This window comes from Suncus etruscus, chromosome 8, assembly GCF_024139225.1.
Source record: "Suncus etruscus isolate mSunEtr1 chromosome 8, mSunEtr1.pri.cur, whole genome shotgun sequence".
Classification (NCBI taxonomy): domain Eukaryota; kingdom Metazoa; phylum Chordata; class Mammalia; order Eulipotyphla; family Soricidae; genus Suncus; species Suncus etruscus.
The window spans coordinates 35,270,544-35,342,632 of NC_064855.1; the positions used below are offsets into that span (position 1 = coordinate 35,270,544).

General features: G+C 38.4%; 1 pseudogene and 5 gene segments (V, D, J or C); all 6 read right to left on the minus strand.

Annotated features, from left to right (window-relative positions):
- Positions 1-4,075: 4,075 nt before the first annotated feature.
- LOC126015889 (immunoglobulin heavy variable 1-46-like) lies at positions 4,076-4,517 on the minus strand. The segment is given in 2 exon segments: positions 4,076-4,392; positions 4,472-4,517. Coding segments are annotated over 2 exon segments (363 nt in total).
- Positions 4,518-9,822: 5,305 nt separating this feature from the next.
- LOC126015891 (immunoglobulin heavy variable 1-69-like) lies at positions 9,823-15,832 on the minus strand. The segment is given in 4 exon segments: positions 9,823-9,957; positions 10,717-10,775; positions 15,402-15,707; positions 15,787-15,832. Coding segments are annotated over 4 exon segments (546 nt in total).
- A 113-nt stretch (positions 15,833-15,945) lies between these two features.
- LOC126015892 (immunoglobulin heavy variable 1-69-like) lies at positions 15,946-21,891 on the minus strand. The segment is given in 5 exon segments: positions 15,946-15,974; positions 20,082-20,234; positions 20,525-20,535; positions 21,454-21,766; positions 21,846-21,891. Coding segments are annotated over 5 exon segments (552 nt in total).
- A 20,258-nt stretch (positions 21,892-42,149) lies between these two features.
- Positions 42,150-42,590, minus strand: LOC126015724 (immunoglobulin heavy variable 1-69-like). The segment is given in 2 exon segments: positions 42,150-42,466; positions 42,545-42,590. Coding segments are annotated over 2 exon segments (363 nt in total).
- Positions 42,591-56,908: 14,318 nt separating this feature from the next.
- LOC126015893 (immunoglobulin heavy variable 7-4-1-like) lies at positions 56,909-57,345 on the minus strand. The segment is given in 2 exon segments: positions 56,909-57,222; positions 57,300-57,345. Coding segments are annotated over 2 exon segments (360 nt in total).
- A 4,620-nt stretch (positions 57,346-61,965) lies between these two features.
- LOC126015738 (immunoglobulin heavy variable 1-69-2-like) lies at positions 61,966-66,735 on the minus strand (annotated as a pseudogene).
- Positions 66,736-72,089: the final 5,354 nt, after the last annotated feature.

The following is a 72,089-nucleotide window of genomic DNA, read 5'->3' on the forward strand; positions in this document are numbered from 1 at the left end:
GCAGCGACAGAAAAGCTGGAGGCAAGATTAGGAGAGTGGCTGACTGTTAGCGGCAGAGGCTACTGAGTAGGCTGAGAAAGACTTTTTTTATTAGGGAGAAAGACAGGAAAGGTAGTAGGTGGAAAGCGGCGGAATTTTCGCCCGCCCGCCGGGGAGAGCTGCTCAGGGAAAAAAGCAGCGGCTTTAACAGGATTAGCACAGAGGTTGAAGCGGCAGAAGTGAAGATGAAGGGTTAAAGGAGGGAGGGAACTGAGAGATTTAAAGCGACAGGAACCTGAAAACTAGATTTTTGGCAAACATCATAAACAAAACATTAAAAAATTACAAATAACGTGACACCCATGGTAGCGAGTTCGATGGGTATTTTTGGCAAACATCATGAACAAAACATTAAAAAATTACAAATATCTTTTTTGGTAACCTCTATATGTCTGGCTTTCAACTCAGACTGTATATATTTAATGAATTTAAGTTCAGTACTCAAAGAATTACCCATGGTAGCGTATCCTATGGGTTAAGCCCCAAAAGCCAATCAGGGGCGGCGATCGGAACGACTGGAAAAACTGCAGTTTAAATATTTGATTAAGGCTAACTCGTTTCAACGCTTACCCTGATGAGGTAATTTCCGCGATTTACGAAGGAGCTCTAGACTCGCCGACCTGTAGTCGTTCGGAGTGTGGCGGTGATCTTCGAGCCCAGCGTTGGGCGCCAAAATGCAGGGTCCTGAAGCCCCCCAGGGGGGCCCGGCCAGCAGGAATTAGCTGGGAAGGCTTCTCAGACGACCGCACTTCTATTTTGCTGAGTAGAAGCACAACCACACTGTAAAAAATCTGAGAGAGGTTAATAATAAAGACCCAAGGCAGCGTCTCACTGTTCAAGGGTATCTTTATTGGCTACAGCTCCTTCTTATATAGTGAAGGAGAAGGGGGCAGTACAAAGGTGATGTCAGTCATACTTTTGGCGCGAAGGCCCATACAAGGCAAGAATATATTTCAGGTTTCAAGGAACAAAGAAAGTTAAGCATTCTCTAAATAAGGAAGTGGGCAGTGGGACTAGGGGGCTGGATGACCTTCAAGCTATGATGAACGTGCTGTTTCTATGGAAACTTCAAGTGTCCTTCTAGCTGCATTCCTAACTGCTTGATTATCAGGAGTTGGTGCAAAATGTGCCTGCCTCAGTGATTCTGAACAGACAGTGTAGTATACATATATTGATAACAGCCTAATTTACTCCAGAATGTGGTCTTAAGGAGTGAGGCCTAGCTTCTGATAAGGTACCAGGCAGTTTTTGCTCTTCTCCGGCTAGAGCTAATTTTATCTTGCAGCTGCATGCCTTTCTCTTTAGCTCAAAAAATTCACAGCAAGACTGCATATTGCTTTTAGGTGAAAAGCTGGGCTATGGCAGAGAGAACAGCAAAATGTCCTCAAACAAGTCAGTCCCCAACAATTGTTTGAGTCCTCACTGGATATTTGACACTTCTTTTTGTACTGGTGGAGTGTTTCACCTTTTTCTCCTTCGTCTCTCTAACTGAGGATGAGTCCCTCTAGAAGAATTCCGCTTATTTTCTGCGTATTAGACCTTTACCCCAGTTTACTACTATTCCCTTCTTCAAACAAAACCACGTAACTTGAACTTGCTAGTCCTGCCTCCCAGTTAGAGGGGGAAATAAGGGAGGCACCAGGACCAAACAGGTGCAAGACTACTAAGTATTTGGCTAGATATAGAGGGAACAACATATTCTGGCAGCCCTAGGGGTGAGGGAAGAGCATATGGGAGGTAGGACAAAAACGGAGGTGTAGGGAGGACAAATTGGTGATGGAAATCCCCCCTGATTTTATGTAAATATGTACCTAAAATATTATTGTCAACAATATGTAAGCCACTATGATCAAAATAAAAATTAAATTAAAATTTAAAAAAAAGGAGTCTTTGCCATTCAATAAATGGAGACTTGACAAGCCTCGTGTTGCTTGGCCCCCTACTTCCTCTCCATCTCTTTTCAGGTTGGGACCCCTCTATACCCATGAAATAACCTGTCCTGCAGGCCAGGACAGAAAGGGTCCTCCTTGTAAAATTATTCTCATATTCAGAATTCATTTTTTAATCTTTAACCCTTAGCCAGTGTTTAGTTTTTGGATAACTATGGCACTACTGGATATCAATCGGAAATAATATCACCTAGAGAGGATAGTGGTCAGACAAAGAATCAAGCCTGACCTTTCCAGAATTGAAGGTAGCAGTTTAGTAAGTAAGAGGAGTCATATATAAGAATTTCCTTATGTAGATGCAAGAAAAATACATTGCAAACTATCCTTGAGGAGTGATTCGTTCATTGGCATTTTGATTATCTTCTGTTCACACCTTTCTGCTGTGCGAACATCAGCTCTCCAGACTGACCTTCCAGTAAAGCCTCTGCTTTTGTATTGTACACTGACCTTGTTTGGAATGTTTTCCTATAATAAATTAATTGAGTCAATTAGAATGATCTTCAGGTCATTTTGCTTTATGAATGAGCAGTGTTCCCTGAGGGAGGAAACACAGTATACTCTTTAATAAAATATGAGAATTCTTTCTGTGATGGGGAACGGTTTTCTTTTACCATTTGTAGGATGACCATCTTACTGTATTTTCCAGTTTTCATCAAAGAACAGAAATGCATTTTGGGGCAATATAAGAAGAAAAGTGCATGTCCACTTGGTGCTATAAACTCGTGCCAGTAATTATATTGTTTAGTAGCCCATCTAGTGATCTCTGTTATGTTGGCCTGGGACTTTCCAGTGGACACTAAAGAGTCATCCATGTCTTCATGTCCACTTCTCTATGCTATGATTTGTCCATGAGAAGCTATCTACTGTATGAAGGGATAGAAAATGAAAAGATAGGTTATTCATAACAAGATGGTAAAGCAAAGCACTCAAATAATTAATCATGTAATCATTGGCCTTTATTTATTAGGAAACTAGGTAAGCTCAGTTCATATGCATAAGTGCTGGGAATTGTGTGAGGAGCATCTTGATCTTGATCACAGTTCATTGAGCTGGTCCAAGTTGCTGATAATCTTTCTGGAAACTTCCTAGACTGTGTGAACTTATACCAAGATTCCACACAACACTTTCATCAATTTCATTATATTATATACCGTAAATGTTGCTGTGTCCACTTTTACAAAAAAATATTTCACATTCATTTATCTAATGCAGAAGTTCAGCTCAAGATTATTTAGATGCAAATGTGTTCATAAAGCAATGTTCCACAAATAATGCAGAAGATAATCTTACCAACTCCTGAAATTGATATCAGAGAAAATAACCTCTTGCTGTTGCACAGAATTTATAAAGATGTTCACAGATAAAACTCCAAATATGCCTGAATTTCACACAACTGTGCTAAATATATCACTAAGCCAAATTTAGTTGTAAATACACTGACTTAGCCATGTATTTTCAGAATTGAAAGGATCAGTTCAATTTACAAATAGGGATGTTAAAAGAAAAACAGTTCTGCGCAAGTAATTCTCCCAAACTCACAATAACAGGTAGAATTAAAAAAGTGACATCCTCACATGTATCCCAATTGTAATTTAGCTATATTTCACACATTTATGTTTTTACCTGCCTTCTTTTTTTACTAAGTGGAAATAAAATGAAACACTGGTTTTAATTTAATTGCTTTTCCTCAAGAACAAGGTTTGGATAATGTTTCTATAAACATTGAGTAAACAATAAAATGTTGGTGCTTGTTAAGGAAAGACCTAAAGTTCAAGAACATGCAATCACACGTGACATAATTACATGTAATTCTTCTGTTAACAACTATATAACTCCAGCAGACAATCCTGAAGAAAAATATTAAGAATATGGGAGTGTAGGAGTTTACTCTGCTTCTTTTGGTTATTGCTTAATGATAAAGGGATATACTGAGATTTTCAACTGAATGCTGAGCCTGGAGCCTCCTTCTAAATCTCAGAAACCTGATGCTGCAGGAAGAAGTTAAGAGAACTAAACATTTCTGTAATCTCTTCACCCAGCACAGCTGCCTCTTCCTTAGGCTTCTTGCACAGTCAGGATGTGGGTTGTCACACTGTGTCTCCCGCACAGAAATATGTGCCTGTGTCCTCAGGCGTCAAATTGCGCGTTTCCATGTAGGCTGTGCTGGTGGACTGGTCTGCAGTGAGGGTGACTCTGCTCTGGAACTTCGGTGAGTAGCTTGTACTACCACTACGAGGGTTGATATATCCCATCCACTCAAGCCCTTGTCCAGGTCGCTGCTGCACCCAGTTCATATCGTAGTTAGTGAAAATGTATCTGGATGCCTGACAGGAGATCTTCACTGATGTCCCAGGTTTCCTCAACTCAGGCCCAGACTGCACCAGCTGCTCCTGGGACTCCACACCTGTGGACAGAGATTGGATTGGAAGCACTTTACTGACTGGGCCTACTTCCCTTCTCAGTCCAGGGACTGGGACCCTTACCTGTGGCCACTGTGAGAAGGAAGAAGATTTTCCATATCCATTCCATGCTGAGGGCTGTGCTCACACAGCCACGTTCTTGAGTAGAGGTGTATACTTGTGATATCATTACACAAAACGTTTCTCTATTTATTTTCAATAGCAAAGAATGCATTTGCATATTTATAAGGGAGATAAGTCATAGTTAAATCCTAGTCCAATATATAGAAGAAGCAAATGATTTACTTAGGCTTAACTAGAGTGTGAATTCTAATATTGTGAGGTCATGAGCCCGTAGCCTATCCTTAACCCTGCAGTAGAGAAATTCCTATTGGATATTAGACAGACAGGGAATGCTACTCTCAGAGAACCATCAGACAAGCCCTGCACCTTCACTTCCTGGGTTCTTATTATCAGAAATTTGATGCAGATATGTTGAATAAACTTTTACTTTTATGTGTTTTCTATTATATCCTCATGAGATATATTAAAAATATAGTTGTATGACAGTCATATAAGGTTCCCCTACCTTTCTCTTAATAACTATTAATTTACCAACAGAAATTTCTCCTATTAGTCCTCCCCTTGCAGCCTCCATAGCCTTCCTTTATGACAGAATCATTCTCTTTCTCCTTTCTCTATATTTTGCCTTTCCTCTCATCTGAACCTATTTTTTCTGTTCAGTATCATGGTTTGTAACACTGTTCCTGAGGGTAACCATACATATCTCTTTATTTCCTTTCAATTATAATTTGTTGACCATGAACCATTCCTATGTTATTGTCATAGTGTTCGTTTCTCTAAGTTAGACAGATTACAGGGGTCCTCAAACTTTTAAACAGGGGGCCAGTTCACTGTCCCTCAGACCATTGGAGGGTCTAACTATAGTAAAAACAAAACTTATGAACGAATTCTTTTGCACACTTCATATATCTTATTTTGCAATGAAGAAACAAAAGAGATAGAAATACAATATGTGTCCCGCGGGCCATAGTTTGAGAACCACTGGAACTATACCTCCACCATTTCTATTATCTGTTATTATTCTTATACTATCACTTTTTATATCCCATATGAGTGTAATCATTCCAATACTGCTGTCTCCATCTGACTCATTTCACTTAGCATGATGCTACACGTCTCTCTATTTATACACAAATTTTATTAATTATTTTTTCCTCACAACTGCATAGTATTCATTCTCTAGATATATCTGCCATAGTTTCTTTATCCACTCATCTGTTCTGGGCACTTGGGTTGTTTCCAGATTCTAGTTAATGCGAATAATGCTAAAAAAAAATCATAGGAGAGCAGATGCCTCTTTGCATTGTGTTTTGGAATCCTTAGCCAGTATTCCTAGAAGCAGTATTTATATGGATTGAATAGAAATTAAATTCTAGATTTTTGAGCATAGTCCAATCTGTCTAGTTCCAAAATGATTGGCTTGCTCGACATTCCCACCAGCAGTGGAAGGGGGGGTTTTAATTTTTATTTTACCCTTTAATTCATTAAACTTGTTTCCTGTTTTTTACTTTTCAGGCATGCAAATACCCTAGAAACATTTTTCACGATATTCATGAACTTATTTAGTTGTTAAATTCTCCAACAAAATAAAGTATTTTGAAACAAAATTGCTGACCACCAATAATTCCTTCACTGGTGGTTATATCAGTTGTTTTCCTTTGGAAACAGGAAGCACCAGAACTTAAGAACAACTCTCCTAAGCTTCTGACTATACACCTCATATAGCCTGGATTGATATGGCCACAGCGCCCCCTGCTGTCCAGAACTGCCAGCAATGAGGCTCTAGTTTGGATTCCCAGGACTGCCACACTCACAACTCCTCTTAAGCCTTGACCTACTGTCAGTCTCTGAAAGCTGAGTAGCATAAGGACCTGAATTAAGAACGCTCCTTCACACACTGCTCTTCTTTTAAATTATATTTAACTAACAAGTTCCCATGGCGTTAACATTATATTGTTTATGTACATGCACTGTCAGATGACGCCCAGCTTATAACCCAACAAATGTGTTCCCTGATGTGAAAGCCCACCTGGATAGATACTTTTTTCTCTCTCCACCTTCCTGCTCCTCGTGAATTTTGTATGAGTTTAAAATGAAATAGTTCTGACTTGGGGCTCTCTCAGAAAACCAGAAGGAGAAGCCACTGACTACATGATTCTTTCCTGAATGAATTCTTTGATTAATCCTTCACCATTACAATACTTCTTTAGACCAAAATCCTAAGTTTCCTTCCCCCACACCAAAATATATCTATGGTAGAATTTTCTTCTCTCTCTCTCTCTCTCTCTCTCTCTCTCTCTCTCTACCTACCTATCATCTATCTATCTATCTTTCTTTCTTTCTTTTTCAATTTCTCCTTACTACCTCTTTCTTGCCCTCTTATCATTTTAGTACTTTACATTTGAACTTATTTTTGCTTCATGGGATTAATTACTTCAGAGTGAAACCACAAAATTGAGATTATCACTCTTTCATTTTATCAAAGGGACCAATTAACACAAGCCCTGAATGTGGGTGCCCTTTCCTGAAGGGACACCAATTAAGATGTTGTTATTCTTTCTTGAAGGAAAATTGCACATACACAAAGACAAAGACAGACAGACAAAGAAGACAAAAGTGGGAAAGGATTCCAACCAAATCCGAATCCAATTTCGTTTATTGAAACTCAAGGCCTGGCTTATATACATTTTTGTGTGGGCACAGTTCTGCTAGTAAATATATCTGTAGGAAATATATACATAGAACAGACCATATTGTCGAGATAACAGGAACCATCAGCAATTAGGATGGAATGTACAGCTAATGGGATCTGTCTCCATTAGGTCAGGAATGTACTGATAATGGAGCCCATCTCAAGCAGGTTGGAATGTACAGATGACAGAGACCTCATAATTTAGACTCAGTTTCCCAGTAATAAAATTCTGTGCTTTCTTTGTTTCTATACAAGCCTTAAATCTTAAATGTTTATTTATTCCTTAAGGCTGCCTGCTTTTAGCATAGCTCTCTACTTGTTGCCTTTCTGTGCCTAACAAGCCTTAAATCTTAAAAGTTTACATTTATTCTCAAAGTTGCCTGCTTTTAGCAAAGTTCTATGCCTGTCACAAGGCCCTGCATTTCAGACCTGCATTTTCTGCCATTTCTTAAGGGGCTCCCTACACCTAAAAGACAATCATACTCATCAGGAAGAAATCTTCCAAGAGTCTGTTGATTCAGCCTGGCACCAGCACTTCTGTATACCTGTCATGTGATATTCCAAATTATGTGCCTCACTTTGGGCAATAAACTGAGCATGTGGTCAGATGTCCTCATGATCTGTATCTCACAGACCTGTGGCACTGACCAATTTTTAAACACACAAGACTGGAAATGTTACCGTGACCATTTTGAAGAACTAATATTTTCTCATCTCTCCACTGGGGATAAGAATATGTATGTGGAGTCATGTTACACGCCCCAAAAATCGTGTAGTTTGTCTTACCAAGAAATGGATTTCATATCTAAAAATGCTTTCTTTCTAATACACATGATTGTGAAGTGCATAGATTCATACATAAATTTAAATATGTGTAAATGTTGATGATCAAAGAGATGTCACTAAGCCTAGATTTCAGAACCAATACTAGAGACTCAGATCATATTGACCCTTGCTAAGAGCAGACAGATCTGTTCAATGATAGGGATGTTTAATGAAGACAGTTCGGCTGACGTGACCCAACTGGAACCAAGCAGAGTAGGGAGACTATACCAAAGAGGTCCTGACTCAGATCCCAATATGACTGCAAACTCATAACCCATAGTGATTTCTGTGTCCTGTTTTTTTTTTTTTTCATAAATGGAAATCAAATTCAAACCTGATCTTACTTTATTGACTTTTACATATTACAAGGTGAATTTTGAAAAGTGTGGAAAAGTTGGGTTTTATAAAGAAAGATACAGGGGGAAAACCCTGCAATGAAACTAGGACATATTTATGAGTGGTCATTCTGCTTAAATATGGGAAGTTCCAGTAAAAGAAAGTATCGGTGAAAACATGTGATCTATGGATAGGCTATTGTTCTCTTGGATATTACTGAAGGATTGAAAAATATACTGTAATTTTTCAACAAAAGAAAAATGAGTGTGGTCCAGTGTGTAGGTAAAGTACTTGTCTTGAACATCGCCAAGATGGTATCCATACCCAGAATCCCATATGAATTACCAAATCAGCCAGGAGTTATTCCTGAGTTAATCTGATGTCACCTGGTGTGACCTAAAATAAAAACTAAATAAATAAAAGTTAATTTAAATTCTTGAGTAGGAGAAACTCTGCTTGTGTTTAGACCCTGACTCTGGAGAAGAAAGTCAGCAGCATCAACGTCCCTGTGATCTCCTTATCCAAAACAGCTTCCACTGCCTCAGGTTTCTGAAACACTCAGGATGTGGTTGTCACATTGTGTCTCTTGCACAGTAACACATGGCCTTGTCCTCAGAGCTCAGTTTACTCACTGTCCTGTGGGCTGTGCTGCTAGAATTGTATGCAGTAAGAGTGACTCAGTTCTGGAACTTTGGTGCCTAGACTATATTACCATTACCAGATCTATTGCTCCCATCCACTCAAGCATTTTCTTTTTCTTTATATCACTCTATTTTGATTATTTTGTTTCTTTAAATGTTTTAATCATTTTTATTTTGAACAAAGTGAACTACAAATTGCTCACAGTAATATTTTAGGTACATAGTGACAAGGAATTAGGGGCACTACCATCACCAGTGTTGTCATCCCTCCATCCATGTTCCCAGCATGCATCCCATAATCTCCTCCTTAACCCCCCTGGCTGCTAGAATAAGTGTCCCCTCTATATCTATCTTGTTGTAAATTGTGTATCGATTCTGTTGTCATTGGCTTTGAATTTGGTGTTTATCTCTAATGAATTTTTTATTTTCACTCAATGCACATATGCCTGTTTGGTCTTGCTACCATCCACTATTTCCCCCATCAATTTATAAGGCAGAACAACATGAATCAATTTGTGATTCTGTTTAAAGGAAATAAAAGGGGGGCAAAACTCAAACAAACAGAAAAACTGGGATGAGTCTCTCTGGAGGTTATAAATATATTTAAGAGGAGAGAGAAAAAAGGAAGAAAAAACATAAAAAACTGAAAACAACAACAAAATCAAACAAAAAATTTTGAGTATAGAAATAAACTCTTATCTACTAGAGATAAGAACCCATAAATTTTATAATTCTGGGGTACCTTCCACCATAAACATTTGTCATGGGGACTTGACTTAGAGTCCACTTGATCAGACAACGACCTCCAAACCCTAATCCAGATCATAACCCTAAAACCAACACAGTTCCCTGCAACATCACCAGAAATCAAACACTTCCCAGGGAGTCTCTAATAATGCTAAGGCACCAGCCCACAGCAGGTTGATATGACATCCTGATGACAAACAAATTGCAGCAACTTGATCTAGGAGGAGACTGCCGTACCTCATCACCTAATGGTAAGAAAAAAATCAGCAGTCACTCCATCTTATATTTGCAAAAATCAAAATCACTAATTACAGAAGTCTGTCTTTGACAACCACGACTGAAAAGAACTTTTGCTGCGACCAATAAGAAAGACCGTAGCCTGTCATCTTTGCATATTTCTCTTCTCTTCTCTGTCTTCAGGATCTTCGGAGAGGGCCAAAAAAGGACCAGCAAAAACTGTCTCCTAGAGCCACCCAAGAAAAAGGCCAAGAAAGACTGAGTGAAAACCAAACGACAAGAGGCTCCTGGGCAGAAGGGGTAGCTCCTCTGTCTGTTAAGATGGGAGGGGTCTGCCCCTGCTGTGAGCTTAACAACTGGGAGAGACTGAGGGGACCTGTTACTGTTGTGTGTTTCTCTTCTCTTCTGTCTCCTGAGGGTCTCCTGAGAGGGTCAAGAAAGGCCCAGTGAAAACTGTCTCCTAGAGGTCCCCAAGTAGGAAGGCCAAGAAAGACTGAGTAAAAACCGGCTAGCAGATGAGCACCGACAGAAGGTTACCTCTTTGTCTGTGAAGGCAGGAGGGGTGTACTCCTGCTAGGAGCTTAGCAACTGGAAGAACAGCTTAAAGAAAAAACCCTCCATATCAAAACCTCAAAGGGGTTAGAGAGACAGTTCAGTGGATAAGACAGTTACCCTGATATTCCCAGTCCAGATTCCATCCCTGGCACACCTACTGGTCTCCTGAGCAGCAGCAGGAATGATCCCTGAGTGCAGAGCCAGGAATATGCCCTGAGCACAGCCAGGGGTGTCCCTCCATAAAACAAGGGGAAAAACTGGGCAGAGTATCAGGTATTATTTAGTAGAATGATCATTGAAGTAGGTGCACAAAGATGTCCTGCACCCCAAAATAGTCATGGGAACAAAAGAGAAGGCAGAGGTCTGACACAGCAGGCTGGGAGTTAAGAACTAAGATATTCTCCCTCTACCCAGAAGTAAGGAGAGAGTTTGGAGATAGGCGAGTTTTCTGAAATTTTCCATTGATCTACCATCTACTCAGTCATTGAACCTGAGATTTGTCTTTGAGTGCAGTTCTTGTTGAGGTACAGTTCTGACTACAGTGTCAACTCCTATTCCAAGAGTGCCCTGAAATCTGGAATGGAAAGAGAAAGTGACATTTGCTTGTCATACAGATTTAAGTTGGTAGTAAATTGTCCTTTTCACCAACAAATCCCTCTGTATTTCCTGTGTTCCTTTGGGAAAGAAAAGCCTTTATTATACAAGGTAGAAATGAGTTCCTGATACAATACTTTAAACACCAAAAAAAAAAAGTGGTGTTGGGGGTTGTGTTAGTGTTGTCTTTATGGAAACTGTCTTTGGTGTTTAAAGACAAGCATTTCCATTGAGGGTTCCTCCCAGGCCCACAAAATGCCAATAATTAGTATGCTTAGTCCTGCCTCTTTGCCACCTAAGGGTGCCTACAGTGTAGTTTGATTTTTTAGCCTCATTTCTTTGACATCTCCCTAAACCAGGAGCAAGGTCTCCTATTCAAGAAATCTACCATTTGCCATATTTGTAGAAAATACATTTTAAATTATTTTCCAGTGATAAAAAATTTGGTAGTGCTGTCTTATACCTCATCATCTTTAATTACTTATTTGAAGACATAGGCATAATTGAGATGATAGGTTTGTAGCTTGGGGTCAGAGCTATAATCAAGCAGGTTGAACATTTGACTTCTCATCCCTGGTTGATACCTCGCACTTTATGGAGTATCCAGAGCACCACCAGAGTGATTCTCATTCCCTCAAGCACAGAGGTAGCATAAAGCCCCAAGAACCAGAGGATGTGTAAAAATACTACACAAAATTTATGAACCAAGTGATGACAGTGCTATGTTCCTGCACCTCTCAGTCTGGATCTTGTTCTTGAGCCACTTCTTGAGCTCCCAGGAGACAGCAAGACAACAGATTAGAGACTGGCCAGTTGCTGGGGAGTATGAGCTCCTCCAAAGCTCTCTGCTTTATGTGTTAAGCCTGTTGTGCTCTTCCATGGCTCCTGTAACACGGAGGAGGAGACGCGGTAGCCTATAGACCTGATATCCTGCATCTCAAGGACCCCAGGTCAGGCCAGTGTGACTGAAAACTTGAAGCATTTGAATAGTCAGGGTCAACACTGAAGTAAAGAGGGGTGCCTCAGAGTAAACACACGGAGCAGGAACAAGCACTAGCAATGGCTTGTAAAGCAGCAAGTTTTGGAAGGGAACTTATCTAGCTCTCAAAGAAAGATGAGAGTAAATGACAGAAGACAAGGCCACTGAAATCATTTCTTCACAATCTCATAGATAACTCCCGCTTGGATTATCATGAAGTACATGGTGTGTCTAACTATTTAATATAGAATATAAAAATCACAACAATAAAGCTATCAGCATTACATGAACATACGTGACTCCTGAGCTACTAGAGTTCAAATACAAATAAAATAATTAATCTGAAAAAGAATTTTGATAGCTTTCAGTGTCTTAATTCTAGCATATTAACATTTCACAATGATTGACCCAGAAATATAATAGAGCAGTTTGGGAATCAGCTTTGCTAGTTGTTGTCAGATTCAATTCTCTGCTTCGATATGGTCTCCTGAGCCTGTCAGGCATGAACCCTGAGCATAGAGACAGGAGTACTTTCAAAGTATCACTGGCTACATCTCATATCCATAGAAACAAATTTCCCTGTATTCTCCAATTTGATCCTCAAACTGTAACCTCACATTATAATAAAAACAGTATGAGCATTAAACATAGTTTGTCTAGTAATAGCAAAAGTGACATTCTATCTAGCCCCTCAGTTGTCTTTGTTTTTTTCCAAAGATTAAGACTATAGCTTCATCCTTTCATATTACTGTTCTTATTAAAAGAGTTGTTTGAATAAGTACAGTTGGATTTATCACAGTATCTGAAATGGCATTCTCTATATTAAAGGAATGGCTCAGTTCACTTTTAAAGCAGCAAGTATTAGAGGGAAACTTATCCACCTCCCACAGAAAGCTGGCTTGGTCATGTACAGGACCTTGCTCTGGCCTCTTTTTCTCACAGTGTCTAATGAATGGTTGTCCTGGTTTCCAGTATCTGGTGCTCAGTGTCTCTTATTTGAGTGGTGTATGGAGATTTCCATACAGTCATCAAATTGCAGAAAACCATTCTCTTATAGGAGGAAAATGTCTTCCAGGTAAAATTATTCTCATATTCAGGATTCACTTTTTAATCTGTAATACATTGCCATTGCTTACTTTTTGGATAACTTTGGCATTGCTGGAATTAATTGTGTCAATTGTAAATAATACCACAAGAAAAGGATAGTGGTCAGACAAAGGACCAAGTCTGACCATTCTAGAATCGAAGGTAGCTCTGTTTAATGAGAAATGGTACCCATATATGATTCTGTCCTTGTGCAGAGGCAAAAAAATTCATTGCAAACCATCCTTGAGGAGTCATTTCTTCACTGGTTTTTTCATTATTTTCTGTCTACACCTTTCTGCTTTCCCGACATCAGCTACGCAGATTGGCCTTCCAGTAGGGCTTCTGCTTCTGTGCTTTATATTGACCTTGTTTTAATGTTTCCCATAGTTAATTTATTGAGCCAATAAGAATGGTCTTGGGGCCAGAGAGATAGCATGGAGATAAGGTGTTTGCCTTGCATGCAGAAGGACGGTGGTTCAAATCTTGGCATCCCATATGGTTCTTCTGAGCCTTGCAGAAGTGATTTCTGAGCGTGGAGTCAGGAGGAAACCCTGAATGCTGCCCGGTGTGACCTCCCCAAAAAAAAAAAAACAAAATAAAACAAAAAAAAAACAAAAACAAACAAAAAAATGGTCTTTAGGTCATTTTGCCCTATGAATAGGCAGTGTTCCCTGAGGGAGGAAATAGTTTACTCTTCAATCAGATGTCAGACTTCTCCCTGTCATGGGAAAGGTATTCTGTCAGCATTTACAGGATGACCATTTTACTGTATTTTCCAACTTTGTTAAAATTCCAGCTATGTATTTGGGGGACAATATAAGAAGAAAAGTGCATGTCTACCTGGTTATATATCCTCATACCAGTAATTACAGTGTTCTGTGTGCAGTGAGTAGTCCATCCTGTGATTTCTGTTATGTCCGCATGAAAATTTGCAGTGGACACTAAAGAGTCATCTGTGTCTTCAGATATACTTCTCTGTGCTATGATTTGTCCCTGGGTAGCTATCTCTTCCACTAAGAGATATAAAGTGAAAAAAAAAGGTTATTTGTAACAAGATGGTAAAGCAAAGAAGTCAAATAATTAATCATGTAATCACTGGCATTTATTTCTTAGGAGACCAGGGAAGTTCAGCTCACATGCATAAGTGATGGGAATTGTGTGAGGAGCATCTTGATCTTGAGCAGAGTCTTTTCAGATGATCCAAGCTTCTGACAGCCTTTCTGGAAACTTCCCAAATTGTGTGAACCTACACCAAGATTCCGCATAAAACTGACATCATAATGTGCCATAATACCACATGATACCATAAATGCTGCTGTGTCCACTTTCACCAAAAAGGTCTTCACTTTCATTTATTTAATGCAGAATTCCAGCTCAAGATTATGGAGATACAAATATGCTCATGGAGCAGTGCTCCACAAATACTGCAGGAGATGATCTTGCCAACACCTGGAATTGATATAAGAGAAAATAACTTCTTTCAGTTGCAAAGAACTTATAAAAACGTGCAAAGATATAACTGCAAATATGCCTGAATTTTACACAACTGTGTTAAATATCACTGATCCAAATTTAAGTTGCAAATTCACTGATTTTGCTAAGTGAATCACAGAAGTGAAAGGATCAGTTTGACTTTACAAATAGGGATGCTCAAAGAAGACAGTTCTGAGCAAGTAACTCTCCCAAACTCACAAAAACAAGAACTAAAAAAGTGACATCCTCAGATATACCCTAATTGTAATTTGCCTATTTTTCACACATTTATGGTTTTCCTGTCTTGTGTTTTTACACAAGTGGAAATAAAATGAAACACTGGTCTTTGCTAATTGCTTTTCCTCAAGAATAAAGTTTGAATAATGTTTGTATAAACATTGAGTAAACAATAATAAGTTGTTGCATGCTAAGACCTACAGTGCAGAACATGCAATCACACATGAATTAATTACATGTGATTCTTCTGTTAGCAACTGGTAATCCCCTGTAGACAATCCTGAAGAAAAATAATAAAACAGGAGTCTAGGAGAATACAGTGTTTCTATTGGTTATTGCTGATGGATACACGGATATACTGACATTTTAAAATGAATGCTGAGCCTGGAGCCTCCTTTTACATCTCAGAAACCTGACTCTGCTGGAAGAAGATAAGAGTTCTAAGCATTCCTTGAATCTCTTCACCCAGCACCGCTGCTTCTTCCTCAGGTTTCTGACACAGTCAGGATGTGGGTTGGCACACTGTGTCTCTCGCACAGAAATATGTGCCTGTATCTTCAGGCGTCAGATTTCTCATTTCCATGTAGGCTGTGCTGGTGGACTTGTCTGCAGTGAGGGTGACTCTGCCCTGGAACTTCGGTGCATAGTTTGTACCACCAGTTCTGGGTCTTACATGTCCTATCCACTCAAGCCCTTGTCCAGGTCGCTGCTGCACCCAGTTAATATAGTAGTTAGTGAAGGTGTATCCGGATGCCTGGCAGGAGATCTTCACTGATGTTCCCGGCTTCTTCAACTCAGGCCCAGACTGCACCAGCTGCTCCTGGGAGTCCACACCTGTGGGCAGAGATTGGATAGGGAGGACTTCCTTGACTGGGCCTGGCTCCCTTCTCAGTCCAGGGACTGGGACCCTTACCTGTGGAAACTGTGAGCAGGAAGAGGATTTTCCATAGCCATTCCATGCCGAGGGCTGAGCTCACACAGCCACGTTAGTGAATAGAGCTGTAGACTTGAGATAGCCTTACACACAAACTTTGCTGTATTTATTTCAATAGGCAGAAGTGTATTTGCATATTCATAAGGAAGAATAATCATAGTTGAATCCTAGTCCAATATATAGAAGTAAATGATTTACATAAGCTTAACTCTCAAGAATGTGAACATTAATATTTTGAGATCATGAACCCATAGCCTATCCTTCACTCTGCAATAGAGAAATTCCTACTGGATACTAGACAGACAGAGGATGCTACTCTCAGAGAACTATCAGGCAAGCCCTGCACCTTCACTTTCTTGAGTTATTATCAGAAATTTGATGCAGATATTTTGAATTCACTCTTTTTTAATTTTTATGTGTTTTCTTATTAAATCCTCATGAGATAAAGATTAAAAAATATAGTTGTGTGTCAGTCATACAAGATTCCCACATCTTTCTCTTCAAAATTGTTTATTCACCACCAAAAATTTCTTCCATTAGTCCTCTCCTCCCAACCACCATAGCCTGCGTTTATGACAGAAACATTTTCTTTCTCCATCTCTCTCTCTATATTGCTTTCCCTCTCATCTGATCCCAGTTTTCCTATTCAGTATCATGGTTTGAAGCACTCTTCCTGAGGGTAATCATACATATATCTTTATATCATTTCTATTAACATTTGTTGACCATGTACCTTTCCTATATTATTGCCATAGTGTTCATTTCTCTCTTTTAACATTTCTATTATCTGTTAGTACTATTTTATTATTTCTAATATCTATTATAATTTCTATTATATGTTATTATTCTCCTATTATGAGTTTTTATATCCCCTATTAGTGTAATCATTCTAATACTGCTGTCTCTGTCTGACTCATTTCATTTAGCATGATGCTACACATCTCTATTATACTCAAATTTTTAATTCATTGTTCCTAACAGCTGCATAATATTCATTTTCTGGATTTATCTACTATTGTTCCTATAACCACTCATCTATTCTGCTACACTTGGGTTGATTCCAAATTCTGGTTAATATAGATAGTGCTAAAAAAAAAAAAGGAAAGCAGATGTTTCTTTGCAATGTGTTTTGTGATCCTTAGCCAATATTTCTAGGAGCACTATATCTGGATTGAATAGAAGTTAATTTCTAAATATTTGAGCATAGTCCATTGTGTCTATTTCCAAAATGATTGGTTTGGTCGAAATTCCCACCAGCAGTAGAAGAGGGTTTTAAATTTTTTATTTTATCCTTTTAATTCATTAAGCTTGTTTCCTGTTTCTTACTTTTCAGATATGCAAATATCCTAGAAACATTTTTCAGAATTTTTATGAACTTATTTTATTGTTAAATTCTCTAACAAAATAAAGTACTTTGAAAGAACTCTGCTGACAATCAATAATTCTTTCACTGGTGGTTATATCAGTTGTTTTCCTTTGAAAACAGGAAACACCAGAACTTATGAAAAACTCTCATAGGCCTCTGAATATACTCCTAATAAAGCCTGGATTGGTAAGGTCACAGAGCCCTCTACTGCCCAGTTCTGCTAGCAATGAGTCTCTTGTTTGGGTTCCCAGCAATGCCACACTCACACCTCCTCTTAGGTCTTAACCTGCTGTCAGTCTCTGAGAGCTGAGTACCCTAAGGACCTGAATTCAAAATGCTCCTGCACACACTTCTCTGCTTTTAAATTATATTTTACTAAGTGTTCCCATGGTGTTAAAATTAATGTGTTTATATAAATGCATTGTCAGATGACACCCAACTTATAACCCAAATAAAGGTGTTCCCTGATCTTCCTCTTTCCCTTTAAATCTCTTTTGATGTGCAAAAACTCACTTGGATAGATATGTTTCTCTTCCTACACCTTCCTGCTCCTGGTGAATTTTGTACTAGTCTAATCGAGAGATAGCAGTTCTGACTTAGGACCCTTCAGAAACACCACAAGGAAAAGCCACTCAGGGGTCCTCAAACTTTTTAAACAGGGGGCCAGTTCACTGTCCCTGAGACCACTGGAGGGTCTGACTATAGTAAAAACAAAACTTATGAATGAATTCTTATGCACACTGCATATATCTTATTTTGCAATGAAGAAACAAAACAGATACAAATACAATATATGGCCCACGGGCCATAGTTTGAGGACCACTGGATTCTTTCCTGAATGACTTGGTTTATTAATCCTTCACCACCACCATGCTTCTTCAAGAATTTATATAGGGTTAGAAATGTAGTTCTTGGGGTGAATTCACAACTTTGGGATTTATTTTACAATACACCTCCATCCTAATGCACCTAAGACATTGCACCACTTTCCTTATTCACTATTAATACAACAATCAATTCTACTGCTTTCTCTCTATTACTTGGTAATATCAGTTTTTTATTATTCTATTCTCAATATATTTAATTATTTATTTATAGCATTGTGATTACAAAACTATTCATTGTTGACTTTTTTTCTTTTGGTTTTTTTGGGCCACAACCAGTGACGGTCAGGGGTTACTCCTGGCTATGAGCTCAGAAATCTCACCTGGCTATGGGGACCATATGGGATGCCAGGAGATCAAACCACAGTCTGTCTTAGGCTAGCGAGGGCAAGACAGATGCCTTATTCTTTGTGCTATGGCTCTGGCCCCTTCCTTGTTGATTTTGAGATACGACTTTACAACTACCGTTTTATAGCCCTGTATATTTATATGTAATGTACATGTGATTCAACTTTCTCTTCCACTAATCTATGGTTGAATATTTGGTTTGCTTCATATCCTGGATATTGTAATAGGTAATAGATATTAGTTTGAATAATTATTTAATAGTTTTATTGCATTTTTTCAAATTTTTATTTATTGCAATTTATTTCAATTTTTATTTTAATTCAATAACATGTTTATTAAATCTTTCAAATGCTTCAAATTTATTATTTTATCTTTTTTTCTTTTCTAATTAAATTTTTGTTTTTTCGGGCCACACCCGTTTGATGCTCAGGGGTTACTCCTGGCATAAGCGCTCAGAAATTGCCCCTGGCTTGGGGGGACCATATGGGACACCGGGGGATAGAACCGTGGTCCTTTCCTTGGCTAGTGCTTGCAAGGCAGACACCTTACCTCTAGCGCCTCCTCGCCAGCCCCTCAGTTCACTTTTAAAACAGCAAGTATTGGAGGGAAAACTATCCACCTCCCACAAAAAGCTGGCTTGGTCATGTACAGGACATTGCTCTGGGCCTCTTTTTCTCGCAGTGTCTAATGAATGGTTTCCCTGGTTTCCAGTATCTGGTGCTCAGTATCTCTTAGCTGAGTGGCGTATGGAGATTTCCATACAGTCATCAAATTGCAGAAAACCATTCTCTTATAGGAGGAAAATGTCTTCCAGGTTAAAATTATTCTCATAATCAGGATTCATTTTTTAATCTGTAATACATTGCCATTGGTTATTTTTTGGATAACTTTGGCATTGCTGGAATTAATTGTGTCAATTGTAAATAATACCACAAGAAAAGGATAGTGGTCAGACAAAGGACCAAGTCTGACCATTCTAGAATCGAAGGTAGCTCTGTTTAATAAGAAATGGTATCCATATATGATTCTGTCCTTCTGCAGAGGCAAGAAAATCCATTGCAAACCATCCTTGAGGAGTCATTTCTTCACTGGTCTTTCCATTATTTTCTGTCTACACCTTTCTGCTTTCCAGACATCAGCTACGCAGATTGGCCTTCCAGTAGGGCTTCTGCTTCTGTGCTTTATATTGACCTTGTTTTAATGTTTCCCATAGTTAATTTATTGAGCCAATAAGAATGGTCTTGGGGCCAGAGAGATAGCATGGAGATAAGGTGTTTGCCTTGCATGCAGAAGGACCGGGGTTCAAATCTTGGCATCCCATATGGTCCTTCTGAGCCTTGCAGGAGTGATTTCTGAGTGTGGAGTCAGGAGGAAACCCTGAACATTGCCCGGTGTGACCCCCCCAAAAAAACAAAACAAAACAAAAAAACAAAAACAAACAAAAAATGGTCTTAAGGTCATTTTGCCCTATGAATAGGCAGTGTTCCCTGAGGGAGGAAATAGTTTACTCTTCAATCAGATGTCAGACTTCTCCCTGTCATGGGAAAGGTATTCTGTCAGCATTTACAGGATGACCATTTTACTGTATTTTCCAACTTTGTTAAAATTCCAGCTATGTATTTGGGGGACAATATAAGAAGAAAAGTGCATGTCTACCTGGTTATATATCCTCATACCAGTAATTACAGTGTTCTGTGTGCAGTGAGTAGTCCATCCTGTGATTTCTGTTATGTCCGCATGAAAATTTGCAGTGGACACTAAAGAGTCATCTGTGTCTTCAGGTATACTTCTCTGTGCTATGATTTGTCCCTGGGTAGCTATCTCTTCCACTAAGAGATATAAAGTGAAAAAAAAGGTTATTTGTAACAAGATGGTAAAGCAAAGAAGTCAAATAATTAATCATGTAATCACTGGCATTTATTTCTTAGGAAACCAGGGAAGTTCAGCTCACATGCATAAGTGATGGGAATTGTGTGAGGAGCATCTTGATCTTGAGCAGAGTCTTTTCAGATGATCCAAGCTTCTGACAGCCTTTCTGGAAACTTCCCAAATTGTGTGAACCTACACCAAGATTCCGCATAAAACTGACATCATAATGTGCCATAATACCACATGATACCATAAATGCTGCTGTGTCCACTTTCACCAAAAAGGTCTTCACTTTCATTTATTTAATGCAGAATTCCAGCTCAAGATTATGGAGATACAAATATGCTCATGGAGCAGTGCTCCACAAATACTGCAGGAGATGATCTTGCCAACACCTGGAATTGATATAAGAGAAAATAACTTCTTTCAGTTGCAAAGAACTTATAAAAACGTGCAAAGATATAACTGCAAATATGCCTGAATTTTACACAACTGTGTTAAAAATATCACTGATCCAAATTTAAGTTGCAAATTCACTGATTTTGCTAAGTGAATCACAGAAGTGAAAGGATCAGTTTGACTTTACAAATAGGGATGCTCAAAGAAGACAGTTCTGAGCAAGTAACTCTCCCAAACTCACAAAAACAAGAACTAAAAAAGTGACATCCTCAGATATAAGCTAATTGTAATTTGCCTATTTTTCACACATTTATGGTTTTCCTGTCTTGTGTTTTTACACAAGTGGAAATAAAATGAAACACTGGTCTTTGCTAATTGCTTTTTCTCAAAAATAAAGTTTGAATAATGTTTGTATAAACATTGAGTAAACAATAATAAGTTGTTGCATGCTAAGACCTACAGTGCAGAACATGCAATCACACATGAAATAATTACATGTGATTCTTCTGTTAGCAACTGGTAATCCCCAGCAGACAATCCTGAAGAAAAATAATAATACAGGAGTCTAGGAGAATACAGTGTTTCTATTGGTTATTGCTGATGGATACACGGATATACTGACATTGTAAAATGAATGCTGAGCCTGGAGCCTTCTTTTACATCTCAGAAACCCGACTCTGCTGGAAGAAGATAAGAGTTCTAAGCATTCCTCGAATCTCTTCACCCAGCACCGCTGCTTCTTCCTCAGGTTTCTGACACAGTCAGGATGTGGGTTGGCACACTGTGTCTCTCGCACAGAAATATGTGCCTGTATCATCAGGCGTCAGATTTCTCATTTCCATGTAGGCTGTGCTGGTGGACTTGTCTGCAGTGAGGGTTACTCTGCCCTGAAACTTTGGTGAGTAGTTTATACTACCACTACCAGGGAAAATTCTTCCCATCCACTCAAGCCCTTGACCAGGACGCTGCTGCACCCAGTTAATAGCGTAGCTTGTGATGCTGTATCCGGATGCCTTGCAGGAGATCTTCACTGATGTTCCAGGCTTCCTCAACTCAGGCCCAGACTGCACCAGCTGCTCCTGGGAGTCCACACCTGTGGGAAGAGATTGGATTGGAAGGACTTCCCTGACTGGGCCTGGCTCCCTTCTCAGTCCAGGGACTGGGACCCTTACCTGTGGAAACTGTGAGCAGAAAGAGGATTTTCCATAGCCACTCCATGCCGAGAGCTGTGCTCACACAGCCACGTTAGTGAATAGAGCTGTAGACTTGTGATAGCCTTACACACAAACTTTGCTGTATTTATTTCAATAGGCAGAAGTGTATTTGCATATTCATAAGGAAGAATAATCATAGTTGAATCCTAGTCCAATATATAGAAGAAGCAAATGATTTACATAAGCTTAACTCTCAAGAATGTGAACACTAATATTTTGAGATCATGAGCCCATAGCCTATCCTTCACTCTGCAATAGAGAAATTCCTACTGGATATTAGACAGACAGAGGATGCTACTCTCAGAGAACTATCAGGCAAGCCCTGCACCTTCACTTTCTTGAGTTATTATCAGAAATTTGATGCAGATATTTTGAATTCACTCTTTTTTAATTTTTATGTGTTTTTTTATTAAATCCTCATGAGATAAAGATTAAAAAATATAGTTGTGTGTCAGTCATACAAGATTCCCACACCTTTCTCTTCAAAATTGTTTATTCACCACCAAAAATTTCTTCCATTAGTCCTCTTCTCCCAACAACCATAGCCTGCCTTTATGACAGAAACATTTTCTTTCTCCATCTCTCTCTGTATATATTGCTTTCCCTCTCATCTGATCCCAGTTTTCCTATTCAGTATCATGGTTTGAAGCACTCTTCCTGAGGGTAATCATACATATATCTTTATATCATTTCTATTATCATTTGTTGACCATGTACCTTTCCTATATTATTGTCATAGTGTTCATTTCTCTCTTTTAACATTTCTATTATTTGTTAGTACTATTTTATTATTTCTAATATCTATTATCATTTCTATTATATGTTATTATTCACCTATTATGAGTTTTTATATCCCCTATTAATGTAATAATTCTAATACTGCTGTCTCTGTCTGACTCATTTCATTTAGCATGATGCTACACATCTCTCTATTTATACACAAATTTTTAATTCATTGTTCCTAACAGCTGCATAATATTCATTTTCTGGATTTATCTACTATTGTTCCTATAACCACTCATCTATTCTGCTACACTTGGGTTGTTTTCAGATTCTGGTTAATATGGATAGTGCTAAAAAAAAAAAAGGAAAGCAGATGTTTCTTTGCAATGTGTTTTGTGATCCTTAGCCAATATTTCTAGGAGCACTATATCTGGATTGAATAGAAGTCATTTCTAAATATTTGAGCATAGTCCATTGTGTCTATTTCCAAAATGATTGGTTTGGTCAAAATTCCCACCAGCAGTAGAAGTGGGTTTTAAATTTTTTATTTTATCCTTTTAATTCATTAAGCTTGTTTTCTGTTTCTTACTTTTCAGATATGCAAATATCCTAGAAACATTTTTCAGAATTTTTATGAACTTATTTTGTTGTTAAATTCTCTAACAAAATAAAGTATTTTGAAAGAACTCTGCTGACAATCAATCATTCTTTCATTGGTGGTTATATCAGTTGTTTTCCTTTGAAAACAGGAAACACCAGAACTTATGAAAAACTCTCATAGGCCTCTGAATATACTCCTAATAAAGCCTAGATTGGTAAGGTCACAGAGCCCTCTACTGCCCAGTTCTGCTAGCAATGAGACCCTTGTTTGGGTTCCCAGCAATGCCACACTCACACCTCCTCTTAGGTCTTAACCTGCTGTCAGTCTCTGAGAGCTGAGTACCCTAAGGACCTGAATTCAAAATGCTCCTGCACACACTTCTCTGCTTTTAAATTATATTTAACTAACAGTGTTCCCATGGTGTTAAAATTAATGTGTTTATATAAATGCATTGTCAGATGACACCCAACTTATAACCCAAATAAAAGTGTTCCCTGATCTTCCTCTTTCCCTTTAAATCTCGTTTGATGTGTAAAAACTCACTTGGATAGATATGTTTCTCTTTTTACACCTTCCTGCTCCTGGTGAATTTTGTACTAGTCTAATCAAGAGATAGCAGTTCTGACTTAGGACCCTTCAGAAACACCACAAGGAGAAGCCACTCAGGGGTCCTCAAACTTTTTAAACAGGGGGCCAGTTCACTGTCCCTGAGACCACTGGAGGGTCTGACTATAGTAAAAACAAACTTCTGAATGAATTCTTATGCACACTGCATATATCTTATTTTGCAATGAAGAAACAAAACAGATACAAATACAATATGTGGCCCTCGGGCCATAGTTTGAGGACCACTGGATTCTTTCCTGAATGACTTGGTTTATTAATTCTTCACCACCACCATGCTTCTTCAAGAATTTATATAGGGTTAGAAATGCAGTTCTTGGGGTAAATTCACAACTTAGGGATTTATTCTACAATACACCTTCATCCCAATGCACCTAAGACATTGCACCACTTTCCTTATTCACTATTAATACAACAATCAAGTCTACTGCTTTCTCTCTATTACTAGGTAATATCAGTTTTTTATTATTCTATTCTCAATATATTTAATTATTTTTATAGCATTGTGATTACAAAGCTATTCATTGTTGACTTTTTTTTCTTTTGGTTTTTTTGGGCCACAACCAGTGACGGTCAGGGGTTACTCCTGGCTATGAGCTCAGAAATCTCACCTGGCTATGGGGACCATATGGGATGCCGGGAGATCAAACCACAGTCTGTCTTAAGCTAGCGAGGGCAAGACAGATGCCTTATTCTTTGCGCTATGGCTCTGGCCCCTTCATTGTTGATTTTTAGATACAACTTTATTACTGCCTTTTTATAGCCCTGTATATTTATATGTAATGTACATGTGATTCAACTTTCTCTTCCACTAATCTATGGTTGAATATTTGGTTTGCTTTATATCCTGGATATTGTAATAGGTAATAGATATTAGTTTGAATAATTATTTAATAGTTTTATTGCATTTTTTCAAATTTTTATTTATTGCAATTTATTTCAATTATTTTAATTCAATAACATGTTTATTATGTTTTTCAAATGCTTCAAATTTATTATTTTATCTTTTTTTTCTTTTCTAATTAACTTTTTTTGTTTCTTCGGGCCACACCCGTTTGATGCTCAGGGGTTACTCCTGGCATAAGCGCTCAGAAATTGCCCCTGGCTTGGGGGGACCATATGGGATGCTGGGGGATCGAACCACTGTCCTTCCTTGGCTAGCACTTGCAAAGCAGACACCTTACCTCTAGCGCCACCTAGCTGGCCCCTCTAATTAATATTTTTATTTAAACACCTTGATTACAAATATGATTGTAGTTGGGATTCAGTCAAGTAAAAAACACCCTCCTTCACCAGTGAAACATTCTCATCACCAATGTCCCAAATCTCCCTCCTCTCCACTGCACCCCAGCCTGTACACTAGACAGGCTTTCTACTTCGCTCATTCATAAACATTATTATGATATTTCTCAATGTAGTTATTTCTCTAACTACACTCATCACTCTTCATGGTGAGCTTCATGTAGTGAGCTGGAACTTGCAGCCCTCCTTTCTTTTGTCTCTGAAAATTATTGCAAGAATGCCTTTTATTTTTCTTAAAACCCATAGATGAGTGAGACTATTCTGCATCTATCTCTCTCCCTCTGACTTATATCACTCAGCATAATAGATTCCATGTACATCCATGTATAGAAAAATTTCATGACTTCATCTCTCCTAATGGCTGCATATATTTCATTGTGTATATATACCACCGTTTCTTTAACCATTCATCTGTTGAAGGGTAACTTGTTTGTTTCCAGAACCTGGTTATTGTAAATAGCATTACAATGAATGTAGATCTGTGGAAGAGATTTTTGTATTGGATTTTTGTGTTCCTAGGGTATATCCCTAGGAGTGATATACCTGGATCATATGGGAGCTCAATTTCTAGTTTTTGGAGGAATCTCCATATCAATTTCCGTACAGGTTGCACTAGACAGCATTACCACTGCAGTGAAAAAGAGTTCCTTTCTCTCCACATTCCCGCCAACACTGCTTGTTTTCCTTATTTGTGGTGTGTGCCAATCTCAGTGGGGTGAGATGACACCTCACAGTTGTTTTGATTTGCATCTCTTTGATGACTAGTGATGTGGAGCATCTTTTCATGGGCCTTTTGGCCATTTGTTTCTTTTACAAAGTGTCTGTTCATTTCTTATACTCATTTTTTAATGGGGTTAGATGTTTTTTTCTTGTAAATTTCTGTCAGTACCTTGTATATTTTGGATATTAGCCCTTGATCTTATGGGTATTGGGTGAATAATTTCTCCCACTCAGTGGGTGGCTTTTGTATCTTGACACTATCTCCTTTGAGGTGCAGAAGCTTCTCAGTATAATATAGTCCCATCTGTTTATCTGTGCTTTCACTTGTTTGAAGACAAAATATATTTTTAATCAGAAAGAAATATTACCCCCTAGTGCTCTACCTACCAGAATTTGAAATTGTAATAAGTACTTCGCTAGTCCCTAAATGGGTGCATATATGTTTAGGAGAGTGATTTCTTCCTGTTGTATATAGCCCTTGATTAGTAAAAAAAAAAAAATGTCGATCTTTGTCCCTTACAACTTTTTTGAGTATTAAATTTGTGTCATCTGATATTAGTATGGTCACTCCAACTTTTTTAAGGGTGTTGTTTGCTTGGATGATTTTCCTCCAGTATTTTATTGTAAGTCGTTTGTTCTGACTATTCAGGTGTGTTTCTTGTCAGAAGGTTGGGTTAAGTTTTTTGATCCATTTCGCTACTCTGTGTCTCTTAACGGGTGCATTTAGTCCATTGACATTAAAAGAGATAATTGTCATGGGATTTAGTGCAGTCTTTGTGTAGAAGTTTGGTCTTTGTTCGTCTGTCTTGTCTTAAAATAGACCTTTCAGGTTTTTTTTTAAGGCTGGTTTTTAGTCTGTAAAGTTTCTTAGCTGTTGTTTATCAGTGAAGCTATGAATACTTCCTTTAAACTTGCTGGGTGCAGTATTCTAGGTGAAGCATTTATTTCATTTCGTTTTGTCACTATATCCCACCACTGCCTCTGGCCTTGAGTGTTTCTTGTGACAGGTCTGCTGTAAATTTCAAGGATGCTCCCTTGTATGTAATTTACCTCTTTGATCTTGCTGCTTTCAGTATTCTGTCTCTATCTGTGGTATTCATCATTGTAACTAGGATGTGTCTTGGGGTGTTTTTCTTAGGGTCTCTTTTATCTAGTACTCTTCAGGCATGCAGGATTTGGTCACATGTATTCTTTAGCTCTGGTAATTTCTCTGTGATGATGTTCTTGACTGTTGATTCTTCCTGGAGATTTTCTTCCTGGGTCTCTGGGACTCCAATCATTCTTAAGTTGTTTCTGTTGAGCTTATCAAAGACTTCTATTTTCATCTGTTTGTATTCTTTGAGTAATTTTTTCATTGTCTAATCATTTGCTTAAGACTTTTTTTCCAATCTTTTCTTCTGTATGGAGTTATTATGCTTCTCATCTTCCAGCTCACTAATTCTATCCTCAGCCACTGTTACCCTGTTGGAGAGCTTATTCATTGTGTCTTTCAATTTGTCTACTGAGTTTTTCAGACCTGTTATTTGACCTGATATTTCAGTTTGGGGTTTTCTGATTTCTATCTTCATATTCTCTTGATTCTTATTAGTATTCTGTTCTATACTTTCTTTGAGTTCTGTGAACATCCTTCATATTTTTTTCTAAACTCCATATCTGAAAGACTAACTAGGTGGTTGGCAGTGGTCCTATCATCAGAGTTGCCATCTTCATTCTCTATGTCTGATGTTGGTCTGCATAGTTTCCCCATTGTTGCTCTTGTATTGTGGGTTTTTCTACATGTTGTGATGGTATTCATTGGCTAGGCTCCACGTCGCTTCAAGGCAACACTCCTCTGGTTCCACCCCTTGTGGTAGAAAGACTCATCTCATGAGAATCAATTCCTCAGGGGATGGATGCCAGAGAGTGTCAAAGTTCCCAGTCTGAAGCAAACAGAGGGAAGCCTCAAAATGCTTGCTGTGCTTATGAAGCCCATCAGAGTCAGCTGTATCCACAGTCTCAGGGCAGGAAAGACTCACTCAGGAGAAGTGAGCCATCAGGGAATGGATGCCAGAGATTATCAAAGTTTCCAGACTGAAGCAAGCAGACGAAGCCTCAAAATATCTGCCATGCTTAAGAGGCCCAGAAGAGTCAGCTGTATCCAAAGTCTCCAGGCAGGAAAGCTTAATTTGCTTTTCTGTTGCAGATCAGCCCTTGATGGGGCTGGATGATGGTGGAATGGAGGATGAGGTCTTTCTGCTCCAGCTGAGACCACGCATCTGCCACCCTGTTTAGCCAGAAGTTCAGAGGTCATAGTGGCGGGTAGAAAACTAACAGGTTGCCAGGCTTCAAAGATATCAGCTTTATTCAATGGATAAGGCTGAAGCAAAAGCCCCCCTCAAAAAAAGTCAGAAATTCTTCTGTTCTCTCTCAATCTTCCCTCTTTATCTCTTTATAACCTTCTTATTATTTTAGCACTTTACTTCTAACTTGTTTCGGTTTCATGGGATTAATGATTTCAGAGTGAAGACTGTAAACACAGATTCCACTCTCCCATCTATCAAAGAGAACAATTAGCTTAGCCCTGAAAGACAATCAGTCTTATAAGGCAGAATCTTTCAATAGTCTGTCTGTTGATTCAGGCTGATGCCAGCACTTCTGTGTAGATTTCAAGTTATGTTTCAAGTTACGTGCTTGAAACTGGGCAATGAACAAAGCATGGGATCAGACATCCATTTGATCTGTATCTCACAGACCAGTGACATTGACCAATTCCTAATCATACTATACTGGAAATGTGACCATGACCATTTTGAAAAACGGGCATATTCTCCACTCTCCATCTAGTGGCAAGATTCAAGCTCAAAAATACGGTGATACAAATATGAATGTGCAATCACGTTCCACAGAAAATTTGGGGGTTTGTCTTATCCAAACATCGATTTCATATCTTAGAATGTGCTTTATTTCAAATCCACAAATTTTAGAAGTGTGTAGATAAATGCATAAATTCAAATATGTGTAAATGTTACATAATGATCACAGAGATGTCAATAAACCTAGATTTTAGAAACAATAATACTGATTTACACAACATTACATGAGTACGTATCTGTTTTATGATAGAGATGCTCAGAGGAAACTGACCTGGTAAAGAGACCCTTTGCAACTGGAGGACTAAACCAAAGATATACTGAGTCATATTCCAATACAACCTGCACAGTAATAACTCATAAGATCTTTGACTTAAGTGGAAATAAAATTCAAAAATAATCTTACTTTATTTAGTTTCATATATAACAAGTTGAATTTTGAACACTGTGGAAAAGTTGGAGTTTTCTTTGTATTTTCCTTTTTCTGAGGGGGCACACCTGGCAGTGCCTAGGGGTTATTCCTGGCTCTGGCCTCAAAAATCACTCCTGGCAGGCTTAGGGGACTGGATGGGATGCCAGGAATGTAACCAGAATTGACTGCATGTAAGAGAAATGCCCTACCACTGTGCTATTACTCTGGCTCAGGTTGAAGTTTTCTAAAGAAAGACCTACAGAGGAAGAACCTGCAATTAAAACAGCAAATACTTATGAGTGGTTATTTTGCTAAAATATAAGAAGCTCCGTGTACATTATAAGAAAGTATGAATGAAAACATGTAATATAGAAAACCGGTTATAAGCAATATTTTGCAGAAGCCAGGTCCCCTGTTTCTGACGTCAGGTTGGGAAAATCCACGAAAATACGCCTGCCCAGTGGGGCCTGAATGTGAAAAATTGTGAGTGCTGCCTGTGTGTGTCTGCCTACTGTCCTATTGTGTGAACCTCTTGGGAGTGGGTCAAAAAGAGGCTCCAGAAAACTCGCTCTCCCAGAGGCCAATTCTAGGGCGGGAACACCAAGGAACTGCTCCATAACGTAAAAACTGGCTATAAGCAGTACTTTGCAGAAGGCAGGTCCAATGTTTGTGATGTTAGGCTGAGAAAATCCACAAAACTACGCCTGCCCAGTGGGGCCCGACTGTGAAAAATTGTGAGTTCTGCCTTTGTGTGTCTGTATACTGTCCTCTTGCATGATCCTCTTGGGAGTGGGCCAAAAAAAGGCTCCAGCTCCACTTCGCTTCGCAGCTGTGCTCTCTTTCTAAGAAAAAAACACCATGACAACAAGAAGAAAAAATCACACTAAGAACTGTGCTGGATCACTGAAGCCCAGCATTTCTCTCCGGACTGTCTTCTCTGCTGTGTGCTCGGGCCTAAGATTTGATCCTGTGTAAAGCTTCATCCATAGAGGACTCCCCTCCCTTGGAGGCAAGTCGACCCATCCAGAAAGGATGGAGCCAGAGGAGTGTGGCTGCCTGCATCATTTAGCCAATAAATACCACCACAACACATAGAAAAAACTTACAATACAAGTGTGACAATGGGGAAACAACGCAGGCAAGCAAGAGACATAGAGAATGAAGATGAAAATTCTAATGACCAGATAATGACCAACTGACTAATCAACCTCTCAAATAAGGACTTTAGACTAGCAATATGGAAGATGCTCAAAGAACTCAAAGAAACCATGGACCAAGTTGAAAAAAACACTAATAAGAATCAAGAAGACATGAAGACAGAAATCACAAAACTCCAAACTAAAATAACATGTCAACTAATAGGCCTGAAAAACTCAGCAAACAAAGTGAATGACAAAATGGATAAGCTCTGGGACAGGGTATCATAAGCTGAGAATAGACTTGGTGCTGTGGAAGATGAGATAAATAACAACTCATACAGCAGGAGAGATTGAAAAAAAAAACTTAAAGCAAATGAACAGACAATAGAAAAATTGGTCAAAGAATGGGAACAGATGAAAATAGAAGTCTATGATAAGCTCAACAGAAACAACTTAAGAATCATCGGAGTCCCAGAGACCCAGGAAGAAAGTTTCCAGGAAGAATCAAAGGTCAAGAACATTATTAAAGAGAAACTTCCAGAGCTAAAGAATATATGTGATCAAATACTGCATGCTCGAAGATTACCAACCAAAAGAGACCCCAGAAAAAATACACCAAGAAACATCCTGGTCACAATCCCACAGATAGAGACAGCATTCTGGAAACAGCAAGATCAAAAGGGGAAATTACATTCAAGGGAGCATCCTTGAGATTTACAGCAGACCTGTCACCAGAAACAGTCAATGCCAGAAAGCAGTGGTGGGAAAACAAGGGAATCCAGATAGGAAAGGAACAAGTCAAGCTCTCACTGTTTGCAGATGATATGATACTCTACTTAGGAAACCCTAAAGACTCTACCAAAAAGCTTCTAGGAACAATAGACTCATATAGTAAGGGGGCAGGCTACAAAATTAACACACAAAAATCAATGGCCTTTCTATACACCAATAGTAATAAGGAAGAAATGGACATTAAGAAAACAACCCCATTCACAATAGTGCCACACAAACTCAAATATCTTGCAATCAACTTGACTAAAAATGTGAAGGACCTATACAAAGAAAACTATAAAACTCTGCTCCAAGAAATAAGAGAGGACACGCAGAAATGGAAACGCATACCCTGCTCATGGATTGGCAGTATTAACATCATTAAAATGGCAATACTCCCCAAGACATTATACAGATTTAATGCTATCCCTCTAAAGATACCCATGACATTCTTCAAAGAAGTGGATCAGGCACTTTTGAAATTCATTTGGAACAATAAACACCCTAGAATAGCTAAAGCAATCATTGGGAAAAAGAATATGGGCAGAATTACTTTCCCCAGCTTTAAACTTTACTACAAAGCAATAGTTATCAAAACAGCATGGTATTGGAATAAGGACAGGCCCTCAGATAAGGGAATAGGCTTGAATACTCAGAAAATATTCCCCAGACATACAATCACCTAATTTTTGATAAAGGAGCAAGAAATCCTAAATGGAGCAGGGAAAGCCTCTTCAACAAGTGGTGTTGGCGCAACTGGCTAGCCACCTGCAAAAAATTGAACTTAGACCCCCAGCTAACATCATGTAAGAAGGTAAAATCCAAATGGATTAAAGACCTCGATATCAGCCCCCAAAACCAAAACACTACAGGACATTGAGACTACAGGCATATTCAAGGAAGAAATGGCACACTGCAAGCAAGTGAAACAGAGGTTAACAGATGGGAATATATTAAGCTGAGAAGCTTCTGAACCTCAAAGGAAATAGTGCTCTAAATACAAGAGCCACCCACTGAGTGGGAGAAACTATTTACCCAATACCCATCAGATCAGGGGCTAATCTCAAAAATATACAAGGCACTGACAGAAATTTACAAGAAGAAAATATCTAATCCCATCAAACAAAAGGGGAGAAGGAATGGACAGACACCTTGACAAAGAAGAAAAACAAATAGCCAAAAGACACATGAAAAATGCTCCACATCACTGATCATCAGGGAGATGCAAATCAAAACAACTATGAGGTACCACCTCACTCCACAGAGAATGGCACACATCACAAAGAATGAGAATAAACAGTGTTGGGGGGATGTGGAGAGAAAGGAACTCTTATTCACTCCCGGTGGGAATGCCGTCTAGTTCAACCTTTATGGAAAGCGATATGGAGATTCCTCCAAAAACTGGAAATCGAGCTCCCATATGTTCCAGCTATACCTCTCCTAGTATACCCTAGGAACACAAAAATACAATACAAAAATCCCTTCCTTACACCTATATTTATTGCAGCACTATTTACCATAGCAAGACTCTGGAAACAACCAAGGTGTCCTTCAACAGATGAATGGCTAAAGAAACGGTGGTACATATACAGAATGGAATATTATGCAGCTGTCAGGAGAGATGAAGTCATAAAATTTTCCTATACTTGGATGTACACGCAATCTATTATGCTGTGTGAAATAAGTCAGAGAGAGAGAGAAAAATGCAGAATGTTCTCACTCATCTATGGGTTTTAAGAAAAATGAAATACATTCTTGCAATAATAATTTTCAGACACAAAAGAAAAAGAGCTGGAAGTTTCAGCTCACCTCAGGAAGCTCACCACAAAGAGTGATGAGTTTAGTTAGAGAAATAACTACATTTTGAACTGCCCTAATAATGAGAATGTATGAGGGAAATGGAAAGCCTGTCTAAAGTACAGGATGGGTTTGGGTGGGGAGGAGGGAGATTTGGGACATTGGTGATGGGAACGTTGCACTGGTGATGGGTGATGTTCTTTACATGACTGAAACCCAAACACAACCATGTATGTAATCAAGGTGTTTAAATAAAATATATAAAAAAAGAAAGGGAACTGGAATGGGGGAGGACATAGTTGGTGATGGATATTCCTCTTATTCAATGTTAATATGTACCTAAAATACTACTGTGAAAGACATGTAAGACATTATGGAAAAATTGTGTTTTTACTCAGAAACTTTCTTTGATTTACATGTATTATTATTATAGCAATTATATTATATGTTATGTTATGTCACTATATTAAGTTATGTTAGTTTACCTCATTATGTTAATCAGTTTTGTCTCTTGAATAAATTCTTACAATTAAAAAAATAAGAAAGGATAAAAAATACTTCTGTCTCTGGGAACCATAGGGAATGCCAGGGTTCAAATCTGGGTTGGCAAGGCAAATGCCATACCTACTGTGCTATTGCTCTGATCCATTGTATTTATTTCCAAGAATAGAATTTTAATTTTTTTAAGTAATATGTCCTTTTACAAGGATTAAACCCATATGAGTGACATGAAAGCAAGCCTGCCACCGATTTGCTTCAGTTCCAATATTTGAACAGTTTAGTACAAGGTTTATAATCTGGGGTTGGAGATATAGCACAGGGATATGGTGTTTGCCTTGCATGCAAAAGGACAGTGGTTTGAATCCCAGCATCCCATATAGTCCCCCGAGCCTGCAGAGAGCTATTTCTCAGCACAGAGCATAGAGTACTGCAGGGTGTGACCTCCCACCAAAAAAAGTTTTATCATCTTTGTTTAGTAGCAAAAAAAATAGTACTTATAAAGTATACTATATATAAGTGGTATATTATAAACACTACATATGATATTTGTTTTAAAATTATTTTCCTAGGGAAGATTCAATGTTAATATGTACCTAAATACTACTGTGAAAGATGCATAAGCCAATATGGTCAAAATAAAAATTATATATAATAAAAGAACAAAAGAATATGAGGATGTACATATTCATGTGGAGTCAAGTTGCACATAAAATCCGGGACTTTATCTTATCAATACATGGATATTATCTCTGAGAAAGTGCTTTCTTACTAATACACATATTTTGAAGTGCATAGATTCACACTTGAATTAAATTTCTGTAAATATTGATGATCACAGGGGTATCACTAAGCATAGATTTTAGAACCAACAATACAGACTTACACAATGCTGATCACTGGTACGTGAGGACAGATCTGTTGATTGATAGAGATGCTCAGAGGAGACTGACTTTTTGAAGTGAACCTTCTGGAACTCAGCACAGTAGAGAGGACTAAACCAAAGAGGCCCTGACTTGTATTCCATTACACCCTGCACACTAACACAGTCCTTTCTGTGTCTTGTGACTTTGCCTTTAGTGGTAATAAAGTTTAAAACTGAGTTTACTTTATTTACTTTTATGTAATACAAGGTAAATTTTGAAAACTGTGTAATATTGGAGGTTTTCTTTCCAATTTTTCATGTTGGGGCCACAACCAGGAGTTGTCATGAGTTACTCCTATTTCTTTACTCATAAATCGCTCCTGGAATTCTAAGGGGACAACATGGATTCCAGGGATAGAACGTGGATCTATTCTAGATTGGCTCCATGCAAGACAAAAGCACTATCACAGGTTAATGATTCAGGTTAATTAATTTTTCTTTCTTTTTTTCATATTATTATTATTTTATTTTATGTATTATTTTTTCTATTTTCTCTCTATTTTTAATAACTTAACCTTCAGTCATCCTGAAACAAATGTATTATGATCATTTATGACAACTATGTGATATATTTTCTTTAAATAAATTAATTTAAAAATAATATCCTGTCCGGCGTCCCCTGTTTGGGACATCAGGTGGGGAAAATCCAAGAATCTACGCCTGCCCAGTGGGGCCCAAATGTGAAAAACTGTGAGTTCTAACTGTAAATGTCTGTCTACTGTCCTCTTGCGTGAAACTCTTGGGAGTGGGGCAAAAGAGGCTCCAGAAAACTTGCTCTCCCAGAGGCCATTTTCAGGGCGGGACTCCAGAACATAAAAACTGGCAATCTTTTGCAGAAGCCGCGTCCCCTGTTTAGGACATCAGGCGGGGAAAATCCACGAATCTACGCCTGCACAGTGGGGGCCAACTTTAAAAAATGTGAGTTCTACCTGTAAATTTCTGTCTATTGTTCTCTTGCGTGAAACTCTTGGGAGTGGGGCAAAAGAGGCTCCAGCAGAGCATGGCCACTTTGCTTCGCTACACAGCCGTGCGCTCTTTCTACGAAAAGACCACCATCGCAACAAGAAGAAAAAATCACAATAAGAACGGCGCTATATCACAGAAGCAAGCATATCTCTCCAGACTGTCTTCTTTGTTGCATGCTCGGGCCTAAGATTTGATCAAGTGTCAGGCTTCATCCACGGAGGACTCCCCTCCCTTGGAGGCAAGTCAGCCCATCCAGAAAGGGCAGAGCCAGAGGAGTGTGCTGCCTGCATCATATAGCCAATGAATACCACCACACACATAGAAAACCCACAATACAAGTGTGACAATGGGGAAACAACGCAGGCCAGCATCAGACATAGAGAATGAAGATGACAATTCTGATGACCAGATAATGACCAACCAACTAATCAACCTCTCAGATAAGGACTTTAGACTAGCAATATGGAAGATGCTCAAAGAACTCAAAGAAACCATGGATCGAGTTGAACAGAACACTAATAAGAACCAAGAAAATATGAAGACAGAGATCACAAAACTCCAAACTGAAATAACATGTCAACTAACAGGCCTGAAAAAGTCAGTAAACGAAGTGAATGACAAAATGGATAAGCTCTGGGACAAGGTATCAGAAGCTGAGAATAGACTTGGTGCTGTGGAAGATGAGATACATAACAATTCCATACAGCAGGAGAGATTGGACAAAAAACTTAAAGCAAATGAGCAGACAATGGAAAAATTAGTCAAAGAATGGGAACAGATGAAAATAGAAGTCTATGATAAGATCAACAGAAACAACTTAAGAATCATTGGAGTCCCAGAGACCCAGGAAGAAAATTTCCAGGAAGAATCAACAGTCAAGAACATCATTAAAGAGAAACTTCCAGAGCTAAAGAATATATGTGATCAAATCCTGCATGCTCGAGAGTACCAACCAAAAGAGACCCCAGAAAAACCACCCCAAGACACATCCTAGTCACAATGACAAATCCCACAGATAGAGACAGAATTCTGAAAACAGCAAGATCAAAAGGGGAAATTACATTCAAGCAAGCATCCTTGAAATTTACAGCAGACCTGTCACCAGAAACACTCAATGCCAGAAAGCAGTGGTGGGATATTGTGACAAGACGGAATGAAATGAATGCTTCACCCAGAATACTATACCAAGCGAAACTCACTTTCCGGTTTGACGGAAGAATACATGGTTTCACAGACAAAAAGCAGCTCAGAGACTTTACAGACACAAAACCAGTCTTAAAAGAAAAATTGAAAGACCTAATTTTTGACAAGACTAACCAAAAGACACACCAAATTTTGATATAAAGATGGCATTAAATCCCAGGACAATTCTTTCTTTCAACATCAATGGACTAAATGTACCAGTTAAGAGATACAAAGTGGCTAACTGGATCAAAAACCTCAATCCAACCTTCTGCTGCCTACAAGAAACGCAACTGAATAGTCAGAACAAATATAGACTCAAAATAGGGCCCGGAAAGATAGCACAGCGGTGTTTGCCTTGCAAGCAGCCGATCCAGGACCAAAGGTGGTTGGTTCGAATCCCGGTGTCCCATATTGTCCCCCGTGGCTCCCAGGAGCTATTTCTGAGCAGACAGCCAGGAATAACCCCTGAGCACTGCCGGTTGTGCCCCCCCCCAAAAAAAACAAACAAACAAAATATAGACTCAAAATAAAAGGCTGGAGAAAAAATATCCAAGCAAACAACACCCACAAGAAAGCTGGACTGGCCATACTAATATCAGATAATGCAAACTTTATACTCAGGAAGGTTGTAAGGGACAAAGATGGGCATTTTATATTAATCAAGGGGCATGTAGAGCAGGGAGAAATAACTCTCCTAAATATATATGCATCGAATGAGGGGTCAGCAAAATATTTAATACAAATGTTGACAAATCTGAAAAATAATATCAATAACAACACAATTATTGTGGGGGACCTTAACACGGCTTTGTCAATGCTGGATAGGTCAACCAGACTGAAACCCAACAAGAATATACTAGACCTGAGGAGAGAAATAAAAGAAAGAGGCCTAGTGGATATATATAGGTCACTCCATTCCCAGAAACCTGGATACACATTCTTTTTCAATGTACATGGGACATTCTCCAGGATAGACTACATGCTGGCACATAAAACATACCTCCACAATATCAAGAGGATAGAAATTTTGAAGACTACCTTCGCTGACCACAAGACTCTGAAATTATTTGTGAATTCCAAAGGGACTCAGAAGGAAAACCTTAACACCTGGAAGTTAAACAGCCTCATACTCAATAACCAGTGGGTCCGAGATGAAATCAAGGAGGAAATCAAAAGGTTCCTGGAAACAATTGACAATAAAGACACCAACTATCAGAACTTATGGGACACAGCAAAAGCAGTACTGAGAGGAAAATTTATAGCTTTGCAAGCACACATCAGGAAGGAAGAAGGAGCTTACCTGAGTAGCTCAATGACACAGCTAATAGAACTAGAAAGTGTTCAACAAAAGGACCCAAAAATAGGGAGACAGAAGGAAATAACAAAGCTGAGAGCAGAAATTAATGAAGTGGAAACACAAAATACAATCCGAAGGATCAACGAAAGCAGAAGTTGGTTCTTCGAAAAAATAAACAAGATTGATAGACCACTGGCAAACCTAAGAAAGAAAGAGAGAGAGAGAAACTTGATAACTTGTATTAGGAATGAAAACAGAGAGATCACTACTGATATGACAGAGATTCAAAGGGTAATCAGAAACTACTTTGAGAAACTCAACGCCACTAAAAATGAGAACCTGGAAGAAATGAATAAATTCTTCGACTCTTATAATCTTCCACGGTTGAAGGAATAAGATGTAGCATATCTAAACACCCCCATCACCATTGATGAAATTAAAACGGTAATCAAAGGTCTGCCAAAAAACAAAAGCCCAGGCCCAGATAGATTCACTAATGAATTCTTTCAAACTTTTCGAGAGGAACTACTACCAATCCTGGCAAGACTCTTTCATGAAATGGAACAAACGGAAACACTTCCATATAGCTTTTATGAAGCCAACATCACCTTGATACCTAAACCAGATAGAGATGCTACAAAAAAAGAAAATTACAGACCAATATCGCTGATGAATGCAGATGCAAAGATCCTCAACAAAATCCTGCAAATAGGATTCAATGCCTCATTAAGAAGTTCATCCACTACTATCAAGTAGGTTTCATCCCAGGAATGCAAGGATGGTTTAACATCCGTAAATCTAACAACATAATACACAACATCAATAACAAGAAAAATAAAAACCACATGATCATATCAATAGATGCAGAGAAAGCATTTGATAAGGTCCAACACCCATTCTTGATCAAAACTCTTAGCAAGATGGGAATGGAAGGAACCTTTCTCAATATAGTTAAGGCCATCTACCACAAGCCAGTGGCAAATATTATCCTCAACGGAGAAAAACTAAAAGCCTTCCCTCTAAATTCTGGCACAAGACAAGGCTGTCCTCTCTCACCACTCCTATTCAACATAGCACTGGAAGTACTTGCTATAGCAATTAGGCAAGAAAAAGTATCAAGGGAATCCAGATAGTAAAGGAACAAGTCAAGCTCTCACTGTTTGCAGATGACATGATACTCTACTTAGAAAACCCTAAAGACTCTACCAAAAAACTTCTAGGAACAATAGACTCATATAGTAAGGGGGCAGGCTACAAAATTAACACACAAAAATCAATGGCCTTTCTATACACCAATAGTAATAAGAAAGAAATGGACATTAAGAAAACAACCCCATTCACAATAGTGCCACACAAACTCAAATATCTTGCAATCAACTTGACTAAAAATGTGAAGGACCTATACAAAGAAAACTATAAAACTCTGCTCCAAGAAATAAGAGAGGACACGCAGAAATGGAAATGCATACCCTGCTCATGGATTGGCAGGATTAACATCATTAAAATGGCAATACTCCCCAAGACATTATACAGATTTAATGCTATCCCTCTAAAGATACCCATGACATTCTTCAAAGAAGTGGATCAGGCACTTTTGAAATTCATTTGGAACAATAAACACCCTTGAATAGCTAAAGCAATCTTTAGGAAAAAGAATATGGGAGGAATTACTTTCCCCAACTTTAAACTGTACTACAAAGCAATAGTTATCAAAACAGCATGGTATTGGAATAAGGACAGGCCCTCAGATCAGTGGAATAGGCTTGAATACTCAGAAAATATTCCCCAGACATACAAATACCTAATTTTTGATAAAGGAGCAGGAAACCCTAAATAGAGCAGGGAAAGCCTCTTCAACAAGTGGTGTTGGCCCAATTGGATAGCCACTTGCAAAAAATTGAACTTAGACCCCCAGCTAACATCATGTAAGAAGGTAAAATCCAAATGGATTAAAGACCTCGATATCAGCCCCCAAAACCATAAGATATATAGAACAGCACATAGGCAAGACACACCAGGACATTACAGGCATCTTCAAGGAGGAAACTGCACTCTCCAAGCAAGTGAAATCAGAGATTAACAGATGGGAATATATTAAACTGAGAAGCTTCTGCACCTCAAAGGAAATAGTGCCCAGGATACAAAAGCCACCCACTGAGTGGGAGAAACTATTCACCCAATACCCATCAGATAAGGGGCTAATCTCAAAAATATACAAGGCACTGACAGAACTTTACAAGAAAAATACATCTAATCCCATCAAAAAAATGGGGAGAAGAAATGAACAGACACTTAGACAAAGAAGAAATATAAATGGCCAAAAGACACATGAAAAAGTGCTCCACGTCACTAATCATCAGGGAGATACAAATCAAAACAATGATGAGATACCACTTCACACCACAGAGAATGGCACACATCACAAAGAATGAGAATAAACAGTATTGGCGGGGATGTGGAGAGAAAGGAACTCTTATTCACTGCTGGTGGGAATGCCGTCTAGTTCAACCTTTATGGAAAGCGATATGGAGATTCCTCCAAAAACTGGAAATCGAGCTCCCATATGATCCAGCTATAGCACTCCTAGGAATATACCCTAGGAACATAAAAATACAGTACAAAAACCCCTTCCTTACACCTATATTCATTGCAGCACTATTTACCATAGCAAGACTCTGGAAACAACCAAGATGCCCTTCAACAGACGAATGGCTAAAGAAACTGTGGTACATATACACAATGGAATATTATGCAGCTGTCAGGAGAGATGAAGTCATGAAATTTTCCTATACATGGATGTACACGGAATCTATTATGCTGAGTGAAATAAGTCAGAGAGAGAGAAAAACGCAGAATGGTCTCACTCATCTATGGGTTTTAAGAAAAATGAAAGACATTCTTGCAATAATAATTTTCAGACACAAAAGAGAAAAGAGCTAGAAGTTCTAGCTCACCACAGGAAGCTCACCACAAAGAGTGATGAGTTTAGTTAGAGAAATAACTACATTTTGAACTGTCCTAATAATGAGAATGTATGAGGGAAACGGAGAGCCTGTTTAGAGTGCAGGCGGGGGTCGGGTGGGGAGGAGGGAGATTTGGGACATTGGTGCACTGGTGATGGGTGGTGTTCTTTACATGACTGAAACCCAAACACAATCATGTATGTAATCAAGGTATTTAAATAAAAAAAAGTTTAACAGTACCATGAACTTAGGAAACAAAGTGGTGTACAGAGAGTGGGGAGTGGAGCTAGGCTGGTCCTTGGTGCAGGCTTTGCAGCCTGGGCCTCCATCCTATGACTGATCTTGGTCCTCTTCCAAGAGGGCATGTCCTAGATCAGTGATTTTCAACCTTTCACACCTGAACACCAGCCATAGGGCAGTGGTCTGAGAACTGATCATTGTAAACCACTGAAAATTAAGCAACAATTAATAAATTTTGGTCAAAATTTCTGCAGATCAGTAATTGGAGACCACTGTCTGAAAAGTGTCTGTCAAGTCATCAATGAATGTGATTTCTGGATCTGACCTCTGACAGCTCTCATGATCTGTCGACTCCTTTCCTCCTGGAAGATGCTCTCCTTGTATACCATTAGATCAGATTCCCTAGGGAGGGCTAGAAAAATCCCTAAAAAAAAATCCTTATTTAAGGATTACATACATGTTTGTAGTTTGGTTTCAGTTATAAAAAAAAAAGAATACCCTCTTCTTCACCAGTGCAACCTTCCCACAACCAATGCCCCCATCTCCCTTCTCTAAAAAAGATCTACAGGAGAATGAACCTGCAATAAAAACAGCACATGCTTATGAGTGGTTATCTTGATAGGTAGAAAGCTCCAGTGCACAGTTCAAGAAAGTATAAATGTGATCTAGGTAAAGGCTATTGTTATCTTGGCTATTGCTGAAAGATTGAGAAATATACTATAATTTTTCTTCAAAAAGAGGATAAGCATATTCCAGAGTATGGTAAGACACTTGCCTTGAACATTGCCACGAAATCAGCTAGGACTAATACCCAAGTGAAGACTCAGGAGTAAACCTAAGATCACCTGGTGTTACCTAGTAAAAATTCAAAATAAATAAATGAAAGTTCATTAAAATCTTTCAGCTAAGGGCCGGCGAGGTGGCGTTAGAGGTAAGGTGTCTGCCTTGCAAGCGCTAGCCAAGGAAAGGACCACGGTTCGATCCCGCGGTGTCCCATATGGTCCCCCCCAAGCCAGGGGCAATTTCTGAGCGCATAGCCAGGAGTAACCCCTGAGCATCTAACGGGTGTGGCCCGAAAAACCAAAAAAAAAAAAAAAAAAAAAAAAAAAACTTTCAGCTAGAGAATCCCTGTTTGTGTCTCAGACACTGACTCTGCAGGAGGAAGTGAGCAGTATTAGCTTCCCCGTCATCTCCTCGCCCACAACAGCTGCATCTCCCTCAGGTTTCTGACATGCTCAGGATGTGGATTTTCACATTGTGTCTCTCGTACAGTAGTAAGTGGCAGTGTCCTCAGACCTCAGATTGCTCAGTTCCATGTGGGCTGTGCTGGTGGACTTGTCTGCGGTGAGGGTGACTCTGCCCTGGAACTTCGGTGCATAGTTTGTATTACCACTGTGGGGGCTTACATTTCCTATCCACTCAAGCCCTTGTCCAGGACGCTGCTGCACCCAGTGTATCCAGTAACTTGTGAAGCTGTATCCAGATGCCTTGCAGGAGATCTTCACTGATGTCCCAGGTTTCCTCACCTCAGCCCCAGACTGCACCAGCTGCTCCTGGGAGTAAACACCTGTGGACAGACACAGGTGTCAAAGGTCTTCCTTGACTGGGCTTAGTTCCCTTCTTAGTTAAGGGACTGTGCACTTACCTGTGGCCACTGAGAGCAGGAAGAGGATTTTCCATGTCCAGTTCATGCTGAGGGCCACTTGAGTGAAAAGAACAGTAAACTTGTGATGTCCTCAGATACAAATGTTTCCATACTTTATTAAGTAGACTTCAGCTTATTTGCATATTCATGAGGGAGAAGAATTTATAGATGGAGTTCATCAACACAACAAGAACCACATAGAACCCTCAACAATAACTCACAAGTGCTTAGAACGCAATTCTCAAGTTTCATGAGTCCATACATTATTCTTGGACTCTGAGGTAGAAAATCTCCCACTGGAAGACTAGGTTGACAAGACATGCTACTCTAAGAGTATGCTCTGACAGGGCCTATTGTAACAGGCCTTGACATGAAGTTTTATATCAGGAATTTGATAACAGAAGTTTGTTGTGAGGACCTGAGTGAGAGCACAGCAAAAGTACATTTGCCTTGCATGCATCCAACAAGGGAAGAACCTGGGTTTGACCCCCTGGATCCCAAATGGTCCCTTGAGCCTGCCAGGAATGATATCCAAGTGTAGGGTCAGGAGTAACCTTTGAGCAACCACGTGTATGTCTCAAACACAAAAATAATACAATAAAATAAAGAAGTTTGATGTGAAACTTGTTGAATTAAATATCTATATGTTTTTGATTATTCCAATAAATTTGTCAGATTTGTAATAATTTTCCTTACTTTTGAGATTACCAGAAATTCTACAAACAATATCTTAATGATTTTCATTACCTATTTTTTGAGTAAACTCACCAGTAGAATAAAATATTGGCAAACTACCTAGCAGATCAACAAAGAAGTCCTCTCCTGGGTGCTTTTATCAGACATTATTCTTTGTAAACAGGAAACCCCAGAACTTACTCAAACCCTCCCTGGTCTCTGAACTTGTATTAGGTGTAGATGGGCCCTCAGCGCCCCCTACCGACCATATCTGACCTGCAGTGAGAATCCTCTTTGGGTTTCCAGAGCTGCCATTCAACAGCTTCTTAGCAATGACCTTCGGTGAGTCTGAGACCTGAGTAGCATAATGACCTAAATTCAGAATGTTGCTTCACACCCGCAGCTCCCATGAATTATAGCTTAAATGACTTTGGTATCAGCCTGTTTTCACTTGGCCTAGTCCCGCTTTTGGAGGTGGGCTTTGTAGTCCCAATACTGACTGCCAAAAAACCCAGGAAGCTGATATCTTGGCTTTTCATTTCACCTGTTGAAGCAACTGGATTCTGACTGAACAGTTTTTTGTATAAATTCCTGCCCTGCTATTCGTTCCCAATTGTGTGTGGATTATTTCTTCCTTTGGAAGAACTGCTGCACTTGCCTCTCTTGGCCTACCAAGATTGGAAGGTGGGAATATCTCTCCCTGGCTGGGGTATGTGGAACACTCATCAGATGATTTCACAAGTGACATTTTTCCGAAAGTGTCAAATTATGGTCCTGAATACATGCATCTACCACCAAATGGGACCAAGGATATTCCACCCCTTCCTTATGCAGCCTGTAATCCAACACAGTATTCTACTCTTTACCTTCACTACTAGGAAATATCTCTTTTGTAATCATTTTCACTGTTGCAAGTCAGCCCCTGATGAGGTTAACTGATGGAGGGATGGAGGATGAGGTCTTTCCCCTCCAGCTCGGAGCTCGCATCTGCCACCCTGTCCAGCTGACGGTTCTGAGGTGAAACGGCCGGTAAACAGCTCGCAGGCAGTCAGGCTGTGGAAATATTAGCTTTATTCGGTGGACAAGACTGAAGGCCAAGTCTCAGCGTCAGTTTCAGCCAAAAGCCCCTCGCCTTCCACAGACCCTTGTTTTTATCCCCAGACTCAGGTACCACCCAATGGTGGGATCAGATACCACCCAATGGTCTTATGGAAGGATTCAAGCTCAAGAATACAGATTTAAATAGGCAGGGGGAAAATGTGGATGATACCACAGTCACTTGAAATTTGATTGGAAATAAAATAAACCATCAAAATTAAAAACCAAACCCAAAGTCAATGACAGCAGAATCAATACCCAATCTAGAACAAGCTGTACAGTAAGAGAATCAATTGCCCTAGCAGTTCAGGGGGCAAAGCTAGGAGGTATCAGATGCATGCTGGTAACAGCATGGAGGCAGGATAAAACTGGTGGTGGAAATAGCCCTGATTTATTGTCACTATGTACCTTAAAAATAATGTGAAAGACTTGTAATTCACATCAGTTACAATAAAAATTACAAAAGAGTGGGGTGGCTGGAATGGTGGTGCAAGTGGTAAGGCATCTGTCTTGTCGGTGCTAGCTACAACAGATTACCGTTCGATCCCCTGGTGTCCCAGATGTTCCTCCAGGCCACAGGCGATTTCAGAGTGCATAAACAGGAGTAACCCCTGAGCAACATCAGGTGTGACCCATCAACAAAAATATTTATAAAAAAGAAAAGAATATGGATAAAAACTATACGAAGTCATTTCAATTTATATCAGAAACTTCCTGGCAGATTGATCTAGCAATTCTTTCAACAGCCTAAGAAATCCAGCACTCCAAACCACTAAATGCAAAGTTCAGTGCAGAAGCTAAAGAATATATCTACTATAGGGAATATGGAAAGAAATTCTGGCAAATATCAAGTTTACCTAAATGCCTAATCGTTATACATGTGGACTTAAAATCAACACTTAATAGTTTACCAATACAAATCAAGGAATCACTAGCTTGTAAAATAAAAAAAATCTACAGATGATTAATTCAACCAGCTCAAAGAACACTTTCAGAAAATGGGAGAATCTATACAAATGGAACTGAAGGAACTAAAAAGCATATTAGCAAGCCATAATACTAGAATTGCACAGATGGAAAATCACAAAGACAAACATGAAGAAAAATAACAAGCTAGATGAGATAAAGAATTCAAAACAGAAATAAGAGGCAAAACCCTGAAAGAAAATGTAAGGTACTTAATGAACAAAGACAAGAGAAATAATCCAATTGGCAAAAAAAAACAAAGAGAGTTATTGACTTTTAAAGTAGCAAGGGAGAAAAAAACCTCAAGTATATAGGAAACAACATAAGAATGAAACCAGATCTTCCATTTGAAACAATCCAGGCAAGAAAAGAGTGTAATGGCATATTTAAACTACTGAATGAAAGAAACTTTGAACCTAGAATACACTACCCAGAGAAACTCTCACTTTTATGAGAGGGTAGGTTAAAAACATTCTCAGACAAAAAAGAAGTCACAATATTTATGCTAAGCATACCAAACTTAAGTGAGATATTCAAAGAGCAGTTACACAAACCAAATAACTAATTGGAACAGCACAACCTTACACAATATAATGCACAACAGCCCTTTCTGTCAATAGTTTCCTTAATGTCAATGGATTAAACTCTCCCATCAAGAATAGCTATGGTCTTTAAGTTGAGTAGGTGTGCAATCAACTAATCTTTATAGATACCTATAATATTGTTCTAATGCTTTTATCCACAGAAACCCCTGCAGCATGTGTTTGCAAGCCTTGAACTCCCACTAAAGTGCTCACTATAAGTAGTTTTAATGTATTAATTTTACTACATTTCTAACTCCTTGATCTTATTGTCCACAGTGGTACTTGGAGATATAAGTTGGTCACCCAAGTTCCAAATCGCAATGCTATACTATATTAGACTCAGAAGAAAGGGCTCATTATAATGTCATGGCAAAAATTCTAATCTATTCATTTTATATTTACTTAATTATGCCTGTTAAGATCATCTAATATTTATGCCCACAGATAACAATGGAATATGCAAGAGCATGCCATGAACTTCTAATGCAGATATCATTCATTGAATATGTTATTTTAATCTGTTTTCAATTTAGGTCGTTTATCATTATACCATAATGCTTGTAATTTTTAGATTACTTTTTGGAAAGAAACCTGGATTATCAAGACGAGCTACTCAATATTTCATGGTATATATATTCCTTTTATAGTGTTTATTACCATAACACTTAGTTTCTAGACTTAATTGATTGTTTTTAAGAATTCTCTGTACACAATCTAACCCATGAAGCCTTTCTTCTGTAAAGTTTACCCTCACCAATCATGATTGGCATAGAAAACAAAAAACCTTTACATCTGACTTGCCAGCTTTATATTTTTAAGAATTCTGTCCCATTTCACTGGGTCAGCTTTTTAACTGTAACCCATGGATCCATCTCAGTATCTGTCACTGTGTGTGTGCAGGTGAGTGCTCATCTTGGCCATCTCAATGACTGTCCATGTTATATATTATCCTTCCCCCGCCATATATAACCCCTCCTTCGCCCTCTTTGCTTACCACCTTACAAATTCTTCTCTAGCCCTTTATTTTCTTACACCACATCTGCTATTTCCCTTCATGTAACCAATTTTACTCTCAGTTCTTAACTCTTCATGAAGCAGAACAACCCCCTACTCCAGCCAGCTGCCAACTAGCTCCAAAAGTGAAAAGATAGATTCTCAGCCTTAAAAACTGATAATCTACTTCTACTAATTTGCTATCCGAGTCTCCTTTTCCCCCACCTCCCTTCACTGTAGACTTTTCCTTGCTACTAGAGTCTGTTTCTGAGAAGCACCAGCTGGAACACATTTCCTGATATATGACTGCTGGGAGACAATTTTTAGACTCCACAAGACAAAAATCCCAGATTGAAGCTGTGTTCTGGATTTTACTGCCCCCAGACTATTTCAAAATAATTAAAGGATAAATGTATATTTCCTTTACATATTTTAGATGCATTTTCTTAATAGATTTAACCCTTATTGAATATCTATGTAGTGGCAATTCTCTCCAGTTTGGGGCATCTGTTTAGTAGGGAATTCTAGTAGGTAAGTTTCTCTAGTTTTTAGAGCTTATGTTAGAACCAGGTTCTGGGGATTATTGGGCTGCTTACTTCTGCCCCATATGCACCAGTAATACTTTCTGGGATTGCTCCTTTTTGAATAGGCACATTAAAATGGGGAAATCTTACATGTGCAAACAAGTTCTTATCTAATAGAGATAGGAGTACATGAATTTTATACTGCAGTGGAGTTTACACCTTCAGCACTTGCCACCTTGGCTTAGGCTTCAGAAGATTGGACATTGACCATTCACCCCTGAACCTTGGATACCATCTATGGAAACAACCACGGTTTTCTGCGCCATCAGCAGGAATCGAACGTCTTCCAGGGAAGGACCTACTGCTGCCCTGACATCGACTTACTCCAAAGAGGGTTCTTATGACACCCTGAAGACTTAGTAACAGCAACAACCGTCTTACAGGAAAGGGTTTACTGCATTGCCACCTAACGAGATGAAACCAGAAGTTACTTCAAGTCATCCCATTTTTGACATGGTTTCTGTAAAGAAACCAGCATATTAGTTACAGAATCCTAAAACCAACAACCATGATTGTGAAGAGTTTTTACTGGAACCACTGAGAAATGTCTTGGGGTTGGAAAATCAAAACTATCAATTGATCCTTGCTTTTCATTTTTCCATAAATACTAGGTATATATTTTAAAGATTGTCATGAACTTATTTTGTCATGTACATACAATAGAATAAAATATTGGGAAAGTACATTACATAGAGCCTGGATTTGGTCTTATGCCAGAATACTTCATGGGTAAAATCTCCCTGTTTTTAGGCCAAAGGTTTTTCCTTTCTATTTCTCCCATATTTTGTGTTGCCTATGCAAACAACTGCCTCCCCACCCTGTTATTGTATTTCTTAATCTCATAAAAAAAGAGCTTACTAAACCTTCTACTATTGCATTAATAACTTTATTGCAGGTACAATAATTTTCACAAGTATCCTTGCTACTGAACTTTTTTCTTTCTTTTTATCTTCTCTTCCATTTTGTTTATTTAAAATTTATTTATTTATTTAAAATTTATTTAACCACTCGGGGTTACTCCTGGATATGAGCTTAATAAAGGCTCCTGGCTTGGGGTACTATATGAGACCCTGTGGGATTGAACCATAGTCTGTCCTAGGCTACCATGTGCAAGACAGGTGCCTTATGTCTTGTACCACCACTATGGCCCCAGAATTTGAAAGACAGATGCATAAATTTATCTCCTCATATGTTTAAATTTTATTCAGTGGTCACAGAAATGTTAGTAAGCCCAGAATAAATGATGATTACATAAATGCTGCTTATGATGACCTCAGCTATATGAGAACCAGTTTATTTCTATAGACTAAGATGCTCAGAGGATACTGTTCTGAAAAACTGTCCTGATGCACTGCAGGATATTTTAACTGACATCCCAACTCACCTCAGTCCCCGAGTGCACCAGCGGCCCTTGGGAGATGCCTATGGGCAGAGATAGGAAAGGATGGACTCCCTGTGTGGGCCTAGTTTCCTTCTAGTCATGCGATTGGAATTATTACCTGTGGCCACTGAGAGCAGAAACTGTATTCTCCATGTTCATTCCATGTAAGGAATTTATTCTCACAGAGAGGGTAGGAAAGTGTTTTAGCTTTAGAAAGTCATTTGATGCAAACTTGTCTGTATTCAATTCAATAGACTTTGACTTACTTGTATATTCTCGAGAAAGAAAATAATCTGCCTAACTAATAACATTCAAAATTGAAAAAGAAGCAACTGGATCATTTAGATTTCCCTTTGAAAGTCTGTGGCTGATAGTTTAAGAGCATCAGATCATACCCTGTCCTTGGATGCTGTGAAGAGAATGTTCCTTTCACAAGACACTAAGCTGACAAGACCTGCTTTCACAGAGAAGATTCTGAATACCAAAGAATTCTCTATTTCTCTGATCTTTGACCTCAGTATTTATATTTGAGATATTTTGAGAATCAGTGTGCTTACAATCAAAACTATCAATTGCTCCTTGCTTTTCATTTTTCCAGAAATACTAGGTGTCTATATATTATTTTTTCATGTACATACAATAGAATAAAATATTGGGATATATCTCAGGAGACCTTACACAATATTCTTCGTGGCTGTCTATTTCAGAGTTTGTTTTGTTTTGTTTTGTTTTGTTTTTTAAACAGAAAATCCCAGGAGTTGAGCAGATGCTGCCAGGCCCCTGCACAGCTCATGGTGCAATGCTTGGTGGGTTCCGAGCGCCTCCTGCTGCCCAAACTTTGCCCTGCATTGAGGATCTTGTCTGAATTCCCAGCTCTGTCATCTTCACAACTAAACTATTAACGATGAAATATTGCCAGTTTGTAATACCAGAGCATTAGGACCTGACTTCATTCTCCACATTTATTTTAAATTCTAATATGGGTACAGTCATGTTCCAATTAGGGTGTGAATTAACACATCCCCTACTCCTCCAATGTGTCCCAGACATTTTCCCAGTTTTTCTATACCATCTGCAATCTGCTTCTTCATTCTCCTACCAACTTCTTAGCACTCTAGAGTAAAATTATTGATTCACAAAGACAATGATGTGTCATTGTTTATTGGGAGTCGTCTTGTTTCCTTTCTCTATGTGGCACATTCGAGTGAAGTGATGCATATTTCGCCTTCTCCTGACTTACTGTCTAACATACCTTTCAACTCCTTTCAAATTGTAACTTTAGTTAACACCCTTTCTTATAGCTGTGTATACTTTTATTTAATGTACATGTCATACAACTTTCTCTCCCACTAATTTCTTGTTGAATATTTGGTTAGCTTCATATTCTGGTTGTTGTAATAGGTCATGGATTTGAATAATTTTTCCAATTTTTATTGAGGCATCATTATTTTCAGTGATATTAATACAGAATTCCATTATATAAAATACTAACATTGTCACATCCAGCTGAAATGTCTACTTACCTCAGTAGATAAATGACCCATGGAAAACCTATAATCCATTCCCTGCCTCCCATTTATTCAGTTATGTGTGTGATATATATTTTATGAATAAGAATCTTTTCCATTGAACCTCACTAAGATTTAAAGTTATTCATGACTAAGTTTTAATCATTTAGTGTTCCAGCAGCCATCCCTTCACCAGGGCATATTTAGCTCCACCATATTCTCCAAATCCTCTCCAACTTCCATCACATGTCTCTGTGGCTGATAATTTTCTTCTTTCTCTCTTCCATTTTCTCAGGCACTGTGGTTTGCAGTAGTGTTACTGAAAGGATATTATGTATATAAATTTACCTCTTCTATTACATATTTGAATAATACTTTTGTGTTTACTGGTAATTTAGTAGTTCCATTGAATTTTTCCATACTGTTTTGATACATGTTAAACAAAGAGCATTCTTACCAGATTTAAATGACAGTTACATTTTTTCCACATAGTAGTTAATATGTATTGTGCCAGTCTCTTGCTACTATACATAAAATGCTTTCAGTTACCTGTTATCAGAAATTGTTTTCCTTACCAATCTTGTTGCTCTTCAGAAATATGCTAAATGTGTCTATGTTTCTCAGGGATACTTTGTCAGGAAACTAAGATGTCTATTTATACAAATTACATTATACTAATTCTTATTTAATTAGTTATTGAATTTTTCAAAATGTTGCTCTCTTTAATTTAACTAAAAGCAGCTGTACAAATTTGAACTTACATTATTGAATGAAATTGAATCCTTTTTTCCAGAATCTTTGTGCTCTTTAATATCCTATTAAAGACAGGATTATCTGCAATCATGGGTGCACTGTTTTACTCATCTCTGTGTTACCTTCCACTGATGTCACACAGGACGCTTAGAGATGTTGAACAGATGCCTGTAAATCTGTTGAACAGATGTTGAACAAAACATAGAAAAAGTCTTCAATGATACCTGAGTGGAACAGAGTATTCTGCTAGTAATATCACAACATTTTTTATTTCAGACCACTGTTATTGTAGTTTCTGGCAATTATTTGTCTTTAAGTTCAACCATCATGTCAGTGATGTAAAACATGCCACTCACAGAAAACCCAATTTGAGAGTGGATTTGTGTTTGGAAAACTGTGATATTTGGGTTGTGCTTCAGGATTGGGCTAGATGTCCCTGTGCACCATTGTTTATTTTAATCACCAAAGTAGCATGTGAGGACCCCTGAATATTAATAGCATCAACTTTAAAGAAATGAAACACGTCACAGAGCAGCACATAATTTCTTCTTTTCATCTATGCATTTGGAGGGTTGAAGCTTAAATTCAGAGAGGTTATAAGAAATATGTTTACATCTCACCAATGAGTTCTGTCTGCTTGAGGTCATGGAGCAAAGAGAGAAATATGTCATGGTGTGATCAAGAGGCAGTATTTTATAAAGATATCTGGATCAAATCCAGATTTTTGGAATGAACAGAAAATATCCACTTCTGGAATTACCCAGATTGTGTGTGTCTGCTTTATAGAGCCACATTTAAACATACGTCCATAGGAATGTATCCTACTTTGCACTAGGTTCATGGAAATGGACCTTACTTAAGCTTATATATATCAAAGAGTGATCTCAAGTGGTCTCATATGTGTGATATTCCCATCATCAGGGAATAAAACAGTCCTATAGATCACTGTTCTACAAATTATTTTAATTCCTTGGTCCATTTTATCACAGAGGAGACAAAGTTAACCATTTCTGTGTTGAGTGAAACAAAATAACAGAGATTCTAGCCACCATGAGTCAGTAAAGATAGACCCTTTCCCAATTGATGTTATAACAGAAAATTCCTGGTAACAGCAGATAGCTGATTCTGCATCTGCCCTAGAACTGGTCTGTATGGTCATGCACCCTGAATGCTATTTCTAGTCCTGAAATTCCTCCTATTAGGGCCATAGATCCTATGAAGTGTATCTGAGCACAGTCTAGTGATTCTCGGTGTCTTCTGTTGGGGTTCATGATCGACTATATGCTGCCACATAAAACATACCTCCATAAAATCAAAAGTATAGAAATAGCAGATAAAAATAGCAGGCTAGCTTCGCTGACCAGAGGCTCTGAAATTAGATGTAAACTACAAAGGGACACAGAAGGAAAACTTTAAAAACTGGAAATTAAACAACTTACTACTGAACAACCAGTGGGTATGAGATGAAATCAAAGAGGAAATCAAAACGTTTTTGGAAACAAATGACATTGAAGACACAAACTATCAGAATCTATGGGACACAACAAGAGTGGTACTGAGCAGAAAATTTATAGCTTTGCAAGCACACATCAGGAACGAAGAAGAGGCATGCCTGGATATCTTAAGGACCCAGCTTATAAAGTTAGAAAATGATCCACAAAAGGAACCAAAAATAGGTAGACAGAAGGAAATAATAGAAGCTTAGAGCAAAACACAATGAAGTGGAAACCCAAAAAAACAATCCGAAAGAACAACAAAAGTAGAAGTTGGTTCTTTAAAAAAATAAACAAGATTGATAGACCATTGGCAAAATTCATAAAGAAAGAGAGAGAAAATTGATAACCCGTATTAGAAATGAAAAGGGCGAGATCACTACAGATTATGCAGAGATTCACAGGGTAATCAGAGACCACTTTGAGAAACTCTATGCCACTAAACTTGAAAACCTGGAAGAAATGGATAAATTATTGGACTTTCATAACCTTCCACGGTTGAATAAGGAGGATGTATCTTATCTGAACACCCATCACTATTGAGGAAAGTAAAACGGTAATCATATGTCTGCCCCAAAACAAAAGCCCAGGCCCAGATAGATTTACTAATGAATTCTTTCAAACATTTCAAGAGGAACTAATACTAATCCTGGCAGGCTCTTTCATGAAATAGAAAAAAAACTGAAATACTTCCAAACAGCTTTTATGAAGCGAACATAATCTTTTTTTTTTTTTTTGGTTTTTGGGCCACACCCGTTTGACGCGCAGGGGTTACTCCTGGCTATGTGCTCAGAAATCGCCCCTGGCTTGGGGGGACCATATGGGACGCCGGGGGATTGAACCGCGGTCCTGATCCTTGGCTAGCGCTTGCAAGGCAGACACCTTACCTCCAGCGCCACCTACCCGGCCCAGCGAACATAATCTTGATACCAAAACCAGGGAGAGATGCTACCAAAAAATGAAATATTATAGACCAATATCTCTGATGAACACAGATGCAAAAATCCTCAACAAAATCCTGGAAAGTAGAATGTAATGCCTCATCAAGAAGATCATTTATACAATCAAGTGGGTTTCTTTCCAGGAATGCAAGAATGGTTTAACATCCATAAATCTATCAACATAATACACAACATCAACAACAAGAAAAATAAAAATCACATGATCATATAAATAGATGTAGAAAAAGATTTGGTAAGATCCAACACGGATTCTTGATGAAAAAAAAAAACTCTCAGCAAGATGGGAATGAAAGGAACCTTTCTCAATATAGTTAAGGCCATTTACCACAAGCCAATGGCAAATATTATCCTCAATGGAGAAAAACTAAAAGCCTTCCCTCTAAATTCTGGTACAAGACAAGGCTGTCCTCTCTCACGACTTTTATTCAGCATAGTACTGGAAGTACTTGCTATAATAATTAGGAAGAAAAAAGTATCAAGGGAATCCAGGTAGGAAAGAAAGAAGTCAAACTTCCATTGTTTGCAAATGACATGGTACTATACTTAGAAAACCAAACTACCAAAAAACTGCTAGAAAGAGTAGATTCTTATAGCAATGTGACAGGTTACAATATTAACACACAAAAATTAATGGCCATTTTATTCACCAATAATGATATGGAAGAAATTGACATTAAGTAAACAGTGTCATTCACATTACTGTCAAACAAACAAATACCTTGGAGTCAACTTGAACAAAGATGAAAAGGACCTATACAAAGAAACCAATAAAATACTGTTCCAAAAAATAAGAGAAGACACTAGAAACTGGAATCACATATCCTGCTCTTGGATTGGCAGAATTAACATCATTAAAATAGCAATATTACCCAAAGCACTGTACAGATTTAATGAGATTCCTCTAAATATAATCATGGCATTCTTCAAAAAAGTGTATCAAACACTTCTGTAATTTATTTGAAACAATAAACACCCTCAAATAGCTAAAGCTATCCTTAAGAAAAGGAATATGGGAAGCATTACTTTCCCCAACTTTAAACTACATTACAAAGCAGTTTACAATAGTAAACTACTATTACAATAGTTATCAAAACAGTTATTGGAATAAAGACAGACCCTCAGATGAGAGAATAAGCTTCAGCACTCAGAGAATGTTCCCCAAGCATTCAATCACCTAATTTTTTAAAAAGGAGCAAGAAATCCTAAATGGAGCAAGGAACGCCTTTTCAACAGGTGGTGTTGGCACAACTGGTTAGCCACTTGCAAAACAGTGAACTCAGACCTCCAGCTAACACGATGTACTAAGGTAAAATCCAAGTGTATTAAAGACCTTGATATCAGACCTGGAACCATAAGGTATATAGAACAACATCTAGCTAAAACACTCCATGACATTGAGACAAAAGGCATCATTAAGGAGGAAACAGCACTCTCCAAGCAAGTGGAAGCATAGATAAACAGATGGGACTATATTAAGCTGAGAAGCTTCTGAACCTCAAAGGAAATATTGCCTAGGATACAAAACCTACCCACAAAATGAGAGAAACTATTCACCCAATACCCATCAGACAAGGGGATATTATCTAAATATACAATGTACTGACAGAACTTAACAAGAAATAATCTAACCCCATTAAAAATGGGGAGAAGAAATGAACAGACAATTTCTCAAAGAAATAATACAAATGGCCAAAAGGCACATGAAAAATGCTCCACATCACTATTCATAACTGAGGTGCAAATCAAAACAACAATTAGGTACCAACCCACGCCACAGAAACTGACACACATCACAAAGAGCAAGAACAATCAGTATGTGCAGGGATGTGGGGAGAAAGGAACTCTCATTCACTGCTGGTGGGAATGCATTTAGTCAAAACCTTATGGAAAACAACATGGAGATTCCTCAAAAACAGAAAATTTAGCTCTAATATAATCCAGCTAGACCACTCCTAGGGGTATACTATAGAAACAAAAAACACAATACAAAAAGGACTTCCTCATACCTATATTCATTGCAGTGCTATTTTCAAAAGCCAGACTCTGGAAACAACACAGATGCCCTTCAGCAGATAAATGGCTAATGAAACTGTGGTACATATACACAATGGAATCCTATGCAGCCGTCAAATTTTAAGTATGAAATTTTTCTATACAGGGATGTACATGGAATCCATTATGCTGAGTAAAATAAGTCAGAGTGAGAGAGACACATATAACTATGGATTTTAAGAAAAATAAATGACATTATTGTAAATATGACCAGAGATGGGGCCCAAAAGGACTGGCTCACCACAAAGAGTGGTGAGTGCAATTAGAGAAATAACTACACTAACCAGGATTATGACAATGTTATTAAGTGATAGAAGTTGAATATATGTCTTGAATATAGGCAGGGAGTGTAGGAGTAGGGAGATGGGGGAGCATTAGTGGTGGGAATGTTGTACTGGTGACGAGGGGTGTTATTTTTTGACTGAAACCCAATTAGAATCAAGTTTGAAATCACAGTGTTTAAATAACGATATTATTTATAAAAAAAAATGGTTCCAGCACCAACTGCCCAAGCATTGCCAACTTACGTCCACCAACTATTTCTCAGTTTCCTCCCATAATTTCCCTACCCAGGTTAATCTGCCATCTTGAATGTTACTTAAGTTTGCTAAAGTTTGAGTCTCATTATTTCAGTATTTCTGGCTCAGGTTTAGATATTTAGCTCTGTCCTTAACAGCACAATTTTCCTGCCTCATCCCCTTGAAACTTTGCCCCATATTATTACTCAACTGTCTTTCCCCCTCTCCTCCATTCTATTCCTTCCTTCTCCTCCCTGTACTGTGAGGCCAAAGGACATGTAGGTATTCTTCATATAAACCATTGATTCCCAAGTATAGATCCCACATATAAGTAATAGTCTGTCACACATTCCTATATAACTGTGGGTGAATTTCATGTTGCTCTTTGGGGATATTGAACTGTCATGGAGTTTGTGTTGTTCTCTGTCTATCATTCTGAATTCAGCCATAACTCATAGACAAGATAAATTATTTTTTCTGGGCTATGAGAGAGGAAACTGACTGCTAATGTTTACAGGAGAACAGTAAAACAATTTAGGGAACTCTGTACAGAGATCATGTCCTATATATTTACTATGGATCTTAGAAAACATGACCCACTTCACATTCCTCTGATGATAGCCCCTCCACCAAAGAAATGAGAATTTATCATAATTAATAAGTACATTTCGCTGTAATTCTCACTTCGGATTTTGTTTTCTAAGAGAAAAAATTCTGCAGCTTTTGCCCTCTTTCATTTTTACCCAGCTCACTTATTTCCTCCTCAAGGGTTTTTGACACTCTCAGGAAGTGGTTTGTCACACTCTGCCCCTTGCACAGTAATAAGTGGCCATGTCATCAAATTTCAGGTCACTGATCTGCAGAAAGGCTGTGCTGACAGAAGTGTCCATGGAGATGACAAAGCGGCCCAAGAAGCCTTGGGCATATGTTGGTTTGCCAGTGTATGTATTGATATACCCCATATACTGGAGGCCCTCTCCTGGTGCCTGTCGGACCCAGTTAATAGCATAGTCTGTGAAGGTGTATCCAGATGCCTTGCAGATCTTCACTGATGTCCCAGGCTTCCTCACCTCAGCCTCAGACTGCACCAGCTGCACCTGGGAGTGCACACCTACGAGGAAAATATATGAGTAAATTAATTAATTTTCCAAGACCTGGTCTCACAATTCCAAGACTAGGCCACTTTACCTGTAATCATTGCCAGCAGAAAGATGATTCTCCATGTCCAGTTCATGGTGAGGAGTATGCTCTCAGAGGCTTATGTAGAAGAAGCAGTTTAATGTCTTATTTTAAAGGTATAGGTTTGTCTGTCTTTAAATCCACAGACCTCAGGTAATTTACATATAAATGAGGTCAACCCCTTTATAGTTGAAACCCCTGCTCTGAGACTAGCCTTCTTACTTTGATAGTAGGTCCTGAGCACCCCCTGCAGCCCAGATCCTTCATGCATGGAGCCTGTCTGGACTCACAGTGCATCAGCATTTCAGTGTTTCTCACCTAGGCTTCATCTTGTGACCTTATCTCTCAGCCCTCTTTCAATAACCTCATTTTTTACTTTCTAACTCAATAGTGTCTATAGAGAGAAATACAAGAATGTATGATCCTCTGGGGATCAATTTCATGGAATTAAATGCAGTGACTTAGACATATTTCTATGAGAGAGAGACTTTTTTTTTTTTTTTTTTTTTTGGTTTTTGGTTTTTGGGCCACACCTGGCGTTGCTCAGGGTTTACTCCTGGCTGTCTTCTCAGAAATAGCTCCTGGCAGGCACAAGGGACCATATGGGACACTGGGACACCAGGATTCAAACCAGCCACCTTTGGTCCTGGATTGGCTGCTTGCAAGGCAAACGCAGCTGTGCTATCTCTCCGGGCCCAAGAGAGAGAGACTCTTGAGGAACTTGAAAGCCTCTGTGTCCTTGAAGATCACCATTCAAGAAGACATCTGAGGATCGGGGACATAAACATTTACTTGTTCCAAGATTTATTTTCTATTCTATATTAAGCAAAATCGTGTTTTTCTCAGAATAAACCCCAACATTGGCCTCTTCTCTTTGTATAAGTGGCACATTTATTTTACACACACACACACACACACACACACACACAGCAAACACTTTTAGAGAACTGACCTATAAAAGTATCTACATTGCTTTGTCTACATCATAGTATCTATTTTCCTTCAGATGCTTCAGAATGAGATCTAGAATTAGCCTGAGCTGTATCAAGTCACTGTAGCGGGTACTTATCCTTATGTGTGAGAAAGGTTCCACAGAACCATGGCTTCTGTTTTTCAAATGGTCTCGCCCTATACAAAAAACTGTGAGTGAAAACAACAACAGCTGTTGTTGCTGTTGTTGTTTTCACTTTGTGTGCTTTGTTTTATTTTTAGTTCAGGCCCATGGGTATTGTGTGGTGGTTGTTTTTATTGCTGAGGCGCTTTTTGGATTTTGTTTTGTTTTATATTGTAGTTGCTTTTATCTTCCTTTTTCCCTTTCGTCTCTCAAATTAATATATATATATATATATATATATATATATATATATATATATATATAGCCTCTAGGAGGACTCAGCCCATTTTTTACTTGTTTGATTTTTACCCCATTTTTTTCCTTTCTTCTTTTTTTTCTTCTTCAAACAGAACCACATAACTTGAACCATATTGTTCTGCCTCTCAAAATGAGGGGGAAATAATGGAGGGTACCAAGATCAAACAGTTGTATGATCACTAAGTGGTAATAAAAATGATCAGACTTAGGCACCAAACCCTAAGCCAGTGATGGCAGAATCAATGCCAAATCTAAAACAAGTTAGACACAGTGGGGACCACTTATGCTAACAGCCCAAGGGGTAAAGGAAGGGGTTATGGGATGCATGCTGGGAACGATATTGGAGGGAGGACAACTCTGGTGGTGGGAATTCCCCTGATTCAATGTCAATATGTACCTAAAATATTACTCTGAAAAATTTGTAATTCACTTTGGTCAAAATAATAATTTATATAAAAAAACACTCAGAGTGAGTTTTACCACAGCTGAACATTGTGCCCTTTGAGATATGACCACATATTCCAATACAAGACTTAAGGGAATGAAAGTAACCATGTTTTCTCTTTAGGAAGTTACTAGGGGTTGAGGTTCACAGTATGTTTATGAACATAAAGGATCTCAGAACTACCAGAGAGCTTAGCAATGACAAAAGGGCTCTTGGAATAAACTAAGGGATGCTCAAGACCACTGGCATGATCAGGATCACAGAGCATGATTAGGATCACCAAGAACTTCACAAGATCACTAGATGTTTAGAAAAGAGTGCTCAGTACTGAGAAGAAGTATTCTTTTATATTTCAGCTCTTGCAGTAGTTGTTTGCCTGAAGTGCCAAGCCTGAAGTGCCAAGTGCCTGACTCTTACTCAGGGACCATTCCTAATGGTTCTTAGGAATCCACATGGTGTCACAGCATTAACATAATAGGAATCTTAATATGTGGAGAGGAAGTCAGTCAGAAGACTTGTTAGGATGTGCATACCTTTAGAGTAGGTAGCTGATCGAAAATTCCTGAAGAAATATTACCAGAAAGCCCACAGAGATGTCTTTTCTCTCAAGTGTTAATGGCTGGAATATTACTGAGAGATTTCTCACCAATGGGCCCAATCAGTCTTCTCTCTCAGTGAGGATAATTGAATGAGTCATTCTGTTAATGAAGCTGGCATTCTGCATCCTTTACTATAAATATTTAATTGATATATAATATGTTCAATATTATATAATTATTAATATATTTATATATACAATTAATTTATATATGTGCTCCCTTCTGTGTGTATATAGAAAAACTTTTCTCATCCTAACATAAGGATTTTTATAACCAATATAGCCTTGATTAAATTTATCTTTACTTGGAATACTCAGCATCAAAAAAACCATTTCTTTTCTCCTTGTCTTTGAACATCATAGCAGTTTGTAATAGAAAGGATTTCTTTGCTTGAAGGACTTCCTCTAGACACTTTGAATGCCTGCTAACTAATCTACACTCCAAAAAGTTTTGGCCAGAATAGCACTGGGCTATTGATTTTTACTAGGTAAAAATTCTGTAACCCCTTTCATATAAGTTTTATCTCCTTCAAAAGCAGATCTTAGGAAGCTAGTTTTAGCCCCTAGAGCTAGAAAGTTGTTCCCTTAGATAAAGAAAATTTTTAATAATTTTTATTTTGATTAGAGTGGATCACAAATCATTCAGAGTAAAATTTTAGGTATATAGTGACATTGAATCAAGGGAATTCCCACCACCAGTGTTGTCCTCCCTCTACCCCTATTCCCACCATGCATCCCATATCCTCCACCTTTGCCCCCTGTGCTGATAGTATAAGTGGTCCCTTCTGTGTCTAACTTGTTGTAGATTGGGTATCGATTCTGCCTTGGATTTGGTATCTATGTCTGATCATTTTTTTGTTTCTACTCAATGTTCATATGACTGTTCAGTCTTGGTCCCCTCCATTATTTCCCCTCATTTTTTGAGGCAGAACAAGATGGTTCAAGTTATGCAGATCTTTTTGAAGTAAAGAAGAAAATGGGTGAGGGGCAAAAATCAAACAAGCAAATAATGTGAGCAGTCCTTCTGGAGGCTATAAATTTTGGTTTAAGAGAAGAAAGGGGAAAAGGGAGAAAAACATAACAACAATACAAAAAAATGAACCCCAAAAAACAAAACAGCAATAAAGCCAACAACCAAGCAATAAGCCTGGCCCCAAAATAAAAACAAAGCGGAGCACAAAAATATTAAATAAAAAATACAAAACAAGAAAAAAACAGAAAACAACAACAGTAACAACTAAAATTAATTTGTGCTACTTTTTTTTTTTTTTTTTGCATAGGCACGGCAAACATTGGGGAGATTAGAAAGGGAATTCCCTTGGCCTAAGAGATACAGGGTTTCTCCACTCGAGTATACTGACATGGGCATAACTCCAGGCTTCGTACCTGTACTTTTACTCTTCCCTAGGTCCCTTTGTGGTGTCTGGAAACTATCCACTAAGCCGTGTATGATAAGATCAGGCTTCCATAACTAGAGATCTTGGTATTTGCACAGGTCATAGGATTGAGCCTAGGAATCAGTCTGTCTTTATGGTTCTAGAAGTTCTGTTCCATCACTGTTGTTTTAATCAGTCTTCTGTAGTAGATGGTCTTGGTTTTTGCACTGAACCTAGGACAAAGCCTAGGTTGGAGTCTATAGTTTTGGTGTTTTGTGATAAGGACAGGTGATGCTGTGATGCTCAGGGGCCTGAGGACATGACCTAAGCTACCCCCAATGGTGCTCAGCCTTTCATTAATATAAGACTGATGCTCTGTCTTTTGAATTTTCTTCCTGGCTCAACCCTCTGATCATTGCACATGATGTTAACTGTGGGCTTGTAATGCTTATAATGAGTGTACCGATCTCTGAGGCGCAGCATATCTCTCTGGACTGTATTCTCTGCTGCGTGCCTGGACTGACGATTTGATCCTGTGTGTGGCTTAACCCCTGAAGGCCTCTCCTTCCTTGGAGGTGAGTTGCTCCGCCTAGAAAGAGTGGAAGCAGAGGAGCGCGCCACGCACATCATTTAGCCAATACAACAACACGTAGAAAAAACCACAATACAAGTGTGACAATGGGGAAACAATGCATGTCAGCACCAGGCATAGAGAATGAAGATGGCAACTCTGATGACCCAACAAAGGCCATATCACCTAAGTCAGTCTCGCAGATATGGAATTTAGAGAAGAGATATGGAGGGTGTTCACAGAACTCAAAGAAAGCATAGATTGACTTGAACAGAACACTATTAAGAACTAAAAAAATATGAAGACAGAAATCAGAAAACTCCAAACTGAAATAAAGGTCAAATAACAGGTCTGAAATACTCAGTAGACAAATTGACAGACTCAATGGATAAACTCTCCATCTGGGTAACAGCAGCTGAGGATAGAATTAGTAAGCTGGAAGATGCAATGCATAACAACTCTATACAGAAGAAGAAAATGGAAAAAGGCCTTAAAGCAAATGATCAGACAATGGAAAAATTACACAAAGTATGTGAACAGATGAAAATAAAAGTTTTTGAAAATCTCAACAGAAGCAACTTAAGAATCATTGAAGTCCCAGAGACCCAGGAAGAAAATGTCCAGGAAGAATCAATGGGCAAGAACATCATCAAAGAGAAACTTCCAGAGCTAAAGACTACATGCGACCAAATCCTGCATGCCCAAAGGGTACCAACCAAAACAGACCCCAGAAAAAACACGACAAGTCCTTGAAAACAAGCAATTGCTGTTGGCTGATGGCTGACTAGGAAGTGATGCTCTCCCACTCAAGCAAAGAGTCTACATAAAGCCCAAAGAACCAGAGGATATGGAAAAAATATAAAACAAAATTTATTAAATAAATTAAATAAAATTTATTAAAGGTGGAACTGGAAAACAAATACTTTTGGTGAAGATAAAAATGACCTAAATTGAGAAATATCAATCTAGGCCCCCTTTAATATAGTACTTACTTAAAAATATGGTAAATAATCAAAAATAACTTTCAGAAATATTAAGGTAAACTAGGAAAAGTTATTTTGTCTGAAAGGTGCAAAATCAAAAACAAGCAAACAAAAACCCAAACCCATAGAGACCATTTGATTTGATCCACTTAGTTTCATTAAATTTTTTCCTTGAGAACAAGAAATTGCTGTTGGCTGATGGCTGACTGGGAAGTGAATATTAGTCTATACAGTGCTATGTTCCTTCATCTTTGAATCTAGATTCCTTTTGAGAACCAGAAGCCAGTTCTTGATCTCCCAGGAGCCAGCCAGACAGACACCAGAGTAGATACGGGGCAGGAGATGGAGACTATGAGCTTCTCCAGGAATCACTGCTCTATCTCTTCGGTGAGTCCTGTGAACACAGAGGAGGAGACACAGCAAGCAGCCTCAAGGCCTGATATCCTGCATCTCTAGGTCCCCACATCTCGCCAGTGTGACTGAAGACCTGAAGCACCTGAAGACTCAGGGTCAACTTTGAAGAAAAGAGGGGTGCCTCAGAGTGACCACAGAGAGCAGGAACAAGTAGGAACAATGGCTCAGTTTACTTTTAAAGCAAAAGTATTGAAAGAAAATTTATCCAACTCCCACAAAAAGATGAGGGCAAATGACAAAAGACAAGGCCACTGTCTGAAATCATTTCTTCACAATCTCATATGGTCCCAGTTTGGAATTTCACGAATGGCATGATGTGTCTAATTAATTAATACAGAATCTAACAATCACAACAACAAAGTATCAAGGTCATGAAAATTGTGTGGCTCTTGAGCTACTAAACTTCAAATACAAATAAAATAATTCACCTGAAAAAGAATTTTGAGAGCTTTCAGTGTCTACATTCTAGCATATTAAAATTTCTCAGTGATTGGCCCAGAAAGATAATAGCAGCAGTTTGGGCATCGCCTTGCTAGTGTTGTCAGATTCGAATTCTCTGCTCTGATATGGTCTCCTGAGCCTGCCAGGACATGAACCCTGAGCACAGAGACAGGAATAATTTCAGAGTATCTCTAGCTATAGCTCATATCCATAGAAACAAAACCATCACTGTGCTCTCCAATTCAATCATCACAGTGTAACCTCACATTATAACAAAAATAGTTTGAGCATTAAACATAGTTTGGCTGAGTAATAGCAAAACATACATTTTATTAGCCTTTAAGTTGTCTTTGTTCTTGCCAAAGACTGAGATTTTAGCTTCATCCTTGCATATTACTGTCCTTTATAAAAGAGTTGCTTGAGTAAGTAAGGGTGGACCCATAACACTATCTGAAAGAGCATGCTGCATGGTGATGGCATGGCTCACCAATTCTCTTTTAAAAGAGCAAGTATTGGAGGGAAACTTACTCACCTCCCACAGAAAGGTGGTTTTGTCACATGCTAGATATTACTCTGGGCCTCTTTTCCTTACAGTGTCAAATAAATAGTTTTTCCTGATTTCCAGTTGTCTGGTGCTCAGTATCTCTTACCTGAACTTACTAAGGTCTATTGAATGGTGTATGGAGATTCCAAACAATCATCACATTGCAGAAAACCATTCTGTTATATAAGGGAAATATATATGAGATAAAATTATTCTCATTCAGGATTCATTTTTTAATATGTAACACATTGTCAGTGGTTAGTTTTAGGATATTTAGCATTCTTGGGTATCAATTGGAATGAATGCCACATACAGAGAAAATATGACCATTCCAGAATTGAAGGTAGCAGTTTAGTTAGAAAGAGGACTCATCTATAAGACTTTCTTTGTGCAGAGACAAGAAAAATACATTTCAAATCATCCTTGAGGAGTGATTTATTCACTGGCCTTTCTTTCCACCATTATCTGTCCATACCTTTCTGCTTTATGAACATCAGCTCCCCAGGCTGGTCTTCCAGTAGAGCCTCTGCTTCTGTGTTTTACATTTTTCTTATTTGGAAAGTTTTCCCATAATAAATTTATTAAGCCAATTAGAATGGCCTTAAGCTCATTTTACTCTATGAAGGATCAGTGTTCCATGAGGGAGGGAACATATTATACACTCAATCAGATGTGAGAATTCTCCTGTCACGGGGAAAGGTATTCTTTCACCATTTGTAAGATTACTATTTTACTGTATTTTCCACCTTTGTTCAAAGAACAGATATGCATTGGGGGGAAAAAAAAAGAAGAAAGGTGCATGCCCACTTGGCGATATAACCTCATACCAACAATTACAGTGTTTTGTGTGCAGTGAGTAGCCCATCCTGTGATCTCTGTTCTGTTGGCCTGGGACTTTCCAGTGGACAGTAAAAGTCATGTCCACTTCTCTTTGCTATGATTTGTCCCTTGGTAGCTATGCCCCGAATGAAGGGATAGAAAGTGAAAAGAATTGGTTATTTATAACAAGATGGTAAAGCAAAGGACTCCCATAATTAGTCACGTAATCCCTGGCATTTATTTGCTAGAAAATCAGTTAAACTCAATTCATATGCATAAGTGCTGGGAATTGTGTGAGGAGCATCCTGATCTTGCTCACAGTTCTTTGTGCTGGTCCAAGCTGCTGACAACCTTTCTGGAAACTTCCCAGATAGTGTGAACCTACATCAAGATTCCAGAGAACACTTATGAATTCCATTATCCCATATGATACCAAATGTCGCTGTGTTCACTTTCACAAAAAAAAAAAAACTTCACTTTCATTTATTTAATGCAGAATTCCAGCTAAAGGTTATTTAGATACAAATATGCTCATGGAACAGTGCTCCACAAATATATAATTTCAAATATGCCTGTATTTCACACATCTATGATATAAAGATCACTGATCCAAATATAGTTGCAAATACAGTTCCACTTTACAAATAGGGATGCTCAAAGAAAAGTTTTGAGCAAGTAACTCTTCCAATCACACAATATCAGGAAGAACTAAAGAAAGTGACATCCTCAGTTGTATCCCAATTTGAATTTGCCTATTTTTCACACATTTCTGATTTTTGCTGCATTGTTTTTTTTACAAAAGAGGAAATAAATTGGAACATTGTGTTCATTTAATTGCTTTTCCTCAAGAATAGTTGAATAATGTTTGTATAAACATTGTGTAAACAGTGATAAGTTGGTGCTTGCTAAGGAAAGATCGACAGTGCTCGGGCCAGAGAGATAGCATGGAGGTAAGACTTTTGCCTTGCATGCAGAAGTTCGGTGGTTCGAATCCCGGTATCCCATATGGTCCCCCGTGTCTGCCAGGAGCGATTTCTGAGCATAGAGCCATGAGTAACCCCTGAGCACTGCTGGGTGTGACCCCACCCCACCCCACCCCCAAAAAAAAGAAAAGAAAAACAAAGTAAAAAAGGATCTACAGTGCAAGAACATGCAATCACACATGACATAATTACATGTGATTATTCAGTTAGCTACTGGAAACCTCCAGCAGATAGTCCTGAAGAAAAATAGTAAGAATACAGGAGTCTAGAAGAATACTGTGCTTCTATTGGTTATTGCTTAATGATACTTTCAAATGAATGCTGAGCCTGGAGCCTCATTCTAAATCTCAGAAACCAGCTCTGCAGGAAGAAGTTAAGAGGCCTAAGCATTCCTGTAATCTCTTCACTCAACACAGCTGCCTCTTCCTCAGGTTTCTGACACAGTCAGGATGTGGGTTGTCACACCTGTGCTCTCGCACAGAAATATGTGCCTGTGTCCTCAGGCGTCAGATTTCTCATTTCCATGTAGGCTGTGCTGGTGGACTTGTCTGCAGTGAGGGTGACTCTGCCCTGGAACTTCTGTGCATATATTGTATTACCATTATCAGGGTCTATTCTTCCCATCCACTCAAGCCCTTTTCCAGGACGCTGCTGCACCCAGTGCATATAGTAGCTTGTGAAGTGTATCCGGATGCCTGGCAGGAGATCTTCACTGATGTCCCAGGCTTCCTCAACTCAGGCCCAGACTGCACCAGCTGCTCTGGGAGTCCAACACCTGTGGGCAGAGATTGGATTGGAAGGACTTCCCTGACTGGTCCTGGTTCCCTTCTCATTCCAGGGACTGGGACTCTTACCTGTGGCCAATGTGAGCAGAAGAGGATTTTCCATATCCATTCCATGCTGAGGGCTGTGTCCACACAGCCACGTTAGTGAATAAAACTGTATACTTGTGATATCCCTTACACACAAACTTTTCAGTATTTATTTCAATAGCAGAAGTGTATTTGCATATTCATAAGGGACAATAATCATAGTTAAATCCAAGTCCAATATATAAAAGAAGCAAATGATCTATAGCCTGCCTTTACGACAGGCACATTTTTTCTTTCTCCTTCTCTCTATATATAGCTTTTCCTCTCACCTGACCCCATTTTTTCTATTCAGTATCATGTTTGCAACACTGCTCCTGAAGGAAACCATGCCTATCTCTTTATTTCCTTTCAATTATAATTTGTTAACCATGAGCCTTTCCTATATCATTGTCAGAGTGTTCATTTCTCTGTCTAAACTATATCCCCTTCATTTCTATTATCTGCTGTTATTCTCATACTATGAGTTTCTTATAGCCCATGATTGTAATCATTCTAATACTGCTGTCTCTCTTCTGACTCATTTCACTTAGCATGATGCTACACATCTCTCCATTTCTACACAAATTTTATTCATTCATTTTATCTAACAGTTGCATGGGATTTATTCTCTAGGTGTATCTACCATAGTTTCTTTATCCACTCATCTGTTCTGTGGCACTTAGGTTTTTTCCAGACTCTGACTAATGTGAATAGTGCTAAAAAGAATCATAGGAGAGTAGATGCCTCTTTGCATATGTTTTGAGATCCTTAGTCAATATTTCTAGGATCAATATATCTGGATTGAATAAAAGTTAATTTGTAAATTTTTGAGCATAGTCCATTTTGTCTATTTCCAAAATGATTAGTTATGTCGACATTCCCACCATCATGGAAGAGTGTTTTGAAATTTTTATTGTATCCTTTTAATTCATTATCCATTTAATTTAATTCAATGCATATCCTTTTAATTCATGTCTTCCTCTTTCTTACTTTTCAGATATGCAAATATCCTAGAAAGCATTTTTTCAGGTGTTCATGAACTTATTTTGTTGTAAATTTCTCCAACGAAATAAAGTATTCTGAAACAACTCTGCCGACCATCGATAATTCCTTACCTGGTGGTTATATCAGTTGTTTTCCTTTGAAAACAGGAAACACCAGAACTTAACAAAAACTCTCCTAGGCCTCTAAATATACACCTAATATAGCCTGGATTGGTATGGCCACAGCGTCCCCTGCTGCCCAGGACTCCCAGAAATGAAGCTCTTGTTTGGTTTCCAGGATTGCAACACTCACACCTCCTCTTAGGTCTGACATGCTGTCATTCTCTGAGAGATGAGTAGCATAAGAACCTGAATTCAGAATGCACCTGCACACACTGCTCTTAGTTAAATTATACTCTTAAGTTAAATTATACTTAACTCACAGTGTTCCCAAGATGTTAACATTATTATGTTTAAATACATGTACTGTCAGATGACACTCAACTTATAGCCCAAAATAAAGGTGTTCCCTGATCTTCCTCTTTCCCATAAATCCCTTTTGAGATGTGAAAGCCCACCTGGATGATTTTCTCTCTTTCCACCTTCCTGCTCCTGATGAGTTTTGCTACTAATTTAACCAAGAAAGAGCAGGTTGACTTGGAGCTTTCTCAGAAACACCACAAAAAAAGAAAGCCACTGAGTGCATGATTCTTTCCTGAATGACTTGGTTTATTATTTATTATATCATATATTATTATTATTTTATTATATTATTATATAAAATTATATTATTATTTTTATTATTATTTACCATAACCATACTTCTTCAGACCATCTATATAGGAGTTAGAAATATAGTTCTTAGGGGGAAAATTCACAACTCATGGATTTTATTTTACAATAGAAACATTCCACCACCTTCCTTATGCATTATTAATACAACAATCAATTCTACTGCTTTCTCCCTATTACTTGGTAATATCTGTATTTTCTGCCAACAAAGAGCCAAGTTCCCCCATTCTGCCTCTTGGCAAATAGATATACCTTCTCTTTCTGTCTCTATCCCTCTCTCTTCTTTTTATCTTTTAGTCACTGAGGATTGGAATATAAAGTAACGAAAGGGTATCATGAAATATCATATTACCTCCTATCAGCATCCAGTTCTTCTCCAGTGGGGATTAATTTTAATGATCACTATCATATTGATGCCTTATCTGCCCCTCTCTGCACTCTCTTTTAGCAAGCTTCTTACCATGTTAGGGTCATTCTAGCCCTAATATCTATTGTCTTTGGGAATTTTATAGAAGATAATATTTGTAGACATTGGCACAAAGTACAATTGAATACTGATGGAGTATGGAAGGCACAGAAGATTTATTACCTTCCTTTTTTCTTTGGCCTTTTTTCTCTGGCAGCACTCAAATATTACACCTGGCTTTACACTCAGAATTACCACTGGCAGTCTCCGGGGGGACAATATGATATGACAGGAACTAATTCTGGGCCAGAAGCGATGCAAGGCAAATGCTCTACCTTCTGTCCTATTGCTCTGGCCCATAAGATTTATTTCCTACATACAATTTTGATATGATTTTTGATGAGATATATGTCCTGGTATAGGGGATAAGCCCATCTGAGTGACATGAAAGCACATCACCTGTTTTGCTTAGTTCGAATATTTAAAATTTTGATATAACATTTATCATCTTTGTTTAATAGCAAATAAAATTAAAAGTTATGAAATATATGTTATATTTATAAAATTATATATGATAGAAACTACATATTATATTTATTTTAAAATAATTTTTCTCTGGAAGGTTTTTCATATATAAACTTTTTTAATTGACTCACCATGAGAAAGTTACATGTTGATGATTTTCTGTCATATGGTATTCCTAACATGAACACTTCTGCCAGCAATATTATCATTTTATCTTCCAGACAATGAAATATCTCAGCTTTCTTCATCCCACCCAGTTACACCCCACATCATCAATACCCTAAGTTGCTTCCCACACTTCACACTAGACTACATCTATGCGAGAAATTTTTCTCTTTTTCTCTCAATCTATTTATCTTCTTAATCTCTCCTTATCTCTACCTCTTTCTTGCCCTCTTAACATTTTTAGCATTTTAAATTTTACATTTAAACTTATTTCTGTTTCATGGGATGAATTACTTCAGAGTGAAACTGCAAAATCTGAGATAGCTACTGTTCCTTCTTATCAAAGGGACCAATTAACACTAGTCCTGAAAGACAATCATACTCATCAGCAAGAAATCTTCCAAGAGTCTGTCTGTTGATTCAGGCTGGTGCCAGCACTTCTGTGTACATTCTATTTTATGTTCCACTTAACATGCCTGAGTCTGGACAATGAAATGAGCATAGGGAGAGATGTCCTCATTTTCTTCATCTCACAAATCATGACACTTGACCAATTTTTAAATACACAAGACTGGAAAGGTGACCATGACCATTTTGAAAAACTAAAATTTTCTCCACTCTCCACTGGGGATAAAAATATGTATGTGGAGTTATATTCCCCCAAAAAATCTTGTAGTTTGTCTTATCAAGAAATGGATTTTATATCTTAAATATGCTTTCTTTCTAATACACATAATTTTGAAGTGCATAGATTACACATAAATTTAAAAATATGTAATGTTGACGATCACAGCTATGTCACTAAGTCTAGATTTTAGAACCAATAGTAGAGCCCTCAGAACATGCTGATCACTGTTAAGTGAGGACAAATCTGTTCCATTGCATGGCATGCATAAACTTTTAAGGGAGCTCAGCCCACCAGATGTATCCTCAGATTATCCTGGTGGGGAGAACTGAAATAACCCCCATGGTGTTCCTCAAAAGGCCCGCTGTGGACACCTTCCCTCCTTGGATGGTTGAGGAATTTTTGAAGAGATGCTTGGCATTCATTTTCCGTCATTATTTGGCTACCTCTCCTTTGTAAATCTCAGGCAAAATTGTGGCCTGTATCAAATAATTTGGCTCAGAAACTCAGCACCAAAGATTACTAAGAGAACCCCCAAAGCAAACACAATGTTTTTTCTTTTTTCAAATATGTCCTTTTGGTTGAAGTTTCTGGTAATCAAGGGCAAAGCCAGAAAGCAGACCCTGGGCTATAGACTCTCCTTAGAAAAAAGTAATCACCCCTAACCACACCTAAGGGGATTTGACTTCTTCCCTTACTTGACCTCTATTACTGTAAAGCCCAGCCCAGGGAAGATCTAGTGCCTAGATATTTTCTACTTCCTAATAATCCCTAATTTTGCATTTGAAGTAAGCTTGCAAAGAGCTGCCTTGAGTTACAACCTTCTACGTTGTAACTCAGAATTCTTATAGCTCATACTCATAGCATAAAATGTTTACTGTTGAAATTTGCTTTGTGATTGTAATTATTCTTCTCTATACCTACGGCTGGTCTGACCCCTATAAATCCCCTTTCCTAAAAATTAAACTTGTCGCACTCCTGACAGAAGATGTTTTGATCCCACATACTGTGTGTTATCATTATTTCATATTGCATATTTAGTCGCCCGTGCAGCCCACTCTCCCTACAGTGAATTCACTGAAATCTCACTGATGGCTGTAGGACAGAAGCCCCCTACATCATTCCACAATAGAGATGCTTAATGGAGACTGGCCTGGTGAAGTGACACAACTGAAACCCAGCAGATTAGGGAGGACTATACAAAGAGGTCCTGACTTAGATCCCATACACTCTGCACACTGATAACCCATAGTGATTTCTTTGTCCTGTTCTTTTCCCATAAGTGGAAATAAAATTCAAAACTGATCTTACTTTATTTACTTTTAGGTAATACAAGGTAAATTTTAAAAACTGTGCAAAAGTTGGAGTTTTGGAGATACAGGGGGAAAAACTGCAATGAAACTAGCACATATTTATGAGTGGTTATTCTGCTAACAGATGGGAAGTTCCAGTTCACAGTATAAGAAAGTATGAATGAAAACATGTGATCTAGGGAAAGGCTATTGTTCTCTTTGATATTGCTGAAGGATTAAAAGATATAGTGTACTTTTTCATCAAAAGGAAGATGAGCAGTGTCCAGTGTGTGGGTAAAGTACTTGCTTTGAACATCACCAAAGAGTATCCATACCAGAATCCCCATATAAATGCACTACTCAGCAAGGAGTTATTTCTGAGTAAATCTGATGTCCCCTGGTGTGACCTAAAAATAAAAGCTAAATATCTAAATCTTAATTGAAATTCTTGAGTCAGAGAAACCCTGCTGTTCTCAGACCCTGACTCTGGAGGAGAAAGTAAGCAGCATCATTGTCCCTGTGATCTCCTCACCCATCACAGCTGCCTCTGCCTCTGGTTTCTGAAACACTCAGGATGTCTTCACATTGCGTCTCTTGCACAGTAATACATGGCC